This window comes from Rhincodon typus, chromosome 35 (genome assembly GCF_021869965.1).
Source record: "Rhincodon typus isolate 14 chromosome 35, sRhiTyp1.1, whole genome shotgun sequence".
Taxonomy (NCBI): Eukaryota; Metazoa; Chordata; class Chondrichthyes; order Orectolobiformes; family Rhincodontidae; genus Rhincodon; species Rhincodon typus.
The window spans coordinates 21582142-21643850 of NC_063366.1; the positions used below are offsets into that span (position 1 = coordinate 21582142).

Here is a 61709-nt window from a genome sequence, read left to right on the forward strand (position 1 = left end):
AGTTAACTTTGTAACTGTTGGAAGGTTTTCTAGCATATGAAGCTCTCACATTGAACAATGAGAACTTGGTTGGGAGGGTGAGCTGTGGGGAGGATGCAGAGATGTTTCAGTGTAGTTTGAACAAGTTGAGTGAGTGGGCAAATGCACAGCAGATGAAATATAATGTGGGTAAATGTGAGGTTATCCACTTTGCTAGCAAAAACAGAAAGGCATTGAGAATGGCAATAGTTTGGGAAAAGAGGATGAACGATGACACTTGGATGTCCTTGTGCACCAGTCACTGAAAGTAAGCTTGGTACAGCAAGCAGTGAAGAAAGCAAATGAGCAGGGATGACTTTGCTGCAGCTGTACAAAGCCTTGGTGAGACCACACCTGGAGTATTGTATGCAGTTTTGGTCTCTTTATCTGAGGAAGGGTGGTCTGACAATGGAGGGAGCGAAATAATGGTTTGCCAGACTGATTCCTGGGTTGGCAGGATGAATGTATGAAGAGAGGCTGGATCAGTTAGGGTGATATTCACTGAAGCTCAGATGAGAAAGCATCTTATAGAAACTTATAAAATTCTAACAGGACTAGACAAGGTAAATACAGGATGGGTGTTCTTGATGATGGGAATGCAGTATCAGGAGTCACAGTCTAATGGTATGGGACAGGCTCTCATTCTTCTAAGCTGCACAGAATATATGCCTCAGCTGCTCAATCTCTGTTCATAAGATAAAATCTTCATCTCTGTAATCAATCTGGTGAATTTCTTCTGAACTGCCTTTAATGCAATTACATTCCTCCTCAAGTCAGGGGACCAAAGTTGTACATAATACCCTGGTGTAGTCTCATTAATACCTTGTACAGTTGCAACAGCACTTCCCTGCTTCTACACTCTATTCTTTCCATAATAAATGTCAAGATTCCATTTGCCTTCCTGTTACTTAGCTTGTCACCATGCACAAGGATATCCAGATCCCTCTGCATCAAAGCAGTGTGAAGTTTCCCTCCATTTTGAAAATAAGTTGCCTTTCTATTCCTCTGACCAAAATGGGAGGCTGAGGGACTGGTTCATACTTATAAACAGTCTTCAACATTTTAGTTAAAAATCACAGCTTACTGCAATTGCTGAAGGAAAACAAAACTGGTTTCCTTCAGGCTTAAAGTAGCTTTTACTGCAGAGAACAGAGAGAGGTCCTGAGCTGGTGGAGGTCTGAAGACTTCTCTGTATCTTGTTCATAGCCTCAGGATGTTCAAATCCCTGAGAACCAATCATAGAGCTGTTGGCAGGCAAAAGGCATTTCTCATCGATAACCTATTTTTATTTCAAACATATAGTTTATTCATATAAATATCTTTATAAAAATACATAGTCTCTGAAACAGTTGAGTTCTGCATAGTACATTATGAAGAAACAAACAAATATTGGAGTTTGACTTGATCCAGCAAACAAACCAAAGGCACTTCTAACCCGTACAAGATTGTATTTACATATATTTGTTGCATCAGGAAGATCTGATAACTGAACTGACCCCTATTTATCTTCAACAGAAAGACCTCAGACAGTGGTCTTTCCTCACTGCACCTTGGTGGCAGCTTTCCCAAGCTTTCACGCGTCCCTAGCACATAGTCCTGGACCTTGGAACGTGTCAGTTTGCAACATCAGTTGAGGTCAACTCCTTGTTCTGGAAGACCAAAGAGTGTCTTTCACTGAGTTGATGGTCCTCCAGGTACAGTCAATTGATGTGGCCATCAGGATGAGAGTGACGTTGAGTACCTTGTGCCCCTGTTATCCAGAGTTTTGTGCATGGAGTCCATGCAGACATGGTCCATCATAGACCTCAGATGAAGTGGAAGATGGCTTGGGTAACTGCATCGGCACAGGTTCTGGAAATGGGCTAAACTTGCGCCTCAAACAACAATAGAGAGATTCCCTTACACCTCATGACATGTGTTTACCCACAATGGAGAGGGCTTGGTGCTCCCAGAAGTCCAATTTCTGCCTCACTTTGGCGATGCACTCCTCCCAAGATTTTGTGCACACCCTGGCCCCTCCCAACCATATTCCCAACACCTTCAGGTAATTTGTCCTGATGGTCAAGGAGATAAAGGATCAGTCGACCCAGTTCCCGAAGAATGCGGTCTCACTCTTGCCTCAATTTACCTTGGCTCCTGAGGTCAGTTCGAGCAGTCACAGATGCTCATGAGTCTGTGCACTGACAACGGATCTGAGCAGAAAATGGTGACCCATGTACAGGGAGAGTTTGACCTGCAGGCCCTTGCTGCCTGGAATAGTCACCCCTCTCAGGCTCACATCCTTCCTGATGGTCTCAGCAAAAGGATCAATACAGCACACAAACAAGGCAGGAGAGAGTGGGTAGCCCTCCTGACTCTGGATCTGATCAGGAAGCTTTCTGTTCCCACCCATTGATTGAGACTGCACTAACGATGTTGGTGTAGAGCAGGCGGATCTAATTGTAGATTCCCTCCCCAAAGCCCATTTTGGAGAGCATATCCCACATGTACGTGTGTGATATCCTCTGAAAGGCCTTCTCCTGGTCCAGGCTAATGGGGCAGGCATCCACACCCCTGTCCTGCACGTAGACGATCGAATCCCTGAGGAGTGTGAGGCTCTCAGAGATTGTCCTGCCCGGTACAGCACAGGTTTGGTGAATCACTGACCCAAGAGCAGACCTGACCAAGCTGGCGATGACCTTAGACAGGGTTTTATAGTCTGCATTCAGCACTGAGATTGGTCACCAATTTCCAATTTCCTCCCGCTCCCCCTTCCGCTTGTAGATGAGGGTGATGATACCTTTCCTCATGGAATCACACATGTTCCTTTCCAGAAGCATCCTGTCGTACACCTCTAGCAGGTCCTGGCCAATCAGCTCCCACAGAGTGGAATCCAACTTGGCTGGTAAGCCATCGCTTCCAGGAGTTTTATTCTTTTCTGAGGACTCAAGGGCCTTTGTCAGCTGATCCAACCCACATCCAAGTGGGTTCATATTCATCTGATGAAGCTTCACCAAGCAGTAACCCCGGGCCCAGAGGCTCACAGTGTGATCAGGGCTGTCCCTGTGTAACCCTGGGATTCAATGCTGTGGGATTGGGATCAAGCGGGAGTGGGCCAGGGACTGGGCAGTAACAGATTCTCCCGTGGGTGACTCTCCGGATGTTGACACCCGGACTTCCCAAACCCTTTCCAAAATGGAGGTAGGAGATGGTCAAATTGAGGTGTCAGGAAAACCACCATTCCCAGGACAGAGAACATCAACAACAGCCCCGAGGAAGAGGAATAGGGACAGGAGACCCAGATGGATCTGCATCTCATGGAGCATACCAATCAATTGGAGATGGGAATAATGCTCTTGAGATCAATCCTGCTCTCAGAGAAGGGGCTTTTGGGGATTTTTACAGGACCATGTAGACGGTGATGATCCTGTGTTTCCTGACTGGGAACTTTGTCTGGACAAGACATTAGCGCTTCGAGAGAACCAGGAGGAGAGTAATAATGCAGAGTGAGTGACTGGCACACCTGTCCCACTGAAAACCCAAGGGTCAGGCCAGGGAGATAGGTTGGGAACCTAAGGGGGAAGTGTGCTCACATTGAAGGCCACACAGAAGCTCCCTCCCTTTGCCCATAAGGTAGAGAGGAACCAAAGGCTGGCAGATGCCATCCTCATTCACTGGGACCAGAGCACGGGCTGTTTGTTATTCCCACTGCAATGGACCTCTCTCCCCATGGGCCCCACGAGGTAGTGGCGGGAATGAGGAAATAAATGCTGGGAGCCTGAAGAATTGGAGGAAGATCGGATTTTGACCGTGTATTTATAAACCGTGACCCCTCCCTATTCCTATCTCTGTAATCCCTGGTCCACAATCTTCTGGGGAGTCTGTAACCTTCTCAATCTGATTTTTTGTGCAACCCGGATTTTCATTATTCTCCCTTTGGCGGCCAGCCAAGGCCCTAGGCACTGGAACTCTATTGCTTCATCTCTCCATCACTCTACCTTGCTGTTATCTATAAAACGTATCTCTTTGATGGCCTTTTGACCCCTGTCCTAAAACCTTGTGTTGCTCGGTTTCACATTTCATCCAATTATTCTTTTGTGAAACACCTAGGGTGGGCAAATGTTATCACATGAAAGGCATTATATAAATATAAAAATAGAAACTGCTGGAGAAACTGAGTGAAGTCTTCGTGGATAAGAGTTCTGTGAAGTTGGAAACTGTTTGGGTAGTTGTGTGAGCAGATGCCTGGCTTTGTACCATGGGCTTTATAAACCCTGCAGTCTCAGGCTGAACCCAGGTCTGCCTCACATAAGGAAACATCATTTACAGAAATCTCCAAGAAGGTGATCAGCTCCTGGGAACCAGTGATCCTCTCCCTCCGCCCCTTCCTGATTCCATTCCTCCCTGTCCCTCCCACTGCCAAGCTACCCCTACATTGCCATGACTCGACTGAGACAGGAGATGAATCACCAAATCTCATGTTCGAGAAGGAGGCCATTCGACCTGCTAAACTTGTGCTTGCTCTTTGAAATAACTGACCCAGTTTCGTCCCACGTCCCCAGTTCTTTCCATAGAACCTGACATCTGTAAGCCCTTAAATGTGCCTTTTGCATCCTCCTCTGGAATCTGAATGCACCATCCTTTCAGGTCGCATGTTCTAGCTCATGATAATTCACCACATGGAACATCTCTGTTTGGTTTCTCTTTACCCTCTCTGCCCCAAAGAAAAATATCCCAGCATCTCCAATCTTTGAATATCACTGGAATCCGTCATCCACAGGGTCATCACAGTGAACATGCCTCAGGACATTCATTGCATGAGGGTGTTGCAAGTCAACACCAGCATTCGTTATCCATCCCTAATTGCCCCCATGGGCTGAAATAACTCTTCAGAGGCTGGCAGACATCACCAATCACCCCTTATTTACAAATGCAGAGCCTGTGACAATAGCACTGCCTCTCACTGAATCAGGAATTCAGGGGGGCTCAATATCCCTGACATTCACCCTTTTATGTCAGCCATTTCCCCTGATTGTTCCAGACTGACAGTCCCTATCAGGGAACTCATATCCTATGAGATCCAACTTGCTGACTTCATTACAATCACAATATGGGCGGATAAGAGGCAACCACATTGCTGTTGGTCTGGAGTCACACGTGGGCCAGACTGAGTAAACGTGACAGATTTCCTTTCCTTAAGGCCATTAATGAACTGGTTGGATACCAAAATTAGAGGCGTAATGGACAACAAAGAAAATTACCTCGGAGTACAACAGGACCTAGGTCAGATGGGCCAAGGAGTGGCAGATGGACTTTAATCTAGATAAATGTGAGGCATCACATTTTGGTAAGCCAAATCAGGAAAGGACTTACACACTTAATGGTAAGGTCCTGGAGAGTTTTGCCAAACAAAGAACACCGGCTTGACATCAGTGGATCTGACTGAGAACATGTGGGGCACAAACAGGAAATCTATCCTTGAGCGGATAGACCCGTCTGGTCGTGACCAGGTGTATCTACGCTGCGCTCTGTCTGCAGGGATGTGGAAGACATTGTGCAGCGTGGTAACTTTAACTGTTTCCATCAGGAATCGGGACGTGGAGTCAGGTTTGCTGTCAGTCCCTCTGGATGGTCCATCCACATCGATGATGCAGTTAAGTCTCCATCCAGAATGACCAGCCTGGATGTTACCAGCTGCAGTGGGAGCTGCTGCAGGAGGGCCAGCTGCTCACTCTGTACCACTGGGACGTACATGGTAATTAGTCTCAGGGGAGCGTTTCTGTACATAACATCTGCTACAAGGAGGTGCCCGCCCACTACCTCCTTAATCTTGGAGATGGTGAAGTTACCTCCTCTCAGCAGAGTAACCAGGCCAAAGGAACAGCTATCATTTCCCCCTGAACAAATCAAAGGCCCATGGGTCCATAAGCCCTACCATCTCCTGTAGCTGCTGAGGTGTGGTATCCCACACTTCTGCAGAAACAGGAGGTCTGGTTTGATGTTGGATGGGTAAACCAATGTGGAAACAATCACGTAGTAGATTTAACGCTCTGCAACATTAATACTGGTGATTTTAACACCTATTTTAAAAGTTTATAGAATTACCCAACGTCCTTCACCTACAGTCTTGTCACTGGGGGACTCCCTGCATCTTGTGGTGTGGGCGAACTGTTGGACACTCTCTGCACTGAGGCAGCTGCCCTGTTCCTCCTGGAGGGATTGCCCTGCTCTGGTGTGATCGGGGCGAGAGCAAAGGCAGCAGGATCTGGTTCTGAGTCTGACAGAGGAACTGTCAGCGCGTCATGGCTTCAAGTTGCCTGGAGATGTGGTGTGTTGGGTACCCCCTGGTTCTCACCAGCTGGGGGCTGGGCTTCACTGGGCTCCTTGGGGAGTCCAGCCTTTCCAGGTTGGGCGGTGCTCCTGTCTCTCTCCCCTGTGGTGCTCTGCCTCTTTTTTTGTTGATGGCCATCTCTCCATACACCTTTGTCATCAGACGGAGCTGTTGGTGTAGGCATCATGCAGCTGCCTCTTTCCATTTTGCTTTGGTGGCCTGACGTGTTTTCTTTTTCTGGTTGTTTTCCACTGCTTTCCATTCCCCACCTCCTCCTTGGTTTCCTCCTCCTCCATTGACTCTGTCTCTTCAGGTGGAGGTAGGTTTGGTTGCAGTGCCTCCACACAAGCTACCCCTTCCTCCTCTCCGACCTGTCCCTCCTTCTGGGTGCCCTTTGCATCAGTTTTTTCACTGTGAGGTGGCACCTTACTTTGGGAGTTTACAGCTCACATTGCTCCTTCCGGCCAGTTGAGCGTATGTGGTGACCCCCTGCCTTGGACAGGCCTTGTACAGATGGCCTGCTCCCCCACACAGGTTGCAGCTCTGGGACTCCTTGCAGCCCTTAGTCTGCAGTTCCTGCAGAGGGTCACTTTGCAGTGCACTGTCATGTGCCCTGACCTCCCACGGGTTTGGCACACTCTAGGCTGCCCTGCGTATGTCAGGAAGCCTTGGCTCCCTCCGATTGCAAAGTTGGAAAGCGGGTGGAGGATGTTCCCACTGGCAACCACCTTCAGGGTCACCTTGACCTGCTGCTTGCTGGTCCGAATTCTGAAGGGGGTCCACTACATTGGTGCTGCCTCCTTCTAGCTGCATGTATCTTCCTAGGAAGGTCTGCTGCCGGGTGTGGGGATTATACGTATGGATTGTAACAACCTGGCTTCTCTGTGCAGGGAGAATGAACAATGGTGCCACAGACAGGGTGGAGAGGAGACTCAGTTGGTGGTGGCAAATCTGATTATGCGCAATCCTTCCACTGGCTAAATCGAAGCAAAGCTTCAAAGTTCACCTACCAGTATCTTTAACACTTTCTTTTATCACAGAAACAGAAAGAGTACCAGTACCAGTAAAAGAAAGACACCTATCAATAACCTTATCTATACCCTTCATGATTTTATAAAGTTCTGTAAGGTCTCCTCTCAAACTTCTACACTCCTATGATAAAAGTCGCAGCCTTTTCTGAACTCTCTTCTGAACCCCTCTCCAGTTTAATAATATCCTTCCTATAACTTGGTGACCAGAACTGTACATAATACCCCAGAAGAAGCTTCATCAATGTCCTGTACAACTTCAACATGACTTCCCAACTCCTGTACTCAAAGGAGTGAGTGATGAAGTCAAGCATGCTAAACGCCTTTTTAACCACCTTGTCTATATGAAGCAAATGTCAAAGAATTAGGAACTTGAACCCCTAGGTCCCTCTGCTCTACAACGTTACCCAAGACCCTACCATTAATTCTATAAGTCCTTACCCCTGGTTGTTGTGCCAAAATGCAATACCTCACATTTATCCGGATTGAACTCCATCTGCCATTTTTCAGCCCATTGACTCATTTAATCATTTCCATCTTCAACTGGTAACTCTTTATTCTGAGACTATGCCCTCTCGTCTTTCCCATGACGGCAAATATCCTCTCAGCACTTCCCCTAACAAACCTGTTAAGAACCCTACATATTTCAATGTGATCACTTTTCATCCTGTTAAACTCCAGTGAGTGATGTCTGCTTAGTTTGCTCCTTTCAGATTCTTCCCGGTCGTCGGTCTGCCTCATGTTTGGAACCTGTTCCGGTCCTGCCAGATATCCGTGCTCCTCGCTTTTTGTGCTGTTGCCCTGTTTCCATCGCTTGCCAGACGTGCATTCAGCTGACTGGTCGTTGAGCTCTCCGAATGCTTTCCTAAACCACCTCGCCTCTCTTAGTCACTTTCACCCTTTAAAAATCCCACCTCTCTGACCAAACTGCTCAGCGCCTGCCCTCACGTCTCTTCGTGTGGCGCAGTGTCAGGTTTTGTTGAATGATCTTGTAAAGCGCCTTGGGGAAGCTGCTGTAGAAACAGACACTGTTGCTTGATTCAAATCCTGGGTCACACCGTGAAGCAAGTCCAAGAAACCTCGGATGGTGCCTGTGATAATTCACGAACATTTCCCAATCACTTCAGTTCTGAGGAAGGGTTACCGGACCCGAAACGTTAACTCTGACTTTTTTTTCTTCACAGATGCTGCCAGACCTGCTGAGCATTTCCAGCAACTTCTGTTTTTTGTTCCCATTCATTGTTGTCAACATCTCGCAGAAAACCCTGAGAAATAACGTTCCTATAGGACATGAGGGGCAACTTTTTTACACAAGGGAGTGGTTCATGTGTGGTATGAATTGCCAGAGGAAATCGTGAAAACGGGTACAGTTTCAACATTTAAAATACATTTGATTGAGTTCATAAATAGGAAGGGTTTGGAGGGGCATGGGCCAAGCGCATGTGGGTGGGACTAGCTTAATTTGGGAACATGGTTGGCCTGGACAGATTGGACTGAAGGGTCTGTTTCTATGCTGTATGACTCTTACGAATCTATGTTCAGCCCACACGCCAGCAATTTTGAAGCTTATTTCAACACCGAGCTACCTCTGACAGAACCTACAATATAAATATCCTTTTACTGTCACTGAATGTGGGGCTTGGTTGTGACCATGGGGTCTCAGTTTATAACCAGAGGCAGACTGGTGTAAGGAAGGAATATGTAGTCGGGACTCTAGGATTGATATAGTCGACCTTAAATTTCAATGATTGGTGAAGTTCCATTAAATCAGACAATGATTTATCATTGACCATTTGCTTCTCCTTGGTTTTGTTTCTGCACTGCTGAATGTTTGGAAACAGTTTACATTACCTTCATACAGAAGGTTGGAAAGCACACTCATTTCTACAAATTGTTGTACAGGATATGTAGCTCAGCACTATTGATGCACTAGTGAACACCAGAGGAATGTTTGCGTTCCTCTGGGGGCTGGGGTTGTGAGGGGAGGAGGTGAATTGGGGAGAGGGGAAGTGGGTTGGGGGGGAGAGGTGAGAGGGAAAGAGAGAGAGGAGAGCCCAATGACCGGATGACGGCGGGTGTCAGAATGTCAGGGTGATGGGGGGGAGGGGGGATGGGGGGCGGAGGGGGCAATGAGTGGATGTTGATGGAGAAGGTGGCAGCGCTGGCAAGGCGACATCTGCAGCAGCCTGGCCTGCTTTTGGTTGCGGGGCGAGTGTGTGTTCAGGGCTTCAGAAAAGTGGGCACAGCGCCTAAAGTGGGGCGACCTCTATGTTGGTGGGTACGGCACAGGTGGCAGCGACACGGAGCAGGGCACTCTTGAGGCTAGGTGCCAGCATGGACGGGGTCGGAAAGGCTGATATCCTGAACTTTTTACTTCCTTATTTTTCTAATTAAATCCTATGACCTATAATGCTGGCCTATTTATTTCTTGCCTAAGAATTTGATCTGAAGTATCTGTACCTCGGTACCTTTGTACCGAAGGTGGCACTGTGATGTGGCGATTGCAAACTTTTCACTGTACTCACTTGAGTACGTGTGACAATAAAGCTAATTCACTTCAATATCCTGTACAGTCATAACATGACCTCCCAACTCCTATACTCAATGGACTGACCAATAAAGGCAAGCATACCAAACTCTGCCTTCACTACCGTAACTACATAGAAACTTGGCGATAGGAGCAGGAGGTGGCCATTCGGCCCTTCGTGCCTGCTCCTCCATTCATCACCATCATGGCTGATGGTTCAACTCAATTGCCTAATCCTGCTTTCTCCCCATAACCTTTGATCCCATTCACCCCAAGTGCTATATCTAGCCACCTCTTGAATACATTCAATGTTTTAGCATCAACTACTTCCCGTTGCAATGAATTCCACAGGCTCACCACTCTTTGGGTGAAGAAATGTCTCCTCATCTCTGTCCTAAATGGTCTACCCCGAATCCTCAGACTGTGATCCCTGCTTCTGGACACACCCACCATCGGGAACATCCTCCCTGCATCTCTTGCAGCTCCGCTTTCAAGGAACTATGAACCTGCACTCCAAGGTCTCTTTATTCAGCAACACTTCCCATGACCTTACCATTTAAGTCTATACTCTAAACATTAACTCTGTTTCGCTCCACAGATCCTGCCAGATCGCCTGAGTTTCTCCAGCATTCTGAGTCTTTCCAAATGAGGAGTGTTTAGGTATGAATTTGCAGATTGTTAAAACCTTATGCCCCTGGTTTAATGTGTGTTCATTTAAGAAGACCATTTCCTTTATAGGTGAGAAACTGGGAAGAATCTGTTAAGTTGAATTTAAGGATTTTATAGAGGTAATTTCTCTAGATGTGTGTCTCTGAAATCAATAGCATCATGAAACAAATTGAAACTTTTGTTTTTCTGTGGTTTTCAGACCTTTCTATCTGTGTTCTATATTTTGATAACTTGGATTTTATTTACTTATTCTTTTTATAGTAAACTTCAATTCTGTTGTTAAAGAAACTCTGCAGCTTCATGTGACTGTGTTTCAGTGACTAATCACCACATCATCTAAAGCTCATGATTTATCAAGCCAGATATTATTCTGGTAACTGTTGGTCCAGTAGCACTAACAGCTGGGATCAAAGCATTTCAATCAACCAGATTCTTGTCATGTATCTCAGCTCTGTCTTTTTCAGTCTTCTTTTCAATCATTTCACTGAGAGATGAAGCTAAACCTTTTTTTTCTATTCATTTGTGGGATGTGGGCGTCACTAGTGGCCAGGGTTTCTTGCCCATCCCTAGTCGCCCTCGAGAAGGAAGTGGTGAACTGCCTTCTTGAACCGCTGCAGTCCTCCTGCTGTGGGTTGACCCACAATGTTATTAGGGAAGGAATTCCAGGATTTTGACCCAGTGACACTCTGGGAATGGCAATATATTTCCAAGTCACGATGGTGAGTGACTTGGAAGGGAACTTGGAGGTGTGGTGTTCCCATGTATCTGCTGCCCTTGTCCTTCTAGATGGAAGTAGTTGTGGGTTTGGAAGGTGCTGTCTGAGGATCTTTGGTGAATTTCTGCAGTGCATCTTGTAGATAGTACACACTGCTGCTACTGAGCCTCAGTGATGGAGGGAGTGTTCTGTTGAAAACATCTTTGCTTTTCTACTGAGATAACAAGGTGTAGAGCTGGATGAACACAGCAGGCCAGACAGCATCAGAGGAGCAGGAAAGCTGACGTTTCAGGTCTGGACCCTTCTTCAGAAAATCTGAAGAAGGGTCCACACCGGAAATGTCAGCTTTCCTGCTCTTCTGATGCTGCCTAGCCTGCTGTGTTCATCCAGCTCTACACCTTGCTATCTTAGGTTCTCCAGCATCAGCAGTTCCTACTACCCCTTTGCTTTTCTAATTCCCATTTTGTGATCCCAACTGATGTTATTACTGAATAAGTTAAATCCCAGGCTCCAATCTGATTTGATAGATCGTATTTTGTTTATTTTTGGTTTTAATGATGTGGTCTTTCATTGAAACATAAGCACATAATATTTCAGATTTGATTTTTAACAATAAAACAGAAGTTTATTCTGCAAAAAAACGTTAAAATCGACCAAACTGTGTATGAATAAAACAAATTTAAAGATTCTGTATCATACAATAAAAATATAATCCTATTGTTCTCAACACTTCTTTACAGTACACATTACAGAGAAAATTTCCTTCCCTATCACCTCCCTATGGGTTAACTTGACTGGGACCTCAACTCCCAGTCTTGCAAATCTGATAGGCTGTTCCTGAAGCCTTCATGCAATTGAGCTTAAAATATCTCAGCTTCAAATTATCCCCTCAGGGTTTTAAACAAATACTTTAAAATTAAATGTCTTACACTGAGGTAACCTATTCATAGAATCCCTACAGTGTAGAAACAGGCCCTTTGGCCCAACAAGTCCACACTGACACTCAGAGCATCCCCCTAATCTACACATCCCTGAACACTATGGGCAATTCAGCATGGCCAATCCACCTAACCTGCACATCTTTGGATTGTGGGAGGAAACTGGAGCACCTGGAGGAAACCCACGCAGACACGGGGAGAATGTGCAAACTCCACACAGACAGTCACCCAGGGGTGGAATTGAACCCAGATCCCTGTCGCTGCGAGGCAGCAGTGCTAACTACAGAGCCGCTGTGCTGCCACACTCCCCGCCCTCCACTTAACAACTCTTGAACAATTTCAAATTATCCTTTCCTTTCACAGGACCAACTGCTTTATACATCCAGTTTCAGCCAAGACTCCTGCAAAACTGCAAAACAAAAATAAAAAAAGCTTTCCAAGCTATGTGTGTTTCTCCAAGCGTTAAGAAAATCACAATTTCCAGAACCTGCTAACTGAAGCCTGATGCACAATTGTTCCTTTTGCTCAGTTGAAATGAAAATGAAAATGAAATTAAACCAAAATTCTGTCTGTTTTAGGAGGTTCTTTCAGTGTTTTTTTTATAAACAAGACATCATCATTGATACAGAAAGGCAGATCATGTAATTAGCAAGCCCCTTCAGATATATTCTGTGTATCTGAAGGGGATTCCTAACCCATATGCAACTAGCTCAAAATTCAAACTTGAAAATAAATACTAACATTTATATAAATTGCAGGCATTACATCACACACTGCTACCCTCTTTCTGTTCAGGTCTGTCTGATTTTAAGCAGTGTTGAACTACTGAGCAGAAGAGCATAGTAGCCCCAGTGCAAAATTAGTGAAGGCAGCCAAACATCAGCCACAAGCTAAGTGCTCAATACCCAACATTCAACTGTGGGAGCAGCCATGGAGTGTGAGGCTGTGATTGGAGGATTCATTGCAGAGAGGAATGGCCAGTGAAAATGAGACTGTGACTGAAGGATCTTCGAAAGAGAAAGGTTGTGAATGGAAGTACGATGACTGGCCAGAGACAGTGAAATTGTGAGTGGAGGAGATACCAAGAACTGCAGATGCTGGAGTCAGTCAACACAGTATGGAGCTGGAGGAACACAGCAGGTCGGGCAGCATCAGAGGAGCAGGGAAGTCGTGGTTTTGGGTTGGGACCCTTCATGAGGTCCTGGTGAAGGGTCCCGACTTGAAATGTTGACTCTCCTGCTGCGTTCCTCCAGCTCCACACTGTGTTGACTGTGAATTGAGGAACCAGGTAATATTATTGCAGGAAATTTTTATAGCTTAACTTATTAAACTTCACAATATATGATCATTGATTCATATTCTATAACTTGAAACTAAAGTAGTTAAATAAAAACAAAATCAGGATTCCTGCTTTCTGATACATGTTGGATTAGGTCAATGTCCTGGAAGGACTGACTGATCTAGATTTACTTTTATCAGCTCCCAGGAGGATATTAAAATAAAACATGAGAAAACCTAGAAACAAAAAGTGATGCAAAGAAAATAACATGCATGCATGTAATAAGACTGGATTTACCATGGCTAATTTAGGAAGTTAAATGGAAGAGTGATTGTTTTGTATATAGACATAGACATGTGTCATGGTAGCCTGTTTCTATGCTGTCTAACTCTAAAAATGTGGCCTCACTGTCAAGGTTAGTCACCTCCCCTTTGGAATTCAGCTCTCAATAGACGTGGAGCTCTCGAGTCCTGACAAAGGGTTTCAACCCAAAATGTGACTTTCCTGTTCCTCGGATGCTGTCTGACTTGCTGTGCTTTTCCAGCTCCACATCTATTGACTCTGGCTTCCAACATCTGCAATCCTTACTGCCTCTAAGTCTCTAGAATTCAGCTTTTCTGTCCACATCTGAACCAAGGCTGCAATGACCAAACAGGTGGATGTGGTGTATATGGATTTCAGTAAAGCGTTTGATAAGGTTCCCCATGGTAGGCTATTGCAGAAAATACGCAGGCATGGGATTGAGGGTGATTTAGCGGTTTGGATCAGAAATTGGCTAGCTGTAAGAAGACAGAGGGTGGTGGTTGATGGGAAATGTTCATCCTGGAGTTCAGTTACTAGTGGTGTACCTCAAGGATCTGTTTTAGGGCCACTGCTGTTTGTCATTTTTATAAATGACCTGGATGAGGGCATAGAAGGATGGGTTAGTAAATTTGCGGATGACACCAAAGTTGGTTGAGTTGTGGATAGTGCGGAAGGATGTTGCAGGTTACAGAGGGACATAGATAAGCTGCAGAGCTGGGCTGAGAGGTGGCAAATGGAGTTTAATGCGGAAAAGTGTGAGGTGATTCACTTTGGAAGGAGTAACAGGAATACAGAGTACTGGGCTAATGGTAAGATTCTTGGTAGTGTGGATGAGCAGAGAGATCTCGGTGTCCATGTGCATAGATCACTGAAAGTTGCCACCCAGGTTGATAGCGTTGTTAAGAAGGCGTACAGTATGTTAGGTTTTATTGGTAGAGGGATTGAGTTTCGGAGCCATGAGGTCATGTTGCAGCTGTACAAAACTCTGGTGCGGCCGCACTTGGAGTATTGCGTACAGTTCTGGTCACCGCATTATAGGAAGGATGTGGAAACATTGGAAAGGGTGCAGAGGAGATTTACTAGGATGTTGCCTGGTATGGAGGGAAGGTCTTATGAGGAAAGGCTGATGGTCTTGAGGCTGTTTTCGTTAGACAGAAGAAGGTTAAGAGGTGACTTGATAGAGACATACAAGATGATCAGAGGATTAGATAGGGTGGACAATGGGAGCCTTTTTCCTCGGATGGTGATGGCTAGCATGAGGGGACATAGCTTTAAATTGAGGGGTGATAGATATAGGACAGATGTCAGAGGTAGGTTCTTTACTCAGAGAGTAGTAAGGGCGTGGAATGCCCTGCCTGCAAAAATAGTAGACTCGCCAACTTTAAGGGCATTTAAACGGTCATTGGATAAACATATGGATGATAATGGAATAGTTTAGGTTAGATGGGCTTCAGATTGGTTTCACAGGTCAGCGCAACATCGAGGGCCAAAGGGCCTGTACTGCGCTGTAATGTTCTATGTTCTATGTTCTATGAGGTCTGGAACTGAGTGGCCCTAAAGAGACCCAAACTGAGCATAAGTGAGCAGGTTCTTTCTCAGTAAGTCATTTTATTGATGGTTGATTGTTAACTGATGGGATACGAATTAACCTGTTCGGATTTGTGCTGTTTTTGGTGGACAGGACATACCATTGTAATTCTTCACATTGTTGGGTGGATGCCAGTTTTGTCACTGTACTCAAACAGCTTGGCTGGGAGGTGCAGCAAGTTCTGGAGCTCAAGTCTTCAGTACTGTTGCCTGGATGTTGTCAGGGCCCACAGCCTTTGCAGTATCCAGAGCTTTCAGCTGTTTCTGGATATCACATGGAATGAATCAAATTGACTGAAGATTGATCTCTGTGAAGCTGGGGTCCTCTAGGGGAGGACAAGATGGATCATCCATTTGGCCCTTGTGGCCGAAGGTTGTTACAAATGTTTCAGCCTTGTCTTTTACGTCCATGGGAACATCTGGGAATCTTCGAAAAAGGGGCATCAGGAAAAGTAATAGGCATTAAAACTATAGCTATTGTATAAATGGAATTGTTGCTCAGTATGTATGAAACAGGAAGACATAACTTTGGGCAGGCAAGAAAATTCTTTGGATTTTGCAGACAATTCGATCACTGAAGATTCTGAATATTTTATCTCAAAATGAAATGTATTGCTTTATGGTTCTAATCAAGGAGGTAAAGCTGCAATCATATTGAGAGACACGGACACAAGTCAGTCACTGATACTGACTGATATCATCACTTTCCAGAGAGATTAATGAGGGAGAAAATATTAATTCGAGGAAGCACATGCAGGTTACAAACCAATTCCATTATGGAGAGTTAGATTAAACCGTGACATAATAAATGGTGGATCTATAGTTGGTGTAATGAACAAATATCTGTGGAAGCAATTGATTTTAGCTTGCAAAGCTGCCTGTCTGGTTCAAATATATTGGCCTTACCAAAGGAACTGCATCATTCCCTGACTATGTTGTGACTAGATCTCAGGCCTATAAAAATCAAACCGCAGAAGAATGACTATGAAGAAAAAAGGAGATGAGCTGGAAATTCAATTATCCGACACAATTTTCAATGAATTAAGAAAGCAATGATAATGAGGCTAACATATTTAGCACATCTCTATTAAAAGTGCAACAAAGAGATCCTGAATTGAGATGGTTAGACCAAACCTACCCAGAAATTGAATCAGAACCAAAATTCTACAAGTGGTTTAAGTCCAATGGCAGGTTACTTTGTAAAAATGTTTCAATGGTACATGGAAATTGCTGAATAGGCCGGAAATTACTATCCAGCCTTCATTGCACAGACAGCAGCAAAGAAACAACCACACTGTTGTAGATCTGGACTTAATTGTAGTCCGGGCTAGGGAGCGACACAGCTTCCTTCCCTAAAGGACGTTAGTGAATGAGATGAATTCTTACAATAATCACCCCCATGGTTAAAGAATTGCTGATAGGTGAGTTTTTCATTAGATATTTTCTTTTATATTTAAATTTAATCCAAATTTCACTAACTGCCATAGCAGGATTGAAGCCATTTCCCCAAGACATTGGCCTAGAAATTTCAATTACTAGCCCACTGACATTACAACCATGCCACCAGCACCTCCCCTGAATTACATGATAAAACACAAAATCATCTTTCTTGCTCAGGATTAAATAAAGTAGTGGCCAAATTTTGCAAGACATTTAGTCCATCAATTAAACCTGCACCTTTAATCCCAATACCATTTTTTAAAAAAAAATGTTTAGCAGGGTGTTAATAAACTGCAGAGGATTCCTATCTAAATCCCTGGCTATGACTGGCTCTTTTCCAGGATTCAATATCACAAGGAAAGACTAAAGAAGCTGGGTTTGTTCCCTTTAGAGCAGGGATGGTTAAAAAGGAAGATTGACATCAAGTCCTTGAATTTATAAGGGACCTTGGTTGAGAGGTTGATCCTATTTTTTCTACTTTTTTTTAATACATAATTACCAACCCAGCCTCTACAGCCCCCTGCAGTAAAGAATTCCACAGATTCACTACCGTCTGCAAGGAGAAATTCTTCCTCCTCATTTGTATCCAGTTCATACAATCCCAGAGTGTGGAAACAGGCCATTTGGCCCACCCAGTCCACACTGGCCCTCCAAAAAGCATCCCACCAGACACACCCTTACCATATCCTTGTAACCTTGCATTTTCCATGGCTAACCCACCTAGCCTACACATCCCTGGATGCTATGGACAATTTACTATAGCCAATCCACCTAACCTGCACATTTTTGGACTGTGGGAGGAAAACAGACGCAGGGAGAATGTGCAAATTCCACAGACAGTCACCGGAGGGTGGAATTGAAACCAGGTCCCTGGCACTGAAAGGCAGCAGTGCTAACCACTGAGGCACTGTGCAGCCCCAAGAGGTGGATTCTATTAGCGTGAGGGCCAACAATCAGAGGATTTAAGATGATTAGCAATTAAACCACAGCTGGAAAATCAGAAGAATTTTGGAGAAGACACAAGTTGTAATAATTTTAATGCACTGCATGAAGGGACAGTGGAAGCAGATGTAACAACTTTTGTTGGGAATGCATACATTTTATTTAAAGGATATGAGGATCTGGAAAATAGAACTGTTTACACATCTGCAGTAAAAAGGGTTTGTACCATGGGATTTCTTGGGAATCAAGTCAACAGCTTAATGAGTCTATAAATCACCCATTGTTTACAAAAAAATACAGATGACTTAGTGGAGAGCAGTCAACAAAGCTTTTAAGAGAAATAAGAGTTGGAATTGATGCCTTCAATTGCTTGACAAACTTGGTTTGGGGAGGATGGAGGTCTGTATTGAAGGTTACCCAACAACAGCCTCTGTTGTTGTTTTAGTACAAACTGACCTGTGGTAGTTGAAGGAACACAGCTCCGAGAAGCTGGCAGCAAAAGGAAATGTCTCTGTCTCATTCCTAAAAAAATTGTCTTACAGCAGGGCACATTGCACAGATCTGACTCAGCAAAGTAACTTGAGAAAGTTCCAGAAATATTTAATTTTCTCTTGAACTTTGAAAGGTAAACTGTTACTTCCCTTCAAAGACTTAAAGTCAAAATTGATTCTCATCAAAAGTAATACTGGAACTAAAAATCTCACATGGATTCTACAGCTGTCAACATTGTGATCTTGACAACAGAGAAGCAACTCAACCATGAGAAATCCTCCATTTTGTTTCATCCTTTAAGTTTGGACATTTAACTCACTAAGGGTTTCCCATTTGCCTTTAAAAAAAAATCATCAAAGTGTTGTTCTACCCTGTCTGGCTTGTGGCTGCATGTGCTTGTGATTAAGGGAATATAATTTAATTCCAAATTTATAGTTTAGTTAACCAGTTTTGTCATTTATTGTAAGAATATGTTTGCATATACTAAACAAATTATATTTCAGCTAATTCATAAAACCTGGCAAAAGTCTCCTTCATTCTCAACAAGTGAGAAATTGACCACTTCAGTGATTAAATAAAATGCTGACAGTACTGGTATGGTTCATGGAGCACGAGGAGTTTATTACTAGTTCCTCTCATTAGAGATGTGATAGCAAAAAGGGAATAAAATCAATACTTAAAGAAAGAAAGAACAAAAGAAAGCAAGAAAGAAAGCAAGAAAGAAAGGAGGAAGTGTTAGACTATGACAGAAGATTACGGCAATTCAACCTCTATTTGAAAAAGCTAGCACAGTCTGAATGGGCTGAATGGCTTTATCCTATCCTCCATGATTTCTAGCAGCTTACTAGAGAAATGAGGTCTAACCCCAGAACATGACAAAAAGAAATTAGTCCTGGGATACATACAATGGTGAAATAATAGTCTAACCAGTGAGACACACCATGTCGTTACAGGAGGTGCCAAGCACAGCTCCAGAGGCTCTTGACAAGTACACTACCCATTCTCTCAGCCAGGGAGTGAGACACAACATGAAACACAGTTGTTGTTCTCACTGAAGTGAGGAAGATTTGCATTAATCACACATTCTTCTTTAAAATACTTTTATTAGACAGTAGAAGAATGAGGCAACATTGGAATAATTTACAAACAATATGGAAAATGTAGAACCAAGGCCCAACAAATTAAGGGAAAGCACAACTTGTTGATAATTAGCACATGTTGTTGATTCTGGTTCAATGTTGACATCCCTCAGTTTTATTCAGGTATAGCAGCTAGCACTAGCATCGAGCAGAATTACACATCCAGCAATTGTCCCAGTATAAATGATGAACCCCCTCACTGCAATAATACCAGCCTCACCACCTACACTATTCTACCAGGTCACCATCAGCCACCACAGGTATCGATTTATTCAAAACACCATGGAATTATCAAAGCCAACCTCCCTAGATTTGAGGTGCATTGCAACCCTAAAAATCAACACGAAAAGGGGCAATTTGCTTCCTTGGAGTCAGCTGTCATCATGGATAACTCAACCTTCATTATATTCTTTTACAAAGGATTGCATGGGGAAAGGACTGACATTATTAAATATTGAATATCAATTACACAGGGCAGCTTCATAACTGGAAAATATTTATCAAGTTCTGTGGGAAGGTATTGTTCTTCTTAACTTCTCCGGGAAAGGGACGGAAATATTGAGTATTCCCAAGAGTTTTACAGAAAGTGGTATAACAGAAACCTAACAAGCAGGTTAACAGCAGAGTTCAGTAACAGCTCAGCATATTGGGGTCAGCTGTACTTCCATTTCCAATGGTTGCTCTCAGGGTGAGGTCGATAGGAGCACTAATGTCTGATCTTACCCAGAGCAAGCACATGGTGAATCAAGTCTATATGAGAGAAGCTGCCCAACCTGGCAACTCTCAGAAATTTAATTTTTGCAAACTAAATTATTGTCCGCATTGTGTAGGTATCAGTGTGTTGGGAAGTAAATTCATTGCTCACACTTTCACATGAATTAACTTTTGTCAAACACAAAGCCTTGTCTATCTGTGAATAGATTAATGATCCATAATGATACGGAGGATTAGCGTTGAATGAATGCACGCCCATCAAAAGCCTCAATACACTTTTAACAAGGTGACACTGACAGTTTAAAATAAATAGGTTAAAAAGGTACTGTGAAGACAGTGAACTGATAAATTCAACAGGATTGAAAACTGGATAATATCCCAACTTTGGGCTGTTGTTCATGCAGCTAAACTAACCAAGATAGACTGTAAAATGTCCCTAAAGTCTATCACTATCTGAGCACTTATCAGATTAAAGAAGACTAAATGGCAGATCAGCTACAATCTCACTAAACAATGTGGCATAGGCTTGAAGGGCTGAATGGCCCACTCCTGTTCCTATGTAAATGCAACATTGAGGAGTTAAGTTTGTAATAAAAATGAAGAAATGCTGGAAATACTCAGCAGGCTGGGCAGTGTTTATAAACAGAAGAGAAAAACAGTCAATGCTTCAGTTTGGTTAGCTTTCATCAGATATTCCTATTGATGGTGGTGCTCAGGAGAATTCCCAGAGACCAGGATACTGGCGCAATTCCAGGGAAAGCTGGACTTCAAGAATTTAAAAGAAAAAGAAAGTCAATCAAATGCAATGTTGCAAAAAAAGTCTGAAATCAGTGAGCTTTGTAAATGTATCCTTGCACACTCTTAGTCAAAACCAAATACATATTTACAGAGTCTTTATACTCGGAGTTTCATAAAACTCATTATTGAACACTTACTTTTACGATTAGAAAAAAATAAAACTGTGCCTGAGAAATCTAACACCTTATTTTAACCTATTCCTCGTGAAAGTTTTTCAGACACTGACGGTTCTGCAGTTGTACCCCCAGCATTTTCTGTTTCTTTCTGATCTCCAAGTCCGTTCAGTTTCTCTTTCCAATGACAATGCCCACATTGGCTTAAAACATAGGCTTTAGCATTGACGGAAAAGCTAGGAAAGAAATTCTTTACATTAATGCTGAATCTTCCCTCCATTACGTTGTTGCAGTCTTTAGCTTCAAAATTTCTCCCTCACCTTTGATGAACTCATTTCCTTGAGGTATTGCAACTACTCCTGCCCACTGCTTCTGATTCCCTCAGCGAGACCACAAGGCCATCTGAGGGAATGATTAAAGACAGCTCATTCTGAACAGAACCCAAGAGTGAAAGCACAGTCAATGGGTGGAAATATAGAACATCTGGTTGCTCCAATGTGACAATAACTCCCACAACCAAACATAGACCAATATATAACAAGAGTTTGAGGTCAACAGGGTTTACAAGTTGTAAAGAAGTTAGAACAGAATTAAACATTTTTTTACCTTAGAACAGGCAGATCGTCCCCTATTAACACTTCAGTATAATTAAAGTGATGGGTGGGAATGGAGATAACTTCCTGAAATACCACTCATGAACAGTAAATTAGTGGCGCATTGGCAGTCTCCATTGGTACAAAAGCACCCCTCCTGGGAAAAAGCAGTACTATCAGAATAAGCAACTCACATCAACCCCAGCCACACCTTCCCTTCTGTACAATTGATTTTACTCCCAACGCCAACATTGGGCATCCTCATATTCCTGAGGCATTCAATAACTATTAAGAACCAACCATATACCTGTTTTAACATCCTTTCACAATTTTTATATAAAAGACAAAAACCTTAAATTACTGACCCTTAAAAACCCTCCCTTCGTTCAAAATTATTCATTTGAAATAGGACTTTAGAAGTTCAGATATAGAAAGCATTTTTCTTTCCTTCAAAAAAAATTACACTTCTCTTTAAATGATTGGATGTCCAAATCACTAAAGGAGAGGTGAACTCTGAACAGAGCCAAATCAGGCCAGACTGGTCAGTGAACTTTACCAAGGAAGGGAAATCAAATAGGAGGGGGGCATTGATGAGTCAGGTCTAATGAGTAAATTCCATGGCAACAACCCATGGGTAGGGTTATTAACCTGTTCAGGAGGTATTCGGAAAGGCGATAGGAGGGTGGAGATTTAAGCTAAATGATGAGGCATATTACAAATTAAATCACAGCCTAATTTCCATCCTTTGTGTTTAAATACAGGCTTTACACAAGTCAGGAATAGCTCCAAATGATCCATTTCCCTCTGCTCCCTTTCCCGCTCCATTTAGTGTGCATTTAACGGGCAGAATACTAGAGGTAGTCATCAAGTGTTATTCTCATGTTTAAAAACAATTTGAAAAATTGCTTGTATTGATTCAGCATAACACTCATTTTAGAAAGCAGCATTGATGCAGGTTCCCTATTCTTTCATTGAGGAAGATGCAAGACAAAAAGCTCGAAGCAGCAAAAATTAAATCTTTGACCTGGTCGCCGATTCTCAGTGAGGGGTGTCTTCCTTCTGGATTGGATTTCAGTATCAGTGGTTCTTCCCCTCATTTCCCCAAACCCCCTTCACATGTCTAAAAGCCCCTTTCCTCGCCCCTGCCCCAGTCACCCACTGAGGTGACATTCACTGGTGACATTCAGTCCTCTCTGACCAGCTGCCACAGTTGATTGTCAATGCATTTAAACAAAGGGCGTCCACAGGAAACCTTACAGATCTGGAGAGCTTGCCCTACCCCCTGCACAGTACCCATCTTTCCAAGGTTCAGTTTGATTTGTTGTACATTCTGAGTTCACAGTTCGCCTGTCCTTCACAGCATGGATGTCCCACTTAATCATCTTTTACGTGAGCCATTTGACAATATAATTGTCGAATACAGTGCGGTTGGAGTGCCATTTGGTGTGATGCACATTGTTCACTGTAAAAGTATGAATGGCTCCCTGGGTATCCAGACTTTTTAAGCCAAATGTGTCCTTGATGTAAACCTGGATAAAAGAAAACACATGCTTTATTTTATTTATTTTACTTCAATTTCAACTGCCACACAACTTTATTCTGGCCTGAACATTGAGCCAAAAACCAATGGGGCTGTGATTCTCCCCACACATTGTGATCGAATTCCATGATGTAGACCAAACATTGGAGACTACTTTGCCTCTGGAACACTTGCCCAGCAGCCAGTAACCACCTCAACGTGGGTCAGGGTCTTCAGAAACAATGGGAACAGAAAAGACAGAGGAAAGGTAAACATTCAAGTTCCATTAATAACAGTCACTGGTCTTGAGCAGTTTCCCCTTTGAGGACAGAGAGAGAGAAAAATGCTTAAACACAGGAATTAAGTCCACCACACTGTGCATACCAAATATAGTCCCAAAGACCAGACTTCAGGTTATGGCTCACAGGATGGGCTCTCAAATCACAGTGAGACCAGTGAATGAGAAAGAAACCAGGTAAACAAACAGAAATGTTAATGTTCTCTTCCATGATCCAATGATCAACTTGCCCTGTATTCCTGGAAGAATCATTCTCTCATTACAGTAAAATTGTGCTTTCAGACAGTGATTTTGTGCAGGAAATGTCTTCACTGGATCACAGTGATAATTGCTGGCCATATTAGGGCAAGTGAGCAAAGCTTTGGTCAAAGACATGGATTTTAAAGTGCACTGAAAAGGATGAAGAGGGTTAGAGAGTCAGAGGAATGGAGGGAGATCATTCCAGAGGTTTATACCCAGCTGGTGAAGGTATAGAGCAATGAAAACTGGGAACAGAGAGCAGGCCAGAATTGGAAGGGTAACTTCTAGAAGGTTCTAAGGCTGGAACTGTTTACAGTTGGGTGGAGGCAAGAGCATGGAATTTACAAACGAGGATGAGAGTTTCAATTCAACATACTTGGGAATCTAGATTCAATGCAAGTCAGTGAGCACAGGGGGTGTTGGGTGAACTGCACATGATACAAGGTCAGCTACAGACAGCACAGTTTGGATAAGCTGATGTTTATGGAGGGAGGAAAGCCATGACGACAACTAGTTGCATTTACATAGCAGTGTTCATAAAGTAAAACACTCCAAAAACCTTATAGGAATGTGATCAAACAAACACTTGACCCTGAAGCAAATTAAGATAGATGATCAAATGGGACATAATGGAAGGAAAGATCAAGAGGATTAGATGGAATTACAGAGTTTAGGCTTGTCATCAGAAGGAATTACTGAATCCCAGGGAATAAAAAAATTGATAACATTTTCAGTTGATGGGCAGGATAAAGAGTCAGGTGATGTGGTTGTGATGAAGTCAGTGATTTTGGTGATGGTGAGGATGTCTGGTCTGAAACTCTGAGTTGGGTTAATAGGACACTGTGGCTGCAAAAACCAACTGAGAATGGGGAACAGATTTGGGTTCACCAGTGAGGGAATGACGTTTGTGACAGTAACCAAAGGCCATAGGAACAGGAGGAGGCCATTCAGTCTGCTCCACCATTCAATGAGATCATGGCTGATCTGTGGCCTGACTCCATCTACCTGCCTTTGGTCCATATCATGTAATACTGTTGCTCAATTTAAAAAAAAAACTCAGATTTAAAATTAACAATTGATTTGGCATCCTCTGTTTGTGGAAAGGAGTTCCAAGCCTCTACCATCCTTTGTGTGTAGAAGTGCATCCTAACATCTCTCCTGAATGGTCTGGCCCTATTTCTCAGGCTATGCCCCTTAATTCTAGAATCCTCAACCAATGGAAACAGTTTCTTTCTATCCAACCTGGTACTTCCTATTAATATCTTGTAAACTTTGATCAGATCACCCATAACCTTCTAAATTCTAGAGAAATGAGGCCCACATTTCTCAGAATTTATCCCTTGGACTCCAGGCATCAATGATTTGGATTATTTTTGCTGTTTAGCAGGTGGAAGTTTTGGATTGTCCATTAGTGTGTTGGACAAACAGCTTCGCAGATGTAGTGGTGGGTGGGGGGGCGGTGGTGGGTGGGGGGTGGGGAGCGTTTGTCAGAGAGGTACTGGTGAGGTGGAACTGTCTGGGCTCAGTGTTCCCCAGGCACCAGACGCATGGTTTAGGATAATGTTGGAATAGAACAGCAAGTGGATGAGCAAGTTAAGGGTAAAGGTAGATCATGGGGGCAGCTCCACAACCTTATGTCCCCATGATTCATCTGCAAAAAGTTTGCATATTTTCAAAGATTTGTTAAAGACCATTCTGTCCAAACTTTAACCTATTAGTCGCATGGGTTCAAGGGTCTTAGGAACAGGAGCAAGCCATTCAGCCCTTTTGATCCTGTTCTGTCATTTGATTATGATCATGGCTCATCTGTTTCTGTCTCAATTCCACTTCCCATGACCCTTGTCCTAGTTATCTATCAAAAATCTAACCTCTGCCTTGAAGAAATTCAAAGACCTGGCCTGCACTGCCTTCTCGGGAAGAAACTGCTCCAGACCCTGCTCTGAGAGAAAAATGAAATACTCATACCTCCGTCTTTTAAAAAAGACTCATTTTAAAACTGTACTCTGGCAGCCTCCTTCTCTCCACTTCCACTGGAATAGTTCTAGCAGGTCCCGTTCCATTGTCACAGTTTAATCCCATTAAGAAAAAACCTGTGCAATATCACCACCTTCTGGTCGTGAGCGGTACTACGGCGCTGAAAATTCTGCGATGTTATACGTGGTACAGGATCGCCACCGGCTGGCGGCAAACGGTACTGCGGCCAAGTTTCATTGAAGAGGAATCATAGCTAATAGATAGCTCTGCTACAAAATTAAAGTTTTGCAGATGCTGGGCATCCGAAGTAAAATCAGGAAAAGCTGCAAATACTAAGCAGGTCAAGCAGCATCCATGGGGGGTGGGGGGGGGGAGGGGGGAAGGGGGAAGAAAAGTAAGCGTTTCTAGTCTGTGGCCTACCGTCAGAACTGCATGACTGTTAGAATGTAGCAGATTTTAAGATTGTGCAAAGGGAGGGACTGGGTGACTGAGAGAAAGGGAGAAGATCACAATGGAAGGTGTGGGATAGGGTAGAAGAGATGAAGTAGCCAAAAAGTTGATTATGGAGGACAAAACAAGATCGTAATGAGTCACGCAGAGAAACAAAGGATGCGCATAAAAGAAGTGTAAATATGAAGCACAGATACATGACTGGCAAACAAAAAATCTGGACAGCACTTATGATTTAAAATTGCTGAATTTGGTACCCAGTCTGGAAGATTGCAAAGTGCCTCATCAAACAGAGGTACTGTCCCTTAAGCTTTTGTTCATCTTCCTTGCAAAATGATAGGTGGCCAAAAACAGGAAATGTGGAATGAGAGCAAAGTACTGAGGATAATGGAAATCTAAATGGAAAATAATGGAAATAAAAAGTGCTGGAGAAACCAAAGAGAAGTCGTGTTCTGAAACATTTAAGTCTTTTTCTTTCCATAGATGTTGCCAGACCTGGATTTCTCCAGCATTTTGTTTTTGTTAAAGGTAGCGTTCATAGAACAGGCTCAGGATCATGCTGGCTTGCTGAACATACGAGTTCCGCATTTGGCAATGTGCATTCAGACTACATTACTTCAATATACGAACTTGAAAGAAGCAAAACAAATCAGTTTCATTGAAGAGAACTTGGATGGTGAAAAGGGCAGAAGTATTGCATCTCCCACGCTAGAGGTTCTCCTGGAACTTAGGAAAGCAGTCAACAGGAATAGGGTGTTAATGATGAACATAATGTTTGGGGTGAAATCACGGTACATCAACTGTCCAAATCCAGTCATGGGACATGTATAAATTTGTGAAACTTCAATTTCAGCCACGAGGTGGCAGTGTTGCTCCATGTAAAATACGATTAAAAATTGTTCATCGTCGCCGATTTTGATAAACATTTTCACAAAGTAACCCAGTAGACTAACGATTGTTAGTGAAGTCATGACCAGATCTCTGGCAGTAAAAGAAGTTGACTCATCTAACAGAAACAAAACAAAATCTAGGCCCTGAATGAGTTCCTCTTGTTCTCACCAAAACTACATATAAAATATTCTTAGAAACTGCTAGATTAAGAATAAATCTGCAGAAAGCTTGTGGCTTTAGTTTTACTGACAAGTTGAGCTGTTGCACCAAGTAAACTAACAACAAAGTTTAAACAAGGAAACAAGGTGCAGAACTGGACCTTGTTGTCTCAGATTCTCCAGCGTCTGCAGTTCCTACTATCTCTGATTCAATTTAAACAAGGAAACATGTTTGTGCAGTACTATCAGAAGCCATTAGGTGGGGCTGCTGCACTGGCTGCAAAAACCTAATTTTATGCCTGCACAACCACAGGCGGTGGCGATGTTGCACTGTCTAATTTTACTTTCATTTCATATGTTTTTAAAAGAATATGGTCCATTCCGACCGCCCTGAAGGAAGTGTTGCTGAGCTGCCTGCATGAATCGCTGCAGTCCATTCAGTATAGGGAGACACACAGTGCCATTAGGGAGTTCCAGGATTTTGACCCAGTGATACTGAAGGAAGTAGGTGGGGGTGTTCCCGACATCTGCTGTCCTTGCCAATCTACCGTTTAGAACGACAAAGCGCTGACTGAGGAGCTCTGGTGATTCATTGTGTGGCATCTTGCAGATGGTTCAACCATCCGAGGTCAAAATAATATCTTATTCAATACTCATGAGATTTTCTCTGGAGTAACATTTTCATTCTAACTCATTTATTAGATAATGCTGTCTCACACTAACATTATTTTCCCTAAGGTGTTGACATATTTGGACACACAAGCAGAATTAGAATAATTCATCAATATCCTCAATATTAAAAAAAATCTCCATTAATCTAAACACATAGAAAGCATTAACTTCCTAGAAACTACAGCATTTAAATTGGCACAAGATAACAGCATAAGCTAAAAAAAAAACTTTATTATTATTTTCACACACAAAAACCATCAGCTGAACAAAACACCCAGACCAGTGAGGACACAGCTCCTGCATCTATATGACACCAGTATAAAGCTGGAACATTTTAACCAGCTGGTTTACAACCCGGTTTACTGCACCTAGATCTCAATCTCAGATTTATATTTAATGATTGGCAGGGTTTAATGCATTAGAATCAACACACCTTTCTAAGGAGACTAGCCTCCGAATTTACACAACCCTCAACAAGATGTTCCATATTGATTTGTAAGAAATTAAATATCTCAGTGGTGATTTTAAATTTTCTTGGATCCCATTTAGCTGAATATTCCTTTGTTGATTGGGTTAAGCCATTTGCTGCCTCGGTCTTCTTCCCTCCACCCCTGCCTTGCTTTGGCTAACATTCACCTCAGAAACAGAATCCAGCAAAAAGGTTCCCTTTCTCCACTCTGGAAAACTGACCTTGCTCACTGCTCCTCCAATCACAAGCCACTTAGCTCCCAGGGTTTGCTGCTGGCCCTATCAGAAGCAAGTACAGGAGCGATGCAGCCTTTGATTGGAGGAGCAGCACTTAACAATCCTCTTCCATTGAACCTAAGAGGCAAATTCTCTCTGATTGGTCCCCTCCTTCCCATTCCCAGAGAGTGGATCTTCCCGGGAGATTTCAGGAGGAGAATCGAGCCAATCCCTGGATATTCTGACAGTTGACGCACACTGCTTCTACTTGCGCAGCAATGATGGAAGGAGTTAATGATGAAGATGGTACAGCAGATGCCAATCAAATGGGCTGCTTCTCCTGGTTTGTGTTCAGCTTCATGAGTGTTGTTGGAGCTGTACCCTTCCATGGAAGTGGGGAGTGTTCCTGACTTATGCCTTGTAGATGGTGGACAGGAGGAAAGGGACTCACTGCAAGGTTCAAACTATCCATCAGTGACTCTAATTATTCGACCAGGAGGATCTTCTCAACCCCAGATCCATAGAACAGAGACCCGAGGACACAGCACGTCCTTCTAATCAGAAGCAACCAAGGCATATGACAAATGTATAACAGAATCACAGGAGGAGTCCATTCGGCCCATCATGTCTGTATCAGATTTCCAAATGAGCAATTTGCTGAATGCCATTCTCGTGCTTTCTGTGGGAGACCCTGTACACGGATGCTTTTCAGATACAAATCTGATCTCGTGTTCAATGTTACAACTGGATGTACCTTCACCTCACTCCCTCTTAGACAGACATTGTGTTCCCGACATTAACCATTCACACAGTGACAAAAACGTTTCTCCATGTCAATGTACCAAAACCAAAACCAAAATATGTCAGATGGTGTAAATCGCAAGTGAAATGGAAAATGCAGGAAGCAGCGGACAGTTATACAGAAACCAGGGACACAGAAATAACCAGAAATGGCCACCAGGAAGAGCTGCTGCCAAAGAAACAGCTTTTGGAATAAATACTAAGGCAAGGAATATCAAAATGGAGAAACACAAAGCAAAGTGTTAATGGGACAATAAAGAAATATAAAAGATCTGTTTAAAGATGAAATGTAACTGCTTACAGCAAAATAGCTCAGAAGGACTGAAACTTGGAGAAAGTGGCCAAGTCTCCCACAGCCCACATGTTCTGTGGAAGAACGTGGACGAGACCCCATGATCCTGATGGTGATGTTTGGGAACCTGCATCACCTCCTTCAGGCCCCACCCTGTGGTGCGCCTCACCTCCCCCCACCAGTCGCCTCCCTCAGGCCCCAGCCTGTGGTGACACTCACCCCCCCCATCAACTCCCTCAGACCCTGGCCTGTGGTGCCCCCCAAAATCCCCCCCACTGCCTCCATCAGACCCCGGCCTATGGTGACACTCACCCACCCCCCATCGCCTGCCTCAGGTCCCAGCCTGTGGTGACCCTCACCCTCCCCCATCACTTCCCTCAGACCCTGCTCTATGACTCACTGCTGTGAGTGCTCAACAACTCACCAGCTGTTGTCTCATATCTATCACCGTCTCGTTCTCATTGTAAAATCCAAACTGACTGAAAAAGAAACAGTAAGGAGCATTGATTAACATAAAACATTCATCTAACAACAGAAAGTGGGGAAGGGAAGGTTCCCCTAGCAAGACATTTGAGTGTGCGTGTGCAGAGACAGAGACACGAAGAGGCTGAGAGAGTGTGAGTGAGACAGACAGACAGAGTGACTGAGTGTGTGTGTATGTGAGACTGTAAATGTGAAAGAGTCTGTATATACGTGAGACAGACAAAGGAAAATAAAATGTTGCATGTGAGACAGTGTGTGAGAAAGAGACAGAAAGTGTGTGTATGTGTGAAGGACAGAACGAGAAATTGTGTGACAGACTGAAAAAGAGGGTGTGTGTAAGAGACAGACAGAGAGAGAGAGAGCACATGTGTCTGTTTCTGTGCGTGTATATGAGTGTCTGTGTCAGTATCCGCCTGTTTGTCTGTGTACGTATGGGGAGACAAGGCAGAGAAATTACCAATCACAGACAGAACTATTTCAGAGAGTGCACATACTGAACCCCAGCAAAGGGGAGGAGAGAGTGAGTCTGAAACCCCATCATCATAGTGGGAGTGGGATTTGAGAAAAGGCCCCTGGTTGATTGTCAGCCTAAGTTGCTAATGGTCACAATCACCTTAGAGTTCCTCACCACAAAGGTTGAATATTTTTATGAGCGGTTTGGTTTGACTGAACGAATCTTGTGCTGTCGATCAGAGCCAGCTGTTAAATCTTGGAATGCAGTGTAACCAGCTTCCAGACTCTGGACAATACCTCACAGAATAAGCAGCCCCTTCATGAGTACATACACTCCATCCCAAATCATCCCCTCATGGGATGATGGTGGTGCTGTCTAGGCAGCATTTATTGCCCATCCCTAATTGCCCAGAGGGCAGTTAATAGTCAACCGTGTTGCTGTGGTTCTGGATTCACATGTAGTCCAGACTGGGTAAGGATGGCAGTTTCCTTCCCTAAAGGACATTAGTGAACCAGGTGGGTTTTTATGACAATTGACAACGGTTTCATGATCATCATTAGACCATTAATTCCAGATTCTTTTTACACATCCCTCGCAACGTGTGTTTATCCTTAAATATTGCTCCATTATTCCTCTGAACTATTCTCCTGTGGTAGCAGGTTCCACAATTGAATCACTCTCCGGGTAAGTCAATTTCTCCTGAATTCCTGAATGGATTAAGCAGTGCTCGGGTAAAATATTTAAAAGGCCCTAGTTCTGGTCTCACTCACAAGTTGAAACAATCTCTGAGCAAGAGAGTTCCAGCCTGTTCCATCTTTCCTAGATGTTCATGCTCAGTTCTGGCATCACTGGACTGAATCTTTTAGTTTGAACTTCTCCCCCACCAGATATTCCAGCCTCAGGAGCACAGTCCATGTGGAGTCTGGAGTCTGTTCCCAGTTGGAGGGAGACAGGTGGCAGAAACAGGGGGTAGCCACCACCCATGTATCCACTCACACTCCATACCTCCTCACTCCCACACACCCCCTCACCACCCCCCCTCACTCCCACACATCCCCTCACCATCTCCAACAGACTCTTACCTTGACTGCCATGGAGTTATGACCCCATCGTCTGGTCCACCAATCAGAACAAGCTTCTTGATTCGCAGAAAATTTTTCTTCCAATCTAATTAAAAAAAAAGGACAAATGACAACAATTCAGAAACTGAAATGGCCGTAAAACACTCCGCTAAACAACCAACAACATTTGGAAAAGATACAGGAAACACGCACAACTGGAACTGGGTGGGACAGTGGGTCAGACACTGTCCTTTCACCTCCCTCTCGGGTTCTGTGCAACGCCAGTCGGACTGGATGAGGGTTCCTTGTGCGGTTCTCCAGGGGGCAATATTGGGATCCTTGCTTTTCCTGATAAATGTTAATGATCTATGTCTTGGGATGCAGGGGACAATTTCAGAGTTTGTAGATGATATGAAGCTTGGAATAATTGTAAAGTGCGAGAAAGATAATGTCGAACATAGACACGTTGGTGGAGCGGCTCGATGAGATTCAACACAGAGAAGTGTGAGATGGCACACTTTGGTTGGAAGGACATTGGAAAATTCTGAAGTGGGTGCAGGAGCAGAGGAACCTGGAGTATATGTGCAGAGATCATTGAAAGTGGCAGGACAAGCGCAGAGTACAGTGAATAAAGCATACCGTGTTCTCAGCTTTACTAACAGGGGCACAGAGTATAAGAGCAAGGCATTGATGTTGAAAGTAAACAAGATGCTTGTTAGACTTCAGCTTGAGTATTGTGACAGTTCTGAGCATCACATTACAGGAAAGACGTGAAGGCATTACAGCAAGTGTAGAAGTGATTTATAAGAATGGTTCCTGGAACGAGAACTACAGTTATGATGATTGGGACTGTTCCCATAGAGTCATACAGCATGAAAACAGACCCTTTGGTCCAACCAGTCCATGCCGACCATAATCCCATTCTAATCTAGTTCCACCTGCCTGCTCCTGGCCCATTACCCTCCAAACCCTTCCCATTCATGTACATTCATGTACTTATCCAAAATATCTTTTAAACATTGTAACCATACCCACATCCACCACTTCCTCAGGAAGTTCATTCCACACTCAAACCACCCTCCATGTAAATAATTTGCTCATTGTGTCTTTTTAAACCTCTCTCCTCAAAATATATCATCTAGGCTTGAAATCCCCCATCCTAGGGAAAAGATAGCCACCATTAACCCTATCTACATCCCACTGATTTTATAAACTTCGATCAGGTCACTTCTCAACCTCTTACCTTCCAGTGAAAATAGTCCCAGCCTATCCAGCCTTTTTTTATAACTCAAACCTTCCAGCAAAATCTTGGTAAATCTCTTTTGAACCCTCTCCAGCTTAATAATATCCTTCCATAGCAGGGCAACCAGAACTGGACACAGTATTCCAGAAGAAGCCTCAACAATGTCCTGCACAACCTCAACATGACTTCCCAACTGCTATACTCAAAAGGATCGAGCAATGATGGCAAGTGTGCCAAACACCTTTTTAATCACACGGTCTATATGTGACACAAATAGATCTGACAGACATTTTCAAAATCATGAGCAGATTGGACAGAGTAAATAGAGAGAAAGTGTTTCCACTTATAAAAGAAACAAGAGGGCACAGATCTGCAAAAGTAGTAAGTGCATTTGCTATGATACATATATTAATACATAGAGATCTGTAGGTAAAAACACCATGTAAATCCACGATGTCCATATCAACTCAATTAACTAGGTGACAGCTATCCATCTGCTCACATCTTGAGGTAATGCCTGAACAGTTCATCAGACTTGATCTGTCTGGTTTAAAATTTAAACAAAACTCAGTAGTTAACATTCAATCAACATCAATGGAAGTCTTCTCCATGGCAATGCCTCGACCAATCACAGTCCATTTGCTAGCTAATCAGCAGTCTCCTCATACAGTTTTAATGATGGTTTTTCCCTTAAATTGCTACTCTTGTAACTTTCCCTGATGAATGCAACACAAAATCATGTTTTCGGGATCCTTAAGGGGGAGGGGGAGCAGCCTCAAGTCGTGGTCCACATAGGCACCAACGACATAGGTAGGAAAAGGGATGGGGATGTAAGGCAGAAATTCAAGGAGCTAGGGTGGAAGCTTAGAGCTAGAACAAACAGAGTTATTATCTCTGGTTTGTTACCCGTGCCACGTGCTAGCGAGCGAGGAATAGGGAGAGAGAGCAATTGAACACGTGGCCACAGGGATGGTGCAGGAGGGAGGGATTCAGATACCTGGATAATTGGGGCTCATTCTGCAGTAGGTGGGACCTCTACAAACGGGATGGTCTACACCTGAACCAGAGGGGTACCAATATCCTGGGGGCGAAATTAGCTAATGCTCTTCGGGAGGGTTTAAACGAATTCAGCAGGGGGATGGGAACCTGAATTGTAGCTCCAGTGTACCGGAGGTTGAGAGTAGTGAGGTCATGAATAAGGTTTCAAGGTCGCGGGAGTGAACCGGCAGGCAGGAAGGTGGTTTGAAGTGTGTCTACTTCAACGCCAGGAGCATCCGGAATAAGGTGGGTGAACTTGCAGCATGGGTTGGTACCTGGGACTTCGATGTTTTGGCCATTTCAGAGACATGGATAGAGCAGGGACAGGAATGGTTGTTGCAGGTTCCGGGGTTTAGATATTTCAGTAAGATCAGGGAAGGTGGTAAAAGAGGAGGTGGTGTGGCATTGTTAGTCAAGGACAGTATTACGGTGGCAGAAAGGACGTTTGATGAGGACTCATCTACTGAGGTAGTATGGGCTGAGGTTAGAAACAGGAAAGGAGAGGTCACCCTGTTGGGAGTTTTCTATAGGCCTCTGAAAAGTTCCAGAGATGTAGAGGAAAGGATTGCAAAGATGATTCTGGATAGGAGCGAAAGTAACAGGGTAGTTGTTATGGGGGACTTTAACTTTCCAAATATTGACTGGAAACGCTCTAGTTCGAGTACTTCAGATGGGTCAGTCTTTGTCCAATGTGTGCAGGAGGGTTTCCTGACACAGTATGTAGATAGGCCAACAACAGGCGAGGCCACATTGGATTTGGTACTGGGTAATGAACCAGGCCAGGTGTTAGATTTGGAGGTAGGTGAGCACTTTGGTGATAGTGACCACAATTCGGTTACGTTTACTTTAGCGATGGAAAGGGATAGGTATACACCACAGGGCAAGAGTTATAGCTGGGGGAAAGGCAATTATGAGGTGATTAGGCAAGATTTAGGATGCATAGGATGGAGAAGGAAACTGCAGGGGCTGGGCACAATTGAAATGTGGAGCTTGTTCAAGGAACAGCTACTGCGTGTCCTTGAGAAGTATGTACCTGTCAGGCAGGGAGGAAGTGGTCGAGCGAGGGAACCATGGTTTACTAAAGAAGTCGAATCTCTTGTCAAGAGGAAGAAGGAGGCTCATGTAGAGATGAGGCGTGAAGGCTCAGTTAGGGCGCTTGAGAGTTACAAGTTAGCCAGGAAGGACCTAAAGAGAGAGCTAAGAAGAGCCAGGAGGGGACATGAGAAGTCTTTAGCAGGTAGGATCAAGGAAAACCCTAAAGCTTTCTATAGGTATGTCAGGAATAAAAGAATGACTACAGTAAGATTAGGGCCAGTCAAGGACAGGAGTGGGAAGTTGTGCGTGGAGTCCGAAGAGATAGGAGAGGCGCTAAATGAATATTTTTCACCAGTATTCACACAGAAAAAGACAATGTTGTCAAGGAGAATACTGAGATACAGGCTATTAGACTAGACTGGATTGAGGTTCATAAGAAGGTGGTGTTAGCAATTCTGGAAAGTGTGAAAATAGATAAGTCCCCTGGGCCGGATGGGATTTATCCTAGGATTCTCTGGGAAGCTAGGGAGGAGATTGCAGAGCCTTTGGCTTTGATCTTTATGTCGTCATTGTCTACAGGAATAGTGCCAGAAGACTGGAGGATAGCAAATGTTGTCCCCTTGTTCAAGAAGGGGAGTAGAGACAACCCTGGTAATTATAGACCAGTGAGCCTTACTTCGGTTGTGGGTAAAGTATTGGAAAGGATTATAAGAGATAGGATTTATAATCATCTAGAAAGGAATAATTTGATTAGGGATAGTCAACACGGTTTTGTGAAGGGTAGGTCGTGCCTCACAAACCTTATTGAATTCTTTGAGAAGGTGACCAAACAGGTGGATGAAGGTAAAGCAGTTGATGTGGTGTTTATGGATTTCAGTAAAGCGTTTGATAAGGTTCCCCATGGTAGGCTATTGCAGAAAATACGGAGGCATGGGATTGAGGGTGATTTAGCGGTTTGGATCAGAAATTGGCTAACTGTAAGAAGACAGAGGGTGGTGGCTGATGGGAAATGTTCATCCTGGAATTCAGTTACTAGTGGTGTACGGCAAGGATCTGTTTTGGGGCCACTGCTGTTTGTCATCTTTATAAATGATCTGGATGAGGGTGTAGAAGGATGGGTTAGTAAATTTGCGGATGACACTAAAGTCAGTGGAGTTGTGGATACAGCGGAAGGATGTTGCAGGTTACAGAGGGACATAGATAAGCTGCAGAGCTGGGCTGAGAGGTGGCAAATGGAGTTTAATGCGGAAAAGTGTGAGGTGATTCACTTTGGAAGGAGTAACAGGAATACAGAGTACTGGGCTAATGGTAAGATTCTTGGTAGTGTGGATGAGCAGAGAGATCTCGGTGTCCATATGCATAGATCACTGAAAGTTGCCACCCAGGTTGACAGGGTTGTTAAGAAGGCGTACGGTGTATTAGGTTTTATTGGTCGAGGGATTGCATTTCGGAGCCATAAGGTCATGTTGCAGCTGTACAAAACTCTGATGTGGCCGCACTTGGAGTATTGCGTACAGTTCTGGTCGCCACATTATTGGAAGGATGTGGAAGCATTGGAAAGGGTGCAGAGAAGATTTACCAGGATGTTGCCTGGTATGGAGGGAAGGTCTTATGAGGAAAGGCTGAGGGAGTTGAGGCTGTTTTCGTTACAGAGAAGAAGGTTAAGAGGTGACTTAATAGAGACATACAATATGATCAGAGGATTAGATAGGGTGGACAGTGAGAGCCTTTTTCCTCGGATGGTGATGGCTCGCATGAGGGGACATAGCTTTAAATTGAGGGGTGATAGATATAGGACAGATGTCAGAGGTAGGTTCAGAGAGTAGTAAGGGCGTGGAATGCCCTGCCTGCAACAGTAGTAGACTCGCCAACTTTACGGGCATTTAAATGGTCATTGGATAAACATATGGATGATAATGGAATAGTGTTGGTTAGATGGGCTTCAGATTGGTTTCACAGGTTGGCGCAACATCGAGGGCCGAAGGGCCTGTACTGCGCTGTAATGTTCTATGTTCTATGTTCTATCTTTGATAAAATGTGTTTTTTCATCATCAATACTCTAAACTGTCAATCTGAGAAATCAGAACCCTCAAGCTGAAATAATGGTAGAATTTGAATCTCAGCCAAACATTTACAATGACATTTTGACAGCCCTTGGGGAAAAGTCAGTTGAGAGGTTTACTGAAAAACATGCTAGTTTTTTTTTCCTAACCTATGCCTGTCAATTAAAGTCATCTAGCAAAAGGGTTTTGTTTTTAAACTCTCACTGAAAGCTGCAACCCTTTTCTTTTCTAAAATGAGTTTACAGGGCTTCGGTCATGACAGTTCTACAGAACTTTTCTATCCTTCAAGAGAGTTTACACCTACTGCAGCTTTCTGTAACTCCCATGCTGCAAATTAAGGCCCTTGCATCACATCAAAATGGGGTCTGTTTGAACTTTGTGCTAAGTTCAAAAAGTCACATTGGGTTCTGGTTTCTCCCTATCACAGCCACTAGCAAAAACTGAATAACGGGAATTCCAGGGCTATTCCTAAATGTCTGTGGAGTCATCCCCACTGCACGGAAATCCAGCTCCATGTCTCAGTGCTAAGACCATTCTGTGATCCAGCTCTACGTTACCTGTAGCATTAGGATTTTCCCTCTCATTATTAAGGAAGGCCAGGTAGTTGCTGCTGTTGAGGTAAAGTTTGTGATGGTGAGGATCTGAAACAGACAAAGAAATAACTCAGATTCCTTTACACTCAAACCGCACTCAAAGCACAGGAGTCAGTTATGCTCAATTAGTTGGACAGCTGGTCTGTAATAGAGAGATGCCAACCTTGTGGGTTCAATTCCTGTACCAGCTGAGGTTACCATGAAGGGCTCATCCTCTCCCCGCGCATGAGGCATGGTCACCCTCAGGTTAAACCACCAACAGTTGTGTCTCTTTATCATGGTCTCATGATACACAAAGAGAGCACAGAGGTAGCACTGACACTCACCATACACAGTTGGAGCAGGGAAACAGTGTGCAACACACTGACACTCTGTACATATATGCTTCATACAAGATCTTGTTACTCACCATTCCAGTAATTACAGATGGAGAAACACTGCCCGATTTGTGTGTAACAGAAGTGGTAGAGATTGGACTTCACATAATTTGGAAAAAGCCATTTCAGGTAATTGGTATCTGTTGAAGAGAAAGTGATTCAGTCACTGAAATCACACAGTGAGAATCAGTCACAACTTTCAGAAGGACATGGAGATTCAGACGCTATTCTCGACATGCGTGCACACGATGGGAGGGTCAATCGATACTCCTTATCACAGACACTTCCAGTCACGTGAAGAGTGAGTGTCTGCCCCCAATCAAACACTTGCAGGATTTAGTACCTGACTGTTTGGTTCTGGACCAGTGCGATATTGCACTCCAATGCCCTCCTGTCTAAAATGGAGAGAGTATTGCACTAAAAAGGGACTTCCTTACTATGATTACCATACTTCTCAGCAGTTTACACCAGGCCATGCCTGTGTGATTTAATCACCAGAATCAGGATTTGCTTTCAGTGTGCAGGCACAAAGTAATTTTAATAATATTTAAAACAGATCACTCTTGATTAATGATTACCTATAAGTGAAGATCGTGTGCAGCCAGACCTGCATTACTGGTATCTCAAGGGAGTTAGGAAAATCTAGTGAGTTGAGGTTCCCCGTCACTCTACACTGACAGTTTCCCCACAAAGAACATTCACTATTCGTTGGATTGTAAGTGTGTAGACAAATTGCTATCTGGGCAGAGACAGGATCCAAATCCCATGCTCTCTCTGGGGAGTATTAACTGCGCTCACGCAGAGTAACAGCAACCTGAATGTAAACAGATATTATTAACGGCCTGGAGATAACAGAGTAACACAACCCCGGTGGCACAATATTTCCACACAGAGGTAACCATTAATCAGTAACAAGTAGCTATTGCAATGCGGCTGATCTAGTCCTGTGTTTTAAAACTGAGTGGAGGAGGATGAGGTTCAGCAGCAAAACACAACATATGAAATGGAAGCTGGAGATTCTGGCCCTAACCCTTGCAACCTATAACCTGACAACTTCAGTCAGTCTTGAACTATGGAATGTTCATAGCTTAAGGGAGAAAGAATTCCAAAGATTCACATTCCTCAATGCAGAGCCTTCTTACCTCAGCTCTAAATGGCCGGTCATTCAGTCTGAGCTTGCGAGCCTGTGATCTCGACTATCGAACAAGGGAAAGAGTTTTTTTCAGCATCTAACTGGTCAAGCCCTTCAGAATGTCATACATTTCAATCAGATCAGATCTTTGAAGATCCTGGCAATAAAGTTCTAGCCTGTTCATTGCTCTGCTCATCCCAGCGTGCAACCTCGTGAAGCTTTGGTGCACTCCCTGTAGGGAACTGAATGGCCTGGACAGAGTGGATGTTGGGAAGATGCTTCCATTGGTAGGAGAGACTAGCAGCCCAGGGCACAGCCTTAGAGTAGAGAGAAGACCTTTTAGAATGAGATAAGGAGAAACTTCTTTAGCCAGAGAGTGGTAAATCTATGGAATTCACTGCCACAGAAGGCTGTGGAGGCCAGGTTGTTGAGTACATTTAAGACGGAGATAGATATGTTCTTGATTATCAAGGGGATCAAGGGTTACGGGGAAAAAGCGGGAGAATGGGGTTGAGGAACCTATCAGCCATGATTGAATGGTGGTGCAGACTCGATGGGCCGAATAGCCTAATTTCTGCTCCTATGTCTTATGGTGTATCCTTTCTTAGGTAAAGGTGCCAAAACTAAATGCACGGCATCAGATCTGCTCTCTCCAATGCCCTTTAGATCACAGAAAGCAAAATCCTGCAAATGCTGGAACCCTAAAACAAAAGCAGAAAATGCTGGAAATACTCAGCTAGTTAGGCAGCAACTTTGAACAGACAGGGAGAAACAGTTAGCATTTCAGGTCTGTGATCTGTCAATAGAATCCTCAATACGAAGAAACGCTTACATGGTATTTGCTTCCTAACTGCTTGCTATACCTGTCTACTTATTTTCTAAGATTCATGTCACAAAAACGCAGGTCCCTGTGAATACCAACATTCTCCACAATCTCACCATTCTTAAATTCTTCTACTTTAGTATGTTTTCATAGCAAAGTGAATAACTTCACACTTCACCCTTACATTAAATTCTATCTGTTCTGTTCTTGCCTACTGGGTCAGTCCTTTTAAATCCTACTCCAGTTCTTTTCTGGTCTTCCTGCCAATGACTCATTTTAATCTGCACAGGACTGTTTGCAAATGTTTGGGAGTAAAATGTAATTCTCAGCACTTACTCCTCGTCCTTAAATTCACTGGGTACATCAGCTGGCACTGAATGTAGTCAACGCTCTCCAGACTGGCACAATAGTAATATCTATCAGAGGGCAAGGCTCCAACTGTCCTGTATTTAGGTGGTAAAAGATTATTCAAAGCTGGAGCAAGTAATCAGTACAGATAACATTGGGAATACATATTTTTAATTGGAGACTGTCTGGGAAATACTGGGAGATTTTATATTATTTGGACATTCTCTGGACTGAAAAGCATTACACGTCATTTCTTGGAAAATGAAGCCAATAATTTAACATACTCTAAGCTGCCTACTGTCTTATTGTAAATCAAGCGACTTGGAAGAATCAGCTAAGCAAAGTTTAAGGAAAGGAGACAATGGATTTACTGCCCTAATTATCATTTTAAAAAACCCTGATTTTGACAGCACTTCAGACCTAGGCTAACAGAAACCCTCTCTGAGAAAGTAAAGAAGACATCTCAGAGTTCTCTCTCTCAAACTCCTGTTTCTGAGAAGTCGTGGCTGGGAGCTCCAAGTACCAGTTTATCAGTCTACTTTATAGAACCTGAAGTTGTGGTCTGTGACCAATTCTCATGATTCAAATCCAAGCCAACTGGAATCAAAACTGCACATTTATCATCACACTACAACTTTCAACAATTTAGCTTTGTCGACAGGTAATTCAGTGACTGTGAGAATTCATCACATTTTATCCTTCGTTTCCAAGCTTTTGGCCCAATGGAGGTGTTTGTTCCCTTTTGTGTTTTTTTTAAAATAAGCTATCACCTTGGCAGAGACTTGCTTTGTTGTATGGGAGTGTGTCTGTGTGTAGGATTAAGGGGATACGGTTTTAATTCCAGATTACAGTTTAGAAATTAACCATACTTTGTCACTGATTTTAGGCATAATCTTTGTTCATAATAAATAGCTTATTTTTATTCAATTAAAGAAGCTTAGTGATATTTCTTTTATTTTAATAGTGGTAATAAAGAGAAGAATTTGGCCATTTTGGTAATTGAATCAACAAATTTACACCTAATGGTGGAGTGTTCGGGCTTGGTAATCAGCACATTCCCCCAGTCATACCTGTAACAACAATAACTTTGTTATGATCTTGTATTCTGATTCTTTGGCATCTCCTAAAGATTTCCCCGGCTTGGCATTTCTTGCAGCAATGCAGAAACAGTAGGAGGTCATTCATCTCTTCGAGTCTATTCTATCATTCACTGTGTTTATGGCTGTTCCAAGATCTAACACCATTTAGCCTCCATTCTCCACTGCCTCCGTGCCAGTTGCTTAGCTGATGGCTTTATTAACTTGTTATAACTAAGGATATCCTTTAGTTGATGCATTTGTCTTTTTTTTGTCATTGACTCTCTATTTCCATTAAGAATTTGTTAAATATCCCCCACCAGAGCTGAGGGGTTACAAATAGGGAAGATGATGGACTAGTGACAATGTCATCAAACTAGCACCGAACAGGCTAATGTTCTGGGGTCATGGGTGTAAATCTCACCAGGGCCTGTGAACTCAAGAAAAATCTGGAATGAAATAGCTAGCCAGTTGGTGACCATGTGATCCCTGTCAACTGTTGTCAAAACCCCATCGGGTTCAGCAATGTCCTTTTGAGTAGGAAATCTGCCACCTTTACCTGGCTTAGCCTACAGGTGACTCCAGACCCACAGCATGTGATTAACTTTTAACTGGGTAACAAGGGATGGAAAATAAAAGCTGGCTGAGCCAGGGACATCTATATCCCTTTAATTAGTACATATTTTTAAAAATCAGGAGGAACTGAAGAAGCTTGGACTGTTTCCACGCCTGTACAACATTCCAATTGAGTCTTCACAAAAAGAAAGACCTGGACACGTCAGCCTGTTTTTTTTAGTGATTCAAGGGATGAATATTGACAGTGCTGTAGAATCTCTGACATCCACCTGCTGGGGCTGGCAGGGTCTCGAGCTAACATCTCAGCTGAAAGATGACAGTGCAGAACTCCCTCAGCACTGCGCTGGAGTGTCAGCCAGCATTTTGTATTCAATCCTTAGGATCGGGGCTTGAATCCTTGAACTTCTGATTCAAGCTAAGAGTGCTAGCTCTCAGGATATTTCATGCTTCGGGTCCATGTCCCCTTGAAAATTGATTGAGAAATGCTAAATTGTTTCAAGCGGAACAATACATGCATTCAGCGTGAAAGTTTCCCCAAGGCATATCCCATCCATTGCCTTATCCAGCTGTCCCCATTCATTTCTACTTCGCAGTTCTCAATTACAGAGGGGGCGACACCAAGTCTGCAACTCACCTCCATACTGGCCAAGCTGAGGAGAGGACAGCGATATCAAGGTGTCCACATTGTGGTCTGGCATCGTAGAGAGGATACCTCGACAGATCAGACCGCCTGAAACAGTCAACAGGAGGGCACGCTCAGTTTCTTAAACAACGTTCGACAGAAATAGGGAGGAAATTCCACCAGTTTTTCAGGAAACTGAGATTTCCAAACCGCTCAACAGCGAACTCTCACATCATTGCAGCCAGGGTAGCAGATCTGGAGAGGACGCTGTATTGAAAAGATGCTCAATATCCTTCCTAAAACACAAAAAAAAACCTCCACCCCACAAAGCCTCCCTGAAGATTGGTAGTTCTATTCAATAGAGGACAGTCCTCAATTGATCGTGAAGAGTAAAAGAGAAGGAGGGGGAGGGAAAACTGGAAACATGAATTCCAACCAGCCATTTTTACCTCTTCTTTAAAATTTAGTTTTAAAGTTCACCTTAGGTTAGCACTAATGCACATCCCTGATTGCACTTGGGAAAGCGCTAGTGAGTTACCTTCTTGAATTCACCACAGTCCATGTGATGCAGCTACACCAACAGGCCAATGGGGAAGGAGTAGCAGGATTTTGACCCAGCAGCAATGAAATAACAGTCATGTGTTTCCAAATCAGGATTATGTGTTGCTTAGAGGGGAACTTGCAAATGATGGTGCTTTCACTCTGTGGGAAGGTAATTGCAATGGAACGCAACACATCCTGGGAGATAGCTTACTATCCAAAAATATCCCCTATCACAGGATGGTTTCCCAGCATGAGATCTTGCAGCATCACTGAAGGGAATGACATGATGAAGGACAGTAACGTAGCAATATTTGCACTTTGATAAGGCAAAAAGCCCCTCCATCTAATGATAAACAAGAGTCCAAATGGACCCGGGGGAAAATACCTTACCGTAGTCGCTGCAGTTGTGTTTAGCACAGGATAAAATCCAGAGTCATGCCACACTATCACTGATTGACAATCCTCCAACATCCCCCCACCCCCACCCACCCTACACCATCAGCATTGCAGGACTCCAAGAGGATGGCCCATTACCACCTCTGAGGGTAATTAAAGTTGGGCAATAGCTGTAAGATTTGCCAGTGATGCCACAATTTGGAGAACAGATTACAAAAACGATTGGCATCAAAATAATGCACTGCTCAGTGCACATGTTGTGGGCCGTACAACAACAAAAATCATCACCCCAGCTTGGAGGCATCCAGGATGTTGTTTTTCATCAGATTGTTAAATGCAGCTCGTTTCTGCCATAGGAGTTGTGTGAACTGCTGCATTTCTGCGCAGAAGCAGCAAGCTAAACAATAAGTGGTGGGCAGTGGTGACCAAGCAAGAGCATTTGACACATCAATGAAACATCTTCAGACAATGTGCATCGTTTGCAGTTGAGGGCTGGAGCCCAGAGAATGTAAACTGCAGTCACTGCATAAACAGGAAGATTGTGGTGAAGAGAAAAACAGAATGCACCCAGCACAGCTCATGAATTCATTTCAAATGTGGTTAAAGGGTCCACTGACCTATTAATACTCTCAGAAAAGGACAAAAGAAAACTCAGTCTACAATTTCACATTGTGCATTCCCAGGGCTGGTACTGAATGGTTTCAAAATAAAGTCCCAGTTACACTGGTCCACCAAATACACCCAGGGCAGGGACATTCAGGTTCAGATCTTCATTTTATTTGGCAATGAATGATTTTCCAAGCACTATCCAACAAAATTCTTTGGATAGTGAATCAAGGAATCCAATTTTTCAAACTCAGCCCATCAGGTAGAGAGGTGGGGGTAAGGGGAACAGGGGAGAGAAAAGGTTATGTTGCATTATGTAGAGGCCTTGTCACAGTTTAAAACAAAACCTGTATTTAAAAGTACCCTGTGCCGATCATCATGCCCTGACTAAACTAAAAAACAAACATTCTGTCCTTATTCAGTCAGTGTCCCTCTAGTCCCTCTGTATTCATGTAATCATCCAGATGCCTCTTAAATGTCGCAATGTGCCTGCTTCCACCACCTCCTCTGGCAGTGCATTCCAGGCTCTTACCACGCCCTGCATGAAAAACTTTCGTCACACATCTCCCTTAAACTTTTGCCCTCTTACCTTGAACCCGTGCCCCCTTGTAATTGAAACTTCAACCCGGGGAAAAAGTCTCACACTATCCACCCTATCTATGCCTCTCATAATCTTGTAGACCTCTATCAGATCTCCTCTCAACCACTGTCTTTCCATTGAAAACAATCCTAGTCTTTTTAACCCATCCTCATAGCCAATGCCCTCAAGACCTGGCAACATCCTAGTGAACCTTCTCTGCACTGTCTCCAAAGTTTCCATGTCCTTCTGGTAGCACGGTGACCAAAACTACACACAATACTCCAAATGCGGCCTAACAAGAGTTTTATATAGCTGCAATATGTTTTGCCAACTCTTGTATTCCCTGCCGCGGTCAATGAAGGCAAGCGTGCCATATGCCTTCTTAATCACCTTGGCCACCTGTGTTGCCACTTTTAGGGAACTGTGGACCTGCATGCCCAGATCTATCTGTATGTTTGTGTTCCTAAGGGTTCTGCCATTTGCAGTGTAATTCGCAACTAAATTTGATGCTTCAAAATGCATCACTTCACACTTGTCTGGATTAAACTCCATCTGCCATTTCTGTGTCCAAGTCACCAATCTATCTATATCCTGTTGTATCCTTGCACGATCAGCAACCCCACCAATCTTCGTGTTGTCTGCAAACTTACTCATCAGATCACCTACATTTTCCTCCAGATCATTTATATATACTACAAACAAGAGAGGACCTAAGACTGATCTCTGTGGAACACCACCAGTTACCGGTCTCCATTCTGAAAAAAACCCCTCCATCGCTACCTTCTGTCTTCAATGACCAAGCCAGTTATGTATCCATCTAGCCAGCCACCCTGAATACCATGTGATTTTAGTTTTTGTACCAATCTGCCACCGGGGACTTTATCAAATGCCTTACGAAAGTCCATATAAACTACATCCATAGATGTTCCCTCATCAATTATCTTTGTCAGATCTCCAAAAACTTCGATCAGGTTGGTGAGACATGACGTTCCCTGTACAAAACCATGCTGCCTATCACTAACTAGTCCATTTGTGCACGTATCCTGTCCCTCAGTATCTTCTCCAAGAGCCTACCCACCACAGATGTCAATCTCTCTGGCCTGTAATTTCCTGGATTATCCCTGCTTCCTTTCTTAAACAAGGGAAGAACATTGGCTAATCTCCAGTCCTGTGGACCATCATCTGTGGTCAAGGAGGATGTGAAGATATCTGCTAATGCCCCAGCTATTTCTTCCCTTGCATCTCCCAGTGACCTAGGATAGATCCCATCCGGCCCTGGGGACTTGCCTACGTAATGCAATTTAGGAAACTCAAAAACTTTCTCCTTTAATATATTGACATTTTCTAGAGTATTCACACACTCATCCACAACCTCAACATCAGTCATGTCCTTCTCCTTGGTGAATACTGATACAAAGTACTTATTAAAGGATCTCTCCCACTTCCTGCGGCTCCACGCATAACTTCAATCCTTTGTCCTTGAGGGGGCCCTTGCTACCCTCTTTTATCAGAAACATTTACACCACAGAGTATCTCCTGGCCATAACAAGCCCGTTGTCCAGAAAAATGCAGTAAGTGAACGCTGGTTCAAAAAAGCAAATTATCTAAATAACAACTATCCCATGCCATTCCATTTCATGTATGTACATATACAAACGTTCAAATGTAGTGTGGCTTATAAACATAATTGACAGGAGAAATCAGTCAAGCATTTCCATTCTAGCCAGGTCATGTAGAGCGAATGTAACTGCCAAATAAATAACAGCTACAAGCGCCACAAATCAACATGGCGAAAACATTTTGAAATGCGCTTATCAATCACAATGTCAGCACTCTCACAGAAACCTTTCGGTAAAGCCATACCTTGGGAGTAACAGATCATGTGAACCCCATTCGCTGCATTCTGCATGATGGGATAGATGGCTGCTTTGAATCCATCCACCTGACTCCACAGTGACTTCAGGCTCTGTGTGTGATCAAACAGGTCAATGACAGTCACATTGGTACCTGGATGTGTCTGAGGGGAGGCAGAAACAAAACAGAAACCTTTCATTAGGAAGTACACAGGAGTCCTCACAGCCCAATTCCTTCAAACAATTTAAAGGAGGTTTCATAGCTCACAGGGAAAAAAAATGAATGTTCCCCTCAATCAAACACCTTCTTGGGATGTCCCAAAGTGACTAGATGATCAATTCATTAAACATTCAGTTTGGCTCTTGTTAAATTGCAGTCTGTTTGGGAGAACTCCCCCATTCTGCATCCCAACCAACCTATAGATACCAAGGCAAAAGTTTATTCAATCTCAAAAAAACTTGCGCCCCAAAAATTTGTGACAAAACATTTAAAACCTTAACAAATAGTATCCATTAATTTCAACCTCCAGTTGCCATAGCTGAAGCCATGATCAACTAGTTATATACAAGCGGATGAATTGGAAGGAGTAGGCCATTTGGGCCTGCTTCCCCATTCAATAATATATCTCGTCAGATTATGGCCAGAGCTCCATATTTTTCCAGAGCCCCAAAGACCTTTGACTTTTTGTTAGTCAAGAATCTACCTACCTCTGAAGAATCAAAAATCAATCACCCCCTCCTCCACCACTCATGGGAAGAGAGTTCCAAAGACTCACAACTTTCAGAGAAAACAATTCTTCTTCTTTCCTGTCTTAAAATATTTTTAAACGGTGTCCCTTACTTCTGGTATCTTGTACAAGACAAAACATCCTATCAGCACCTACCCTGACACTATTCAGTGCAAAGCAGCCCACTTGACTGGCACTATACCCACAAGCATTCACTTCCCTCACCACCGCCCCTCAGTATCAACAGGGTGCACTATCTCTGAGATGCACTGCAGAAATTCACCACGGCTCCCTACACAGTACGTTCTAAATCCACAATCACCTCCAGGGCAGCAAATACATGGGATGGCCAACATCTCCATATTCACCTCCAAACCCATACAATCCTGACTTGGAAAAGTATCATCATTCCATCACTGTCACTGGGTCAAAATCCTGGAACATTTTGCTAAGGATACTGTGGTGTCCCTACATGCTAAGGATTGTAGCAGTTCAAAAGGCAGCTCACCAACACTTTCCCAAAGGTAACTAGGGATAGCAATAAATGCCAGTCCAGCCACTGGTGCCCTTATCCCATGTGTAAATACAAAGAAGAAAGGTATGAACATACAAACATACGAGTTATCATATGAGTTGTGCTCTCAATCCACTGAGTCCTCCACAATTCAATAAAATCAGGGCTGACCTGATTACTCCACAATCCCATCTCCAATCTCCCTCTCGATGACCTTTCACCCCTGAGTTTATTACAATCCATCAACCTCTGCATTAAAAAAAAAGTCAAAAACTCTGCTTCCATTTGCTTTTAAGTAAGACAGGTCCAAATACTCTCAACAGTCCGTGAGAGAGAGAAAAAAATTCTCTCTCTCTTAAAAGGGCACTGCATTTTTTAAACAGTGACCCCTAGTTTCTAGAGTCTCCCACAAAATGAAACATTCTTGCATATCCACCCAATTAAAACCCCTCAGAATTTTATGTTCCAATCAAGGGATAGTTTACTCTTCTAATCTCCAGCAGATATAAGCCTAGCCAGTCAACTTGGTCCTCATAAGATTACCCACCATTCCAGTAAGACCTTCCTGAACTGCATCCAACGCTTTCACAGTCTTCTTTAACTCACCAATGCTATACACGGTGGTCCAGATGTGATTTTGCCTCTATAACTGAAGCATAACTTCCCTGCTTTCAATTAAATTCTCCCTTCAATAAACAATAAGCATGTAATAATTAATACAAAGAGGTTGCCAGACTGACCAACCTTTTTTCTTTCACTTCCCCCTTCCTGCATCAGTAAGCTGTGATGCAGAGAGCTACGAGAGACTTTATAAAGGACTGGTTACACTTCAGCTGGAGGACTGTGTTCAATTGTTGGCAACACATTTTGAAAAGGTGCAGAGGAGGTTCACTACAATGGTACCAGGGTGAGGGACATCAATTACATGGAGCCCCTGAAGAAAGTTTGCTTGTGTTCCTTACAGGTTAAGGGTAGATTGATAAAGATGTTGAAAATCTTGAAGGGTTTTGATAGTTTATCTTTTATATTCACTCTATTTCTAGTGGTAACTGAGAGTCACTGATTTGAGTGGTGGAACAGCCAGGGACTATAGGAGGGAACAGTAAATTTTAAACAGCAAATTGTCGCAGATTTGAATGCACTGCCTATAAGGATGGTGGGAGCAGATTTAACTGTGAGGTTTTGTTAAAGGAATTTGTTGAATATCTTAACGGGAAAACTTTCAGAACAATGGTGAAAAGAACATGTAGGACAGTCGACTGGAAAATTCTGTCAAGGAACTGCCACATGCACAATGGGTGAAATGGTTTCCTTCTGGACCGAATCACACAATGTACACAGATAAGATCAAGTCAGCAGCCAGTCAGTGTGAACAAGAAGAACATTGCACTTTAAAAAACAAACAGTGACATTGAGCAAGTTACAAACCCACGGAGCTGATACAAATAAAATTCCAACATCTACAAATCCAGCAATTCCCCTGAGCAAAGATGTCCCAGAAATTTAAAAGATAAAACTGGCCATTCAATAAATATTTTAAGGGTGACCTTGTTTACCAGCAAAGTTAACTAGCTGCTTGTAAACAAAATGCAAAGTAAACACAGTCTCTAATGTTATTGTGGGTGAATCCTTTGCATCCACAAATATTTACTAACCTTGAAACAGTCAACTTCCCTTTCTCTCCGGAAGATGAAATCGATGTCACAGCACTCACGTTGCTAGTGGGAAGGTTACTATATTTCAGTGTGTCTAAAGACTCCATAGGTAACAGATATTTAAAATTAAAATTTTAAATTTTAAATTTTAAATTATTGCAAAATCTGGTAGTCCTGTTGATGGGGAGTGTAACACTGAGTAACACTGAGGACATGGTAACAGGAAAGGTGCCAGATTGAATCTGTTTATGTTTATTAAATTTATATTTATTAATCTCAACCAAAGTAGGAACGCAGCAACCTAGCCTCAGGCAAAGGAGCGGAGGCACCTTCAAGTTACTATGATTGTTGGTCATCCACCCTGCCTGGAAACTCCATAGTTATAGATTGAAAGATTTAGTTGCATTGACATTCAGCAGCCAACTTGAACCCAACACACCCACTGAGAATCTCATGGGATCTCTTGTTTCAGACAATGCCTGGTTTTACCTTCCATTAGGCTGGATCGTTAAGCATATTCAAGGCTGATATAGACAGATTTTTAAGGAAGGAAATCAAAGTGTTCAGGATAAGGCGGGAAACTGAAGTTCAGGATTGATTTTTGATCCTAATTTAATTGAACGGTAGAACAGACACATGGCCCAAAAGGCCTATTTCTTCCCCTATGTCTATGGTCTTATTAACATTAATGAACAACTTCGGGCTGAGATGTGAAGCCATCATTCCATCTGAGATCCAGTGGAATCCTTCATTATGATGTTGGTTAAAATTATACTCTCAGTGTCACAGCAGGGCTACATCTGAACACCTTTCACTCAGCGTAATCCATCATCATCACTGACTTTAGAATCTTCACATATATTCCCTCAACACTGCACTATCACCCTCCCTACCCCAACACCCATCCCCAATCTCCTCTCTGGCTCCCTGACACAGCAACACAGAGATTGACCTCTCCATTTCCAACAGTTCTTTCAATTCTGAAGCCTCTGAGAATTTAGCTCTATGTGACTAAAGTACACATGGTACACAGTGAGATCTGCCTTGCCCCCGTTAGCTGCTCTGTTTCTTCCCTTCCATAGTGAAAGTCCACTATTCCAGATCATCAGGTACACTTTGTTCATGATTGGGCTCCACTTGGACATGATTCCCAAGCAGCCATGAACTCAAGCCAGTTCACAATTCACAAGACGCCAAACCAATGGCAATGAAAAGACATACATGTGTGTGTAAGGGGAGAGGCATCATCTAAAGGGCAAGGAATAGATCCCAAAGGATAATTAACATGTACAATTCAGCAATTAGAATGAGATACTGATCCCATATGATTCCCAATCTGATCAACTATACAGGTCTCCCTGAATGGCAACTTGTTGTGTAGCTTACTTCAGAGAAAGAGGAGAAAGACATTGACAAAATAATTAAAAATAAAGCAACAGCCTGAGAGAATTGAAACTCTTCACTTAGATGGTGCTGGTAAATGAGCAATAAGCATTAAAATTGTTGGCAACACATTTTGAAAAGGTGCAGAGGAGGTTCACTACAATGGTACCAGGGTGAGGGACATCAATTACATGGAGCCCCTGAAGAAAGTTTGCTTGTGTTCCTTACAGGTTAAGGGTAGATTGATAAAGATGTTGAAAATCTTGAAGGGTTTTGATAGAGTGAATATAAAAGATAAACTATTTCTAGTGGTAACTGAGAGTCACTGATTTGAGTGGTGGAACAGCCAGGGACTATAGGAGGGAACAGTAAATTTTAAACAGCAAATTGTCGCAGATTTGAATGCACTGCCTATAAGGATGGTGGGAGCAGATTTAACTGTGAAAGGGGAAAAGCACTTCGACAAATAGTCTGTCAATAGAAATCATCTATTTCTCAGATTGGGCTGGCAGCTGATCATTTAGGCAGTGTGCCAACAGAATTCTTTGTGTGTAGTCAAACAGATTATTGCTGTTCTGTTGCCTTCAGCATTCTTCACAAATCGACAGGTGCACTTTATGCCTCAGTGCCCAGAGTCACTAGGGAATGAATAGTGACAGACCCTGCCCTGGAGTTTTACACAAAGACGTGGTAAAGAAACAAGCACAAAGGATGCTTTCAGATCTCAGTTCTATACCTCATTTAAGTGATTTTAATTTTGAACTCTACCCAGAACACACATTTTTAGGGCTTTTGATATTTTAAATTCAGGAAATGTAAGCAGTAATTTTAAGCAACTAATGTCACTAACAACTTCAGGTAAAGTAAAAGTAAAGTCTCTGTCCCTCATTCTGCATTGAAATTATGGCTGAGAGATCTTTTATATTTACCTGACAGGGCAAATAGAACTTCAAAGTAATACCTTGAAACAAAAGTCAGCACCACAAACAGGGGATCTCTTCCTCTGAGCACTGCTGGAAGTGTTGGCCTAGCTTTTGTCCTCATATCTCAAGTGAAACTTCCTGACTTGGGTGTGGGAATGTATGGGTGTGTGTGCGCCAGAGTGTGATCGTGATCGTGATCGTATGTATGTTAACTGAACTATGGCCGTGGATGCAAATATCCAAACAAATATTCCAGTCAAGTTTGATGTTCCTGCCTCTCACCTCTCTTAGCTTTGCTTCTTAAAAATTAAACAAAGGTCTGGTAGCTGGTACAGCCAAACCATGCTTCTGAATACAGCCAGGGGTTAAAGACCTGAATCTTACTTAAAATTAACACCAACATTTAATTTGGTGACGTCCCCCACCAGTATCACAAGATGACAACAAAACTCAGAAACAGCAAGAGTATTACTGTCACACTGCTGTTTATAGGATTCTGCTATACACAAATTGATTGTCATGTTTCCCGCATTATAATACTTGGCACTTAATTAGTTGTAAAGCAAGTGAAATCAGGAAAGGCTCAATGGAGACTTTCTATCTTTATTGCAGCAACATATCTCAGTCCCACATACGGAGAAGACCCCTAACTGGATCACAAACCCCTCTGACTGCTCATCTAATGCACAAACAGCAATAACTTATCTCCAGATCCTCAGCCTGAACCCGTCTCCCCCTCTCACATCAATACACTCCCTCCTCGCTTGTTACTGATAATCCAGTTCCCCTTTCTATATTTGACAGAAGACCACTGCAAAACCATACAGGACACAGGACATGTTTGTCACTGGCTTTCCTTGGTAGAAATCAGTTTGGGCCATGAACTCTCACAGCTATGCTTTATTACCTGTATTTTTAGGCTAGGTCAGAGGAATCATTGAGGAAGACCAGCCAAACGAGTATTTGTGGATGGATCATGGTCAGAATGACACACTTCCCATGTGGCTAATGCTCCTGTGTGCAGCATACACATCCATAGAGCCCAACAGATGATATGAATGTAAATAAATAAAAGTCAGAGAGTAGATACTTGGTATAATTTCTTTCACAGGCTTTGGAAGTTACATGATTATTTTTCTGTTCGACTGCTTGTCAATTATGAACATATTGCATTTTTCCAACAGCAATCAGATTAATTCCTGGGATGACAGAATTAATGTTTTGTGAGGAGAGACTGATTGGAAATTGGCTTATATTGTCTGGAAATCAGTGGAAGCAGTATCCAAAGAAAATTTGACTTGGTAAATGCCGAGAGATTGTTTCATTCAGCTGAAGAGTCCACACCTAGTGATGATATGTCCAGGATAAGAAGACAGTCATCTAGGGAGAGGATGAGGAGGAATTCTTCACTCAGAACACTGTGAACTTTTAGAAAATTGTTTCATGGAATCTGTGTGTTGCTGGCAAGGCCAGCCTTTATTATCCATTCATAATTGCCCAGAGGGCAGTTAAGAGACAACCACAATATTGTAGGATGGAGTCACATGACCAGACCAGCTAAGGATGGTAGATTTCCTTCCCCACTGGACATTAGTGACCCAGATGGATTTTTACAACAATCAACAATGGTCGCCAATAGACCACCTTGGTTTTAGTTATTCCAGATTTTTATTGAATTCAAATTTCACCATCCATCATGGTGAAGTTTGAACCCAAATCCCCAGAACATTAGCAAAATTACTCAAATAGTTGGAATTTTCTCCTCCATTTTGGCAAACTCTGAAATTTTCAGTGCCCCTGTTTAAGATTTTGAGGGTAATTTTAACCAAGCCACCAGTCACTAAGTTTAGGTTGCAAGTACGGTCTGCTTGATAGTTCAAGTCAACAAAATAAAAGAAAAGTACTGCAGATACTGGAAATCAGAAACAAACACACGATGCCAGAGGAACTCAGAAGGTCTGGCAACATCTGTGGAGAGAGAAAGGGAGTTAACATTTCGAGTCTGATACAACTCTCCTTCATTTCTGAAGAAAAGTCATACTGGACTTGAAACATTAACTCTGTTTTGTCTCCACAGAGACTGCCTAACCTACTGAGTTTATTGAATCATAGCACAGTTGGGAGTACGTAACTACTGCTTTCTATTAACTCAATACATTTCCCTCCTGGCAGAGTAGGTTTAAATTACAGCTCCAATTCCGATCTATTGACTATTCATGTTTTTCATTATTCCCCAGTCGCTGAGCTTTCAGCTCCTTATCCCATAACCTCTGGGATTCCCTCCCTAAACCTTGCTATCTGTCCCTTCTCCTTAAGATATTATTTAAAACTTCTCTCTTTGACCCCAACATTGCTTGATGCCAAATGCTGTTTGAGTACAGAAAACTCAACAAACAATAACTGGATGGCAGGGGAACCTAACAGCTGTCAGGCAGTGGCAAGGCAGAATTCCACATCACACAGAAGAGGAAAAAAATTCATCTTGAACTCTCATGGCAGCAGCATGAAGCAGAATGCAGCTGGTAAACTCCAACCACTGATTTCCTGATAGATGTGAATTAAAAAACAAAAGAACTGCAGATGCTGTAAATCAGAAACAAAATTGCTGGAAAAACTCAGCAGATTTGGCAGCATCTGTGATGAGAAATTACTCCACAGATGCTGCCAGGCCCGCTGAGCTTTTCCAGCAATTTCTGTTTTTGCTGCTGATTGATGCCTTAGGTATCAGCAACAAGGCACACATCAAGAGAAAGGTGTGGGGACGATCATAAAATACTACATTTAGTCTTCTTAGCCCACCCCAATGTCGACTGGACTATGTGAGTGTATTCCCTTCTTAGCCAATTTCAGCTGAGCTCTACGTGAGAAACCAATATCAGTTAGTGCTCCACGGTCAGTCAGGGCTCCTGACTCCAACATGTTGCTGGAAGGCATGGGTTGAGACAAAGATTCTGTGGGAATATCAACAAGTTCATCTCAGAGCGGAGTAAAAGGGGTGATTGTGCCTTTAAAAAGACAACCAGATGCTTAAACTGGAAGAAGCAGCGTTCTAGAATCATAGAACGGTTACAGCACAGAAGAGGCCATTCAGTCTGCCACCTTTGCCCCAGCCCTTGCAAGTATAACTCACCCAAAGCCACTCCCCCACACTCTATTCTTTTCTTTTTTTCAAATCACGATCTAATTGCTTTTTCGATTGAATCAGCTTCCATTACACATCCCGACACTGCATTTCAGATTCCAGTCACTGCAGAAAAACACGACGTTTTCCTTAAACCATCATACAAGTTCACAACCGTCGGCACGGTGGAAAAAAACCTGAACGAGTAAACTGCCTTTGGCTTCTACGAGTACTTGGGAAAATTGTTCCCAGCTAAAGTCTGAGGAATATTTCATTTCAACCCAGATTTAAGTCTTTGAAATCCCATTAACTGACTCGTTCACCACCAGGGACACACTTAATAAACTTGCAGACATTCAATTCCGATTAGTAATTTATCACTGATCCGGGGTCTTGGTGCAGATTCAGCAGGATATCAGTCTAACAGTGTAACCCACTTTTCCCAGAGCAAAACAGCTCATGTTTCAGAGCGAAGGGGCTAATTCTCAGTTTACAGCCACTGGCAGAGCAGAGTGTGGGGGGGAGGTGTGATCCAAGCAGATCATGCGGGCAATCAGGCCCCGGGCGCAGTGAAAGAAGCGGCGTCGCCTTACCTCGTTGATGAAACCTTGGAACAATTTGAAATCCCCTGGGCTGTCAAACAAACCGTGCACCACAATGACCGGCTTGTAGGATTGCGCTGCTCGCAGGACGATCGCGGCTGAGAGCGCCAGCACAGTCCAAGCAAACATTTCGCTGCCTTTCTAGAAGATAACACAACTAAAGGCTGAAAGCCGCTGCTGTAAACCCTCAGTCTATAAGCAGTCCCTGCCCTTGCTCCATTTCCCCCTCAAAGGCAGCTGAAACTGAGCAGAGCGGCTGCGCGCGACGTCCAGGAGAGAATGTCACATCCGGTTTCCCCAGCAACCACGCTGGCGTCCCTAGCAACCGTGCATTTCACTTCCCGCGCCACCTGGCTTCATTTACCCCCCAGCCCAGGGGAAAGCCTGTCTCCTATTGAAACCAAAAGACCCGTTCTTGGAAATGTGAGGGAGGGTGATGTGCATGTTGGGCTGGGGAGGGGCTTTATACAGTTTTCTAAACTTCTTAAGAATCATAAGGAGCAACGTGAGCCTTTTGAAACAATATAAATCAACTCGTGGGGAAAGAAAGAGATAACAAGGTGTAGAGCTTGGGGAAAGAACGTGGGGAAAGAACGTCTCCAAAAACCTCAACGCCACTCGGACTTGGTCAAAATATGTAAGATCCTGCCCTAATGTTTCACGACCTGCTTCAATGTCCTAAGCACAAAATTACTGTTACTCCTGGATGCTATACTGAAAGACTTAACAAGGTGTAGAGCTGGATGGACACAGCAGGCCAAGCAGCATCAGAGGAGCAGAAAAGCTGACGTTTCGAGCATTTCTGAAGAAGGGTCCAGACCCGAAATGTCAGCTTTCCTGCTCCTCTGATGCTGCCTGGCCTGCTGTGTTCATCCAACCCTACACCTTGTTATCTCAGATTTTCCAGTAGCGGCAGTCCCTACAATCTCTGATACCGAAAGAGTGTTGAGCTACTGTAGGTGCAGTCTGTCAGATGAAATGTTATGATGTGGAGGTGCCGGTGTTGGACTGGTGTGGACAAAGTCAGAAATCACACGACACCAGGTTATAGTCCGACAGGTTTATTTGAAAACACAAGTTTTCGGAGTCCTTCTTCAGGTGTTAGTGAGAGAGATAGTATCAAACAGAATTTATAAGTAACGGATCAAAAGTTCACACCATTGATGAGGATGTACGAAATAAACCGAAAATGCTGTTAAATCTCTGATCAGTTAGGACGTTTTAATTGATTAATATGTACATGTAAATCCCCAAATTCCTTTCAAATTAGGTCCTGAGAGAACTAAAGGTTTTATCAGTGTAAAGAAGAGGTGACATTTTAAGTCAGACAATGCATGTTAGGTGTGAGACCTTGTTTAGAATCTGTTTGTGTTTTAGTTTGGATTCAGACTGGTTTTATTTCTAAAATAGAATTTGTAAAACACTATATTGACTGACTGTCTATAAAATTTTAAACTGTGGTGCTGTCTTGAGCTCTCTTACACAATCGTAAAGGATCCCAATTTGTTATTTTGAAGCACAACAAGGGTCCTTGGCTAATATTTATTCCGCAACCAACAGTACAAAAGCAGATTTTCTAGTCATTATCACATTGCTTTCATGCCAACAGTTTCTAAATGATCCTGTAGAGACAGCGGGAAACTGTCCCATCTGTGTTGCTGCCTGTTCAGTATCAGGAACACCCCAACATCTGTGTCCAGTTGCAGATGATGCTTCCATGTGTAAACACATAGGGCCAAACCATTGTTTGGACTGATAAATGGCAAATAATATTTGCATCACACAACTGATATTATTTGATATTCAGCTTCTTCCTAAAGTTTTAATTTAAAGTAGTAAGGCATGGCAGGAAAGCTCAAATCTGTTCTGTGATCCTCCTGCTGTACATGGGAAACTGGGGACATTTCCAGTCCCCAGGACCAGCATATATGCAGGAAGTGTCTTTAGCTGCAGCTCCTGGAAGTCCAAGTTTTGAAGCTGAAATGGTTGCTGGGGACACTGTGGAGCATCCATGAAGCTGAGAGAATTGTGAATGGCACATATAGAGAGGGGGTCACACTACAGGTCAAGACTCCCCAGGCAGAAAGGGAATGGGTGACTACCAGGCAGAGCAAGAGGACTAGGAGCTGTGCAGCAATCCCCTGTGTTCATTCCCTTGAAAAACAGAGATACCACTTTGGATATTGTTTAGGGGAATAGCTTCTCAGGGGAAAACAGCCGCAGCCAAATTCATGGCAACATTGTTGCTTCTGTCACACAGGGAAAGAACAAAAAGTGTGGAAATGCTGGGGGATTCAATTGTAATGGAAATAGATAAGTATTTCTGTGGTCACAAATGAGACTTCAGGATGGTACGTTTCCTCCTGGGTGCTAGGGTCAAGGATGTCTCAGATTGCTACAGGATATCCAGGGGTGGGGGTGGGGGGAGGACTTCAACAGCCAGTGGTCATGGTACCAATGACATAGGTTAACAAAAAGGGATGAGGTCCTACAATGAGAGAATTTTTTAAAAAAGCAGCATACAGGAAGCTAGGAAACAAGCTGGAAAGTAGGATCTCAAAGGTAGTAATCTCAGGATGGGTCATACCTGAGCAGGACCAGGACTGGTGCCTGAGAGGGAGTATTTGCTAGATTCGTTGATGAAGGTTTAAAATAAATTGCCAGGGTATGGAAATCTATGTAAAGAGTCAGAGGAAGGGGATTCAAGGACAAGGAGAAAAGACTGAAAGGGGAATAATTGAAATGAAAGATGGAGAAATCAAAGGCCAGAATCAAACAAGGCCACAGTAAAACAAATTAGTGGAAATGACAATGAACATTAAAAGTTAAGTCTTAAGGCTTTGTGCCTGAATGCATGGAACATTTGGAAGAGAGTAGATTAATTAATCACACAACTATATGTAAATGGGTATGATATAATTGAAATTATGGAGGCATGGCTGCAGGATAACTGGAATGGGAACTGAACATCCAGTATTATTCCGTAGTTAGGAAGGACAGACAAAAAAGCATTGGAGTTGCATTACTAGTTAAAGAAGATATAAACATAATATTGAGGGAAGATACTAGCTCAGACAATGTAGAACCTGTGAGAAATACCAAGGTGCAAAAAACATTGGTGGGGGTGGTAATTAGACCACCAAACTGTAGTGGTGATATTGGGAATGGCACTAAACAGGAAATCAGAGATACATGCGGTAAGGGAACATCTGTAATTAGGGGTTACTTTAATCTGTATATGGATTGGGCAAATCAAATTAGTCGATGTGGAATTCCTGGAATGTTTACATGATACTTTTATGGAACACTACATTGAGGAACCAACTAGAAAACAGGCCATCTTAGACTGGGTATTATGCAATGAGAAAGGAATAATTGATAATATTGTTGTAAGAGACACTTTGGGGATGATCGACCACAATATGATCGCATTCTTCATCAAGATGGAGAGTGAGGTAGTTCGTTCTTAGATTAGGGTCCTGAATCTTAATGAAGGAAACGATGATGGTATGAGACGTGAGTTGGCTATAATGGGTTGGGAATTGTTACTGAAATGAATAGTAGATGATTGTAAACACTCAAAGAGTGAATGGGTGAACTACAAAAATTGTTTCTTCCTGTCTGGTAAAAGAGTGCAAAGAGAATAGTAGCCAACTATGGCTTATGAGGCAAGTTACAGGTAGTATTAAATGCAAAAAAGAGGCATACAAATTGGCAAGAACAAAAAACAATAGACCTGACGATTGGGAACAGTTTAGAAGTCAGCAAAGAAGGAACAAGGGATGAATTAAGGAGAAAATGGAGTATCAAAGTAAGCTTGTGGGAACATAAGAACTGACTAACGTTTTCTATAGGTATGGAAGAAGAAAATATTTGGTGCAAGTTAATGTAGGTCCCTTACATTAATTAGGGGGATTCATAATGGAGAACAAAGAAATAGCTGACAAACTAATTTTATAGAAATGATAGGGAACACAGAGTTTAGTGTAAGAGAGGAACTGAAACACACAAACTGAAAAACTGTAGACACAGATTACTGGAAACCATCCTCTTTCCCCTTCATCCCCACTCCAGTATGACCACCTGTTCCTTCCAGTCTAGCAGTTAGACACACCATTATTCTGCCGTTTTCAAATTCCAATAACTTAACTTGAACTATCAACATCCTTTCTCTCCCCTTCCACCTCCATCACTATAGCATAAATCCTGTCCCCTCCATATTTCATGTCAGCTCTGATGAAGGGTCACCGAGACTCGAAACATTAGCTTGCTGTCTTTCACAGTGGATATTGCCTGATCCGTTGTGATCTCCAGCATACTTTGTCTTCTGTATTAGCAGGAAAAGGTGTTTGAGAAATTTATGGGTTTGAAGACTGATAAATCCCAGGGCCTGATTATCTACATCCCAGAGTACTTAAGAAAGTGGCCCTAGAAATAGTGGATGCATTGGTGGTCATCTTCCAAGGTTATTTAGACTCTGGAACAGTTCCTACAGACCAGAAGATAGCTAATATAACCTCACTATTTAAAAATGGAGGTAGAGATAGATGTCTGATGTCAGTAGTGAAGAAGATGCTAGAGTCTATTACCAAGGATTTCGTAGCAAAGCACTGAGGAAAGAATGGTAGAATCAGACACAGTGACATGGATTCACAAAAGGGAAATCATGCTCGACAAATTTACTGGAAATCTCTGAGTCTGTAACTAGTAAAGGGGATCGGGGGAGTCAATGGTTGTGTTTTATTTGGACTCTCATAGAAGCCTATACAATTCTAACAGGACTAGACAGGTCAGATGCAGGAAGGATGTTCCTGACGGTGAAGGGTCATTGTTTAAAATAAGACTGAGGATGAGGAGAACTTTTTTCACGCAGAGAGTGGTGAGCTTGTGGAATGCACTACCAAAAAAAATGATGGAGGCCAAAACATTATGTGTTTTTAAGAAGGAGATAGCTATGCTATCTTGTGGCTAAAAGGATCAAAAGATATGGGGGAGGGCGCAGGAATAGGATATTGAGCTCAATAATCTGTCATGATCATATTGAATGGTGGAGCAGGTTTGAGGAGCTGAATGGCCTAGTCCTGCTCCTATGTTCTATGTTTCTGTGTTTGTCTGAATGAAAACAGCTTAAACAACACTCAACAGCAACCACATCAAAGACGTACACTCTACTGGCTTCCATACACCATCTTCAACATTCACTCCCTTCAACATGGATGCACAGAAGCGGCAATATGTAGCATCCACAAGGTGCACTGCAGTAATTCATCAAGGCTCTTCCAACAGCACCGTCCAAACCAGTGACCTCTACCATCTGGAAGGACAAGGACAGTGAATCCATGGGAACACTACCACCTGCAACTTCCCTCTTCAAGTTAAACTTCATCCTTTCTTGGAAATATATGGCCGTTCCTTTGCTGTCACTGGGTCATAATCCTGGAACTCCTGCCCAATAGTATAACTGATGTCCCTACACATCAATTACTGCAGTGGTTCAGAAGGCAGCTCTTCATGACCTTCTGCAGAGCAATTAGTGATGGGCAATAAATATTGGCCTTGCCACTGAAGTCAACAATCTAGCACAGAACTGCAATATAACTTCCAGCGTTCTTTATATCTTTTATGGATTTAAAAAAAAATATCAGATGTTATTTTGGTGCACTAAGCTTCACTCTAGGGCGTGGGACTTGGCTCCTGAGGCTCCAAAGTGTGATTTTAAACATGCAGGATCTGGTAAGATTGCTCTTTAGCAGCATTCAGTTTATAATGGACACAATGGGCTGTAAATTTTACCTGTGTGGCTGGGTGGAAAACCAATCAATCACCTCATCCAAAATCACCCTTCACTGAATCCAGTGGAGATTGAAATTGTGCAGAGTGGGAAAGCCAGACAGAACTAACCCCAGTAGTTTTCAGATGGATGGGTTACATTCAATTTGCTCCCTCTAAATTATTTGTGTTATGAAACATCATCAATGACTTTGATTGATAAAAACTATGTCAAATTCAAAATCAAAATTGGAAATTGCTGGAAAAAATTAGCAGGTCTGGTAGTACCTGTGGAGAGAAAGCAGAGTTAATGTTTTGGGTCCAGTGACCTTTCTTCAGAACAGGAGGAGGAGTTCTGAAGAAGGGTCACTGGACCTGAAATGTTAACTCTGCTTTCTCTCCACAGATGTTGCAAGACCTGCAGAGATTTTCCAGCAACTTCTGTTTTTGTTTCAGGTTCCAACATCCGCATTTCTTTACAAGACAACAAGGTGCAGGGCTGGATGAACACAGCAGGCCAAGCAGCAT

At 43.0% G+C, this 61709-nt stretch overlaps 1 protein-coding gene across 1 annotated transcript; it reads right to left on the minus strand.

The window, feature by feature from the left end:
- Positions 1 to 19334: 19334 nt before the first annotated feature.
- Positions 19335 to 55655, minus strand: LOC109923505 (lysosomal thioesterase PPT2-A). The gene is made up of 8 exons (XM_048616584.1): positions 55404 to 55655; positions 46497 to 46650; positions 42521 to 42616; positions 37964 to 38071; positions 37519 to 37602; positions 31604 to 31688; positions 30009 to 30063; positions 19335 to 23134 (listed from the first exon to the last, which is right to left on the minus strand). Exons 1-8 carry the CDS (start codon positions 55539 to 55541, stop codon positions 22991 to 22993), a joined length of 864 nt encoding a protein of 287 aa, XP_048472541.1. The 5' UTR covers positions 55542 to 55655; the 3' UTR covers positions 19335 to 22990.
- Positions 55656 to 61709: the final 6054 nt, after the last annotated feature.

Excerpts from the sequence above, each read along its gene's own strand:
- LOC109923505 (XM_048616584.1), bottom strand. The coding sequence starts at position 55,541 with ATGTTTGCTTGGACTGTGCTGGCGCTCTCAGCCGCGATCGTCCTGCGA. Across the intron at positions 42,617-46,496 it reads CATGATCTGTTACTCCCAAG|GCGGTCTGATCTGTCGAGGT; the intron begins GTATGGCTTTAC and ends TGACTGTTTCAG. Across the intron at positions 30,064-31,603 it reads ATAACTCCATGGCAGTCAAG|TCAGTTTGGATTTTACAATG; the intron begins GTAAGAGTCTGT and ends TTTCTTTTTCAG.